We start from the raw sequence: 63,214 nt of genomic DNA on the forward strand, positions 1-63,214 counted from the left end.
AGTAGAAACAAATAAGGTTTGTTTAAAACAACGTATACTTGATAGGTAATGGTCCTCAAACTCTTCAAAGATCTTCTGAATATGGCATTTTAAATGTTTAGAGAAAAAACTACTCATAATAGACAGAAATGCCGGCTCCTAGCAGTGACCCTGAGGCTTCCAAAGAAGATGATGGGGCACAGATGACTCCACCTGGTTTGTGCTAATGCTAACCACTGGACAAAGTGTGGCCACATATCTCACTTGCCACCAGGGCTCTGCCCAAAGTATGGACACTTTCAGGTTGATTGCCCTATTGGTCAAGGTAGGTCAATTTCCCCAAGTTTCTTCATAGAACAATCTCTCAGACTTCTGGGTCTGACAGCCAAAGGCTGATGCTGTCCTGTGCAATTGGTAATACTGTTCCAAAGACCAACTACTTCTGCATCCATATATATATATATTTCCCGCCCCCCTTTTTTTTCTTTTTTTGGTTTTTGAGACAGGGTTTCTCTGTGTAGCTTTGGCTGTCCTAGACTCGCTTTGTAGACCAGGCTCCCTCAAATTTACAGCGATCCACCTGCCTCTGCCTCCCAAGTGCTGGGATTAAAGGGATGTGCCACTATGCCTGGCTTAAAAATGTTTCATTATTTAAAGGAATTTGCTTTGCAGTGACTGCTTTCAGTAATCAATCTCTTGTATATGAAAAAAATGAGAAATGTCTCAAACTTCTTTCCCTCTGGATGTGATATTATAGAAATAAATACTGATTTAAAGTGCATCTCGTGGTGCTAAAAACATTTCTTTCCAATCTATATATCCAACCCTCTGGACAAAAGAAAGAGTGTTAATGTTTTTAACCCAGAATCATTTTCTGGGTCCCTAAGCTTTTACTATGACCCAAAGGCATGAGTCTACTGCTTTTTCTACAATGTGATTTTAGTACAGATTATAAGTCATCTAAAACTTTTCTCTTTTTAGAAACTTAAAAAAAAGTCTTATAAGCATCAGGGAGTGGCAGCTTACATCCAACTCCAGACACTTACACATTCCTGTCAATCAACTGTGTAAATTCTCCCACCTGCCCATTGCTGAGGATGGAATATTTCTTTCTCCCCTGGTGTTGGGACTCCCTAGTCCAAATACCAGGATCATGGGACTTGAAGTTTCAAGTGTATACCCAAGAAAAAGTGTTTCCCCCAAGCTCCTTAACTTTACCTTCTATCCTTTGTATCTGTCCCAGCAGGTTTCCAGTCAACTGCAGACTGCTTCAAAACTGCCTGCAACATGGCAGCAACAGGTGTTTGCTCAGAACCTGCAAGGCAGACTGCACCAAATGGCCTGCACTTTCTTAGCTCCGGGTAGTCTCACAGAACCTGCGCAGCGAGTGAAATAGATGTCCCTCAGTGTGCACTCCTCTCTCCTTTCCTGGCTTTGACCAACATTCAGCCTTCCTGGGCCCCCTGACAACAATGCCTAATTTCAGCAGGAAATAATTATAGAAGAGATTATGTTGTCCTTTATAATCTACAAAAGGCTGAAATGTTAGGTCCCAAAGAAACCCTAGACAACATTCACTCAGTACATGTGTCTCTTTCAAGAATCTCTCACCCTGCCCCCTATCTTGGGCTGGGATTCTACTTTCCCTTCCCCAACCACCCCTGGGTTGCTGAGTGAGTGAGGACTTGCTGGATATCGGAAATGCAGTCATGGGAAAGGGTTGGCTTTCCTTCCTCTAGGTTGTAGCCTAGGTATGTAGCCTGAGGGACAGGCAGGTGAGCTTTCTTGCTTAGACTCACTCCAGAGCCTGTAAAAAGGCCTTCTGTTAGGTGGAGCAAGGTGTCTTGTGGAAATTTTTGTCTATATCAACATATCTACACCCAGGGCCCCGTCAAATGATGCAGGCAAATTTCTGAACCACTTCTTCTGGTCTGTTGCCTCCATTCCCTCTCTTGTCTGTTTTCCCAAGGGCAGTGATCACAACATGGGAGAGTGTCTTTCTTTGTCTGAGTTGTGGCTGTTGTAAACTTTCTGAGCAATTTCCAAACGTTGAGACCTACTCATCCCTTCAACTCCCTCTAATTTCTGAAACTTTCTCCTTATGCCTGGGTTCAACTTCATGACAAAGGCAGTATTAGTGGGTCTCTGGTTTTTATGTACATCTGGGACCACGGGAGTATGTCTTACATACCTGATACGTTTTACAGAGTCTTTTCAGAAAATCATCAGATGATTTGTCAGGTGACCTGAGTAACCTTAATTTAACTGGTAGGTCTCTCCTGGCTGCTGCTTTTAATTTTCACAATAATGTTTGGTGAAAAAAATGTCTAATGTCCTCTTACCTTAAATCAATTTTCAACAGACTGATAGGGGCCAGAGGCTTCTCTGAAAATGGAGGGTTTGAAGTCACTGGTAGAGAGCTGGAGATATAATCCATGACCAGGGAAGGAATCAAACTTCTGTTCCCCTGCCCCATGGGATTGTGGAATTACTCCCCTCCTTGTGCATAACAGCATCAGGAAAAGCTGATAGCTCTGGGAACTATTTGTAAGTGTTACAGTTCAGGTGGGAAAACTGTAAGGGGAAATGTAATATATAAAGAATGATGCCACATAACAGATACGGTACAAAGAGTTTTATTGTATGAAAGCAGAGTGAGAGAGAGAGAGAGAGAGAGAGAGAGAGAGAGAGAGAGAGAGAGAGAAGCAGATAGAGACAGGGAGGAAAAGACAGACAGGGAGGGAGAGAGGGAGAGAGAGAGAGAGAGAGGGAGGGAGAGAAGTACCAGGTGGCAGGTGAGGTTTTTTATCTCCCATGTGCTTGGCGCAGGTGATGACATAGGATGCAGACAGGTTGTAACATAGAATGTTGTCAGGACCCTACAGGCCCCCGAGGGCAGGCCAGATGAATTGCCTGCACACCAACATAACATTCCTCTCTCTTCTTTTAATTAAAAAAAAAAATGAGGAACTAGGAAGGGGCTGCAAGATGGGAATAAGGGCATCGTGTTCAGAGAAGACAGCTTCTCCTGTAAGGCAAGTTAAAGAATATACATGTAAGTTCCTTGGAAGCAGTTCTTGGCTGCCATGCAAGAAGAAAGGGAGAGAGAGAGAGAGAGAGAGAGAGAGAGAGAGAGAGAGAGAGAGAGAGAAAGAAAAAAAAGAAGAAGAAGAAGGAGGAGGAGGAGGAGGAGAAGGAGGAGGAGGAAGAGGAGGAGGAGGAGGAGGAAGAGGAGGAGGACCACCAAAGTGTCTGGATTATATGGTGAAAGGGAAGGAGAAGGCCCTGCCCTGGAAGGTTCAGGGCAGAGGGCAGGGTATGCCAGCCATGCCCTGCAGCAGATAAGGGCTGAGGAGTGCTGGGAGAGCCTGGAGCTGTTTGTCCTGGGTCTGAAGCACACCATTACGACCTTTTGTTGCTAATAAATGAATATGGGGTGAAGAAACAAATCATCTTTGGCTACTTTGTGCTGACATTGGGCCAGTGATGAGGGGAGGGGCAAAAGACTAAAATGTTGACTAAGTCCAGGAAGAGCAGGTATCTGTGCCTAGGAGGAAAACTGCAGGTCCAGCTGGCACAGCCTGTGAGGTTAGACTGGAGCACTGTGGGTAGCTGCTTTGGTGCTGTCTTGGATGTAGGAAATCTGGCAGGATACTGGAACATATATGTGGGCAGAAGACAAAGCTAAGTAGGTTAGGGAGAAAATTCTTTCAGGAGTACATGTGAACCTTTCAGGAGAGCAGACAGAGAGGAAGGCTTTGGAGTGAAGAGGAGAAAAGGCTTGAGTGTAGGGAACCTTCTTCCATTTACCTGATTCCCGGCAGTAATGAAAAAGGTTCCATTTTGGATCTGTCATTTAAGGGATATTGAGGTCAAGTGTGGTTGCAGAGGCATATGATTTTAGAAGGCCTTAAAGCAGGTGCTGGGCATAGGGATCTGACATTCTCCAGAAGGCATCCCAGAGAGGAAACTGTGGGGATGGGTGAATGGGCTTCCCATGGGGAGAATAGGAGTCAGTGACACATTAAGGCATCCCAAGAGCAAGGTTTGACTTGAGGAAATTGGTACAATTTGTTCCAGCAGCTCATCTGCTGATGGTCAGAGACCAAGAGCACAATCGCCTGGGAAGATCTGGTTTATCTAGTACTAGGATTTTTCGCAGCCTGTGAGAAGGGGAGGGAGAGATGAAATTGTACTGGTCGAGGGAAAAAAATCTCACCCGAGGGAGAAAGTCATAGATGAAGGGTTCAGATGTAGGTTGGCAAGAATGGCAGGAAGCAGTCACACCAATCAGAAGGGAAGACTTGCCAATCAGCTGGTATTGGATGCAGGAATGCAGTGATGCGGTAGCTGGAAAGTGAGCCACTTACAGACATATCGGGAATAGGGTACCAGTGGCATGATTTCAAACCACAAGTGGGAGCACAGATGACAGGAGACCCTCTCGAGTCTTGGCACACATTTGAAACTTTTGGACCCATGCTTCTGGAAGTTGGGGGAGGGGAGTCCCAAAACCAGGGAAAGGGAGAGGAATCCTGCCCTCTGGAATAGGCAATAGGTGGGAAATTTAGGTTGTTGATTGGAGGTAATTGTCTGGATTCTATTTGACCTGAGAGGTGGATTCAGGTGGTTTCCTGCGTCTCACAAGAATCCTTTTTAAGTTTACAAAGAATGTCAGTTTTAAACATGTTGATATCACCATCGCCTGGGCTCTGTGCTGAAGTACACATTGTAGAAAAGGGCACTAGACATACACCACTGTGCTAACAGCACAAACGCTCGTTAACGGAAGCTCAGCGGAGGCAGAAGACTTCCGTGAAGTAAAAGGGGCAAAAATCTCACTTGATCTTGATTTTTAGTTTGACTACACATCACGGAAGAGGGACTTCCTACGTAAGTCTCGCACAATGAGAAACATTTTAAGTCCATACTTAAAAGACAAACCAAAGGAAATTTAAAATCTTGACTTTGAAACTATTTTGGTGCATCATGTAGTGGATTTTTTTTTAAACCAAAAAGTCCACTGATTAATATTAAATACAGTCTTTATACCACAGCACCATAGCAACAGGAAGTAATCTGAAGCGTCACCTTCTTATAACTACCTAGGTTTTTACTTGTATTTGCTAAATTTAAAACACCTTCTTAGACACTAGAATATGTCTGTATCCTTAGGCCTTTTATTTTTCTATTTACTATGAGACACAGGTGAGCCTCCTGGGAGCAATCGCTGTCCTTTAGCTAAAGGAATGGTAAAAGGTTACATCCTAGACCTGATTTTTGAGTCTGGTAACAAGGTAGATTGTGTTCAGCCTAGTGGTAATGTCCCTAGGATAATGGGGCTTAAGGCCTGATTTTCAAACATGAAGACGACTGAGCAGGCTTCTGAAGCCCGTTTATCTTTAACATGAGGCCTGTGAGTAAGGCAAACCTGTTTGCCTTTTAAATAAGAGAACTCCTAGTTAGTAGTTTTAACTAGCTAATGAGTTGACTAATAGTGGATTTGTAAGGCGTGGCCACACCAGATACTGGCAGCGACCGTTACCACTTGGTGGCAACTGTTACAGTTGCTACAGTTACCACTTGGTGGCAACTGTTACAGTTGCTACAGTTCCCGCACATGCGCAGACATAAGCCCTCTCAATGCACCCCTCCCGACAGGGGTATGCAAATGAAGTACTCCAACACAGCCTCTCATCTGCGGGCATGCTAATAAGACATCCGAATGTAACCAATGAGACATTGACACGCCACATCCAGACAGTATTTAAACGGCGTGCTCGCAGGCATTCAGGGTCTTTCGCTTCAGCTTCAAAGGATGCTCCCAATAAAGCACGATTGAGAAGAATCCTGGTGTCTGCGTCATTCCTGCCGGCAGGAGGATGCGACAAGTGGTGCCGAAACCCGGGAAAAAACAGCAAAACAGCGCACGGACCACTTGACACCTCCAAGGACCCTCGGGATCAAGAGACCCCGGGAGGATTCAGAACTCAATGAGCGGAGCGGCGGCGGTACCGGTAAATCTCCTCTCAAGGGCGTGCCTCCATTTGGCATAGACCCCCTTCTGGACAGTAGGGTTGATTTTGCAACTATGTTGCTGTGCTGTTTCTTTTTGAGCTGCTGCCCCAGTAAAGAGTAAAGAGTGCTTTTGTTAGGAATAAGAGGCCTGATGAACCAAGGTAAACAACTTAGCAGGCAACCCTTTTGTTAGCCGCTTGTCAGCACTCTACAATTTTCCTCAAGCCAGTGCAGGAGCTTCTTAAACAATGCAAACTGAAAGTCTCAGAACAGACTATTCAGGGATTACAGCAAGTTGCCCCCTGGTTTGAGCCCTCTGGCGCTTTAAACCTCGCTAGTTGGGATAAATTGGGCCGAGACATAGACAGAGCAGCAGAAGATCGAAAGCTGCGGTCAGGAACAAAACCGTTATGGCGCCTGGTACGTGCTTGCCTAGCAGATAAGAAATGTGAGGATGTCATCAAAGACAGTCAGCAAAATGTTAGCTAATCACCAAGATAGTATGTTGGAAACAGAAGGAATTAACAGGAAAAGGGAGAGGAATAGCAAGAAAAAGGATAAATATAGTCAAAGAGCAGCTCAGAAAAAAGAAAAAAGGAAAAGCAGGAGGAGAAGAAAATTAACAATAAGCTGTACCCGGTACTCGATGAGTTCACTGACTTGCATTTAAGTAGTGAATCAGAGGCGGAGAATCATAGTGGAGAGGAAGAGCTAAGTACTGAAGAAGAATAAGATTTGGAGGAGGCAGCTGCTCAATATGAGCAGGAGAGATATGGGCCGTACGGAATAACCCCGTCAGCACCCCCTCCATGTAATCCTCAGTTCATTAGTGAAGCAGAAACCCTCTAAAGGTGGGCAATATTAGCTCAGCAAGGCATTAAGTCTTGCTAACCCACTTTGGAGAATACCCTGATGTCATTATTACTCCCTACAATGCTCAGCAACTGCAAGTGTTGTTAGCCACCATTGATGATTGGGCGATTTTGAGAACAATCTTCCCTGGTAAGATTGACAACCATCTCCCCAAGGACCCATTGCTGCATTTTGTGTCTACTCATCCTGTCATTTTTCCCCCGGATGACTGCTAATTCGCCTATTCCGAATGCTATTGACATTTTTACAGGATTGGGGGCCTATATGGTATCAGGACAAGAGCCAGTCATACTTCAGTTCACTCCCAATACACCGCAGTTGGTGGAATGTCAAACGGTTTATGCTGTTTTTCAACGTTTCACTGACCGTTTAACTTGATTTCTGACTCCCACTATGTAGTTAATGCAGTGCGCATGCTAGAAGTGGTGGGAAACATCTATCCCAGAAGTCCAACAGCACACCTCCTAAGGGACCTTCAAAAGATTATATGGTCCCGACGCCACCCATTCTTTGTGCAGCATATCAGAGCACACTTAATGTTGTCTGGGCCTATGGTAGAAGGCAATAGATTGGTGGATGCTGCTACCAGATCCATAGCCTTTGTAGTGCTAGACAATGTCAAGGCAGCCAAAGAATTTCACTCCCTATACCATGTACCTACAGCAACCTTAAGAAAGAGATTTCACATCTCCCGTGCCACGGCAAGGGATATAGTCACCAACTGTGCCGCCTGTGTGCCTTTTTATCACCCACCTCACACAGGGATTAATCCCCGTGGTTTACATCCTGGAGACCTCTGGCAAATGGACATAACACATGTCCCACAGTTTGGGAAACTTAAATATATGCATGTGTCCATTGATACCTGCTCAGGGATAATCTTTGCATCCCTTTTTACTGGAGAAAAGACGACTCACGCTATTACTCATTGTCTGGAGGCTTGGGCGGCATGGGGCAAGCCCAAAGAACTAAAAACAGACAATGGACCTGCCTATACCTCTAAAGGTTTTCAATCATTCTGTGATACCATGCAAGTCAAGCATGTCACTGGGTTACCATACAACCCTCAAGGGCAAGGCATTGTAGAACGAGCAAATCGGACCCTAAAGGAATTGTTACAAAAACAAAAAGGGGGAATAAGTTCCGGGCTTACCCCCAAGAATCAATTATCACTAGCCCTATTTACTATTAATTTTTTGACGCTTGATTCTGCTGATCGGATGGCAGCGGAACATCATGGAGAGACCTCCTTTACCAAATTCCCTTCCGTAAAATGGAAGGATGTATTAACAAAACAATGGAAAGGCCCGGATCCAGTAATCGCTAGATCCAGGGGAGCTGTCTGTATCTTTCCACAGGAACAAAGTGATCCAGTGTGGGTTCCAGAAAGACAAGAATCATCAAAGAGGAGGAACAAGATGCTAAGTCGCAATACATCGAAGACCAGTCTCCTGATCCTCCTGGTGTTCCTGACGAACCTGAGTAACCCATGCCAGTATCTTACAGGACGCTGGAGGCTGAAGAGCTATCCCGACAGCTCTTGAGCCAAATCGCTCATCTGAATGACATGACACTCGATTGAAACCTTTGACCCTTGGGGAATTTACCTCTTGGCTGCATTCTGCATTTTCCTACTTTAAGGAATGGGTGGGGGTAGGAAATTTTGGAGCCGTCATGGTCTGTGGCAGTGTGTTCTGTCTCTGGTTACTATGTCGGATGAAAAAAAATCACACCCGTGATAAGACGCTTATGGTCCAAGCATTGCTAGCAGTTGAGCAAGATGCCTCTCCTCAAGTATGGCTTGCAAGCCTAAGAAAATGAGCCTCCCTCTTCCCTTCCTCCCTTGCGTGACCTTTGCACCCGACTGAGCCTTGCTGCCATTGCACGTCGGAAGGCGCGTGTTCCCTTTCTCCCTTGTGTGGCCTTTGCACCCGGCTGAGCCTTGTTGCCATTGCACGTCGGAAGGCGCGTGTTCCCTTTCTCCCTTGTGTGGCCTTTGCACCCGGCTGAGCCTTGTTGCCATTGCACACCGGAAGGCACGCATTCCCCTACAATGCTCAATGGCCATTGCACTCCGCGGGGATTCTGCCCATTGCACACGGGACGGCATTGAGTGTTAACCCCACATTGGTCCTCGATCGGATGGCCATGATGATGGTCCAACCTTGATCAGACTGATTTCCCTTCGCTCATTTCTTATAAAATAAATAAGGGGGAGATGTAAGGCGCGGCCACACCCAATAATGGCAGCGACCGTTACCACTTGGTGGCAACTGTTACAAACTGTTACAGTTGCTACAGTTCCTGCACATGGGCAGACATAAGCCCTCTCAATGCACCCCTCCCGACAGGGGTATGCAAATGAAGTACTCCAACACAGCCTCTCATCTGTGGGCATGCTAATGCGGGCATCCGAATGTAACCAATGAGACATTGACACGCCACATCCAGACAGTATTTAAGTAGCGTGCTTGCAGGCATTCGGGGTCTTTCGCTTCAGCTTCAAAGGATGCTCCCAATAAAGCCTGATTGAGAAGAATCCTGGTGTCTGCGTCGTTCCTGCCGGCGGGAGGACGCGACATGGATTACCTTGGGATAAGGAGCTAATTGCCTGTTCTCTAGATGTCAAGCTATAACAGCCTTTGCATCAATGTGATCAGAGACCTGAGATGGATAAATTGCAACCTAAATGAAACTATCAATCAAAATGACAGCGATGACTAGTTAGTCCATGTCCACTACCCACCTGTAGCTTTTATGGCAGTGCAGGCAGAGATAGTCTGCCCTTCAGACACCGAGGATTAGAGGCTTTTTCTTTTGCAGAAGAACATGAGAGACACTGACATCACCTTGTTTTCAGCAATGCGAGACAATAACTCTCTGGGTGTCCAGTTTGTCCACAGTTCCGGCTGGACCCTAGCAGAGGGTGAGGTGTAACCAATCATCAATTAAATATTAGGATTTTAGGTTGCAGCTGTAATGAATGTCTGTAGAATTAACATAAAAAGCATTTTTGTAATCACCCGTTTTTTTTTTTTTGTGGGGAGTCATGCTAAATTCAGCCATGTTAGAAATCCCATGCTTAGGCTGCACGCTGTGACCTTCAAGTTGTTGACCCTTGCTGAGGGAGGGCTTGTGTTCTAGGCGATCTTTGGATTGATTGCCGAGAGAAATAGGGAAATCCTTACAGGGAACTACCCAGAGAAATAGGGAAGTCCTTACACGGACCTACTCAGAGAAATAGGCAAGTCCTTGCAGGGAACTACCCAGAGGATTAAGGAAGTTCTTGCAGGGAGCTATTCAGGCGATTGTATTCCTGCCTGTGGGATTACAATAGATCCTGTTGACCTTTCTATGTAAAGTCTTACTTGTCTGCATTAAAGAGAGTCTTGATCAGACATTTCCACACTTGACGCAATTTTCTTGTGCCTCTGTCCTCACTTTCAATCCTCACCTTCTCTTTCAGGTGAACCCTGGTTTGATTTGTCCTGTGGGCCAGGACACATTTTCTGAGTCAGCAATACAGTAAAACACTATAAAACAAATTTAAAATTAGATTTGAATTTACTATATCCATTGCATTGGCCAGGAAGCCTGGAGGTAAACCCCAAGCACAGGCAGCTGGCAACAGGAGAAGCAGCATTCGTTTATTCATGCCTCCGTGAACTAGTAAAAACATAAGCAGTTAGACATGCATTTTAAATTTGAATAGATCTTTATAACCTTAAATTTTTACCAGCATATAAAGAACATTTTGAACCAGGGTTGAATCACATATATAGCATCTTGTAAATATATAACTTTGAATTTTATAATAACCCATACCAATTTAAAATGAGACTTGTTGCCTTTTTTTAGTCTAAAAGGAGATAGGATAATAAATAGAGAGTTCATTAGGACTAAGAGGCTTCATAATTGGTGCTTTATACCACATGCTCATTTTATGATGGTAGAGTCACATGGCAGGTTGTAAACCATGTGGTTGATATGGCGGCTATTTAAAAGCATCTGTTTCTATAGATGTTATAAACACACACACACACACACACACACACACACACATTCTAAACAAGGATTTGAACTTAAAATTTAAACATCATATCCAATGGGAAAAACCCAATGAATAAATTATATAAATACTTAGATAAGAGTTTATAGCATAATCTTAAGATACTTTGTTGAGAGCAGAGTGTAATAAAATCTGAGATAAAAGTTTAGAAAGAAAGTATTTGAGAATCATTTGTCTGTGGAAGTGAGAATTTGGGAATTTGTTATGCCAATTCTTGGGCTTTGAGAAAGAGAGAGCGAGAGCAAGAGCGAGAGAGTGAGAGAGAGAATGAGAGAGCGAGAGAGCAAGAGTGAGAGAGCATGAGAGTGAGTGAGAGAGCGAGAGCGAGAGATCGCGAGAGTGAGTGAGAGAGCAAGAGTAAGAGAGAGTGAGAGAGCGAGAGACAGGAAATGATCTTGGACCCTCACACCCAACTTGGGAAGGAGGTTGCCACTAGCAACTACTCAAAACTCGAGCACTGATGCAAAGGTTTATTTCTGGCACGTCAGGGTCCCTCAGCACTCAGGAAGTGAAGGACCCCGAGTGACTGTTACAGGCTAGTTTTAAAGGCAAAAACCGCAAAACAGGTGGGGTGGCTTATCAAGTTAAACCATATGTACATTAGGACATCTGGCGTTGGGAGACCTCTTGTGGGGACTTGGGTGTGGGTCCCTAGGGCGGTTACTGGAAACTGTATGGGGACGTTTGATATTTGGAAGCTTGCATGTAACTATTCTGGGAACTAGGGTGGAACTCTTGAGGTTAGCAGTAATGAGAACTCGGAGAAGCCGCTAAGGCTGGACTGTGGAGAGCCACAGATAGCAGCGCCCCCTGCTGCTTCCCCGACACAATGCGCCCCCTTTTGTGCATGCGCAGTGAGCAAGCCCCTTATGTGCATGCCTGAAGGCATGACGTAAGGGGGCGTGATTCAAACAAGACATAGCGTGAGGTGTGATCCGAATGCACCAACCAGGAGTGACGACGTGGCAGTTTCTGATAGGACAGCACACTATAAAGGTTCTGTGGGAGCTTTTCCCGGGGTCACTCCGGTAGTCAAGGATCCTGAATAAAACTGCAGCAAGAAGAGTTCCCGGTGTTGGTGTCTTTCCTGCTGGACAGGAGCGGCATCGGCACTGGACAAGCAAACAAGCGTCTTACATTTTATAATTTTACAGTTTCTCAACGACATAGCAAGTTGTCAGGCCGCCGAGGGCCCGTGATGGCAGGCCAGGGAATTGCCTGCACACCAACACTCCCTATCCTGCAATCTTCTTTAACAGACCCAGGAAAGCCCTCCCACTTCCCAGCCCGCCTGCGCAGGGCGTTCTTCCGCTAAAAGAGTCCGTCTTCATACCGCCGCGAGCAAACACGATTCGGTTCCGCCTAAAGTCAGACCAAGCCTCTCTTACCACCTTCCATCTCTTCACAGCAGGCATGCATAGTGTTGGGGCAGTAGCTGAGAGTTACTGTTAGGACAGAGGATTTGGGACAAACGCAAGATGGTGTGGGCGACGAGGTCCCCATCTTCCTCTTCTGACCGGGAGCCCGTACTTGAAAAGCCTGCACACAGCACTGTACAAAGTGTAGGAACACTGGACTTAAGACCATTCTGTAGGGCCCGAAATTCACCAAAACAAGGCCACAACCTAGTACCTTACTATCACGTCAGCAGGCCGTTCCCCTTTAAGGAGCCCTTACCTCAGCCCAGGAGCGACTTCCCTGACCTCCTCCTGCAGTATGGGTGAACCTGCCATAAACCTGCCTTTATACTTTAATTTCGTTCAGTTTGATTTAGTGAAGAATGGAATTTAATGGAATGGAGGGCCCTTGCCCTCACCCTTGCCCAACTGCCTGCAACTCCAGTTCCATGGAATCTGACATCCTCACACAGACATACAGGCAAAACAACAATGCACATAAAATAAAAATAAATTATTAAACCCCCCAAAACCCCACAAACAAATAAAAAATGGTAATAGCTGTAATTATTCTCTGATTTTTTTTTTCTTGAAATCTTCCAATCTCAAAGTGTTAGTTCTCTTTGTTAGTATGTGTTAGGTATGGTGTAAAAATTGTCAAAATAAAATAAACTTTTTTGTTCAAAATTACTTTTCAGGGTGTTCTGGCCCCTGTGGCTTCAGCAAATGAAGGGCAGAAAGCTTCAATGGTGGGCGGCTGGGGTATCTATATCTTTAAGTGTACAGAACCGTGTTTAAGACAATGATTTGAAATTTAATATCATAAACAAGTGAATGTTAATACAGTAGAACATTATAGAATAACTTTAAAAAATGTATCATTAGCTAGGAAGCCTGTAGTTGAATCTAGATTAGATGATGACAGGAAAAAAAGCATTTATTTAATTGTCTAGGAATTATCAAGAGCATAGATTAGAATCAAACATTTGGATCAGGATAAAAAAACATAGCCAATAAATAATTGTATACTCAATAAACAATCATATAATTTTTTTTTGAGAGTAGAAAATAAATTAGAGACATTTTTATTTTTAGGAGTTGGAAGGTATAGTCTTAGAGAAAGCAAAGCTGCATCTGAGGTCCAGGGGCCTGGAACCAGGCACTGCTGTGTGTAGGGGGGATTGACTCTGCCTCTGAGCAGCTGGGGCTTGGGACTAGGGGTCACGCATCTTTAGTGAATCTCCAGCTGACCTGAGGCAGGAAGCGGGAAGCGGAGGGGGGGGTGTGGGGTGTCATGTGGTGGTTGCCCTTAACAAAATGGCGGCTAGTCACCCAGTTGTCCTTAAAGACAAAGGACAGCTACGTGGTTGCCTCTAACAAAGATGGCGGCTAGTCATGTAGCGGGGTCGGAGCCATTACTATGGGCTGTTTAGGCCTCCCTTGGAATCAAAATAGACCATCTGGGATGATACGCTGCATTCCGGCGACTTGGAGTCCAATCAAAGGAAAACGTGAGTTTAAACCTAGAAAAGTCTATGGCTGATGGAGCCGATGGGTGAGGGCTACCTTGGATCTTATCCAAGGTAGCTTACCGGAAGTATAGGAGACAGGCAGGCGGCGGCGGTGGGGGCATGTGTAGCCACGTTGACAGCCACGGTGGAGAGAGAGAGCAAAGCAGCAGAGTTTCTAGGTGGGCTGAGGGCCCAGCTGGTGGCGGAGAGTGCGGAAGCAGGAGGGCAGATGGGAAGGTCCTCTGAGGTCCGTACCAATGTTATAATTAAAGATTAAAGGCAGATGAAGATGATAGATAATAAGGTGCCAGGCAGCTGATGTTATGTTATAAGGAGTTTATTAAATGAGCATGAGGGGAGAAGGAAAGGAGGGAAGGGGTACCCGAGAGAGAGAGAGAGAGAGAGAGAGAGAGAGAGAGAGAGGGAGAGAGAGAGAGAGGGAGAGAGAGAGACGGAGGGAGGGAAGGAGGGAGGGAGGAGAGAGAGAGAGAGAGAGAGAGAGAGAGAGAGAGAGAGAGAGAGAGACCACATGGAGTGTCTGTCTATTATATGGCCCCTGGGCAGGACCACGCCACCATGGCAGATAAGCAGTGACATCACAGGTAGGCAAACTGAAGCAGAATACTAGCAATAATAAAGTATAAATTGTTAAGAAAATTGAGCCTGCAGACAGATTTTTTTTTTAGAATAAAAATTAAGAACTTCTCTAAGAGTTGTAACAATATGTCACAAGAACAGGGATGCAAAGGCAAATAAAGTGTCCAAAGGAAAAGGAAAAAGAGAAAAAGGCATGCGCTCTTTAGAATCCAGCTATCGTTAGAATCCGCCTCTCCTGCTCTTCCCACTTCGTTCTACTTGCTCCTCTCAGGAAGTCCCCTGGTCGGATTCTTTTTACATCTTTACCATGGCCATACTCACTCTTGATGATTTCCCTGGTGCTTCTACCCCGTGTCTGTGCTCCACTTGTCCTCAGCCAGCAGGAGTAAAGGTACTGAAAGGCACGGTGCTGAGTGGGAGACTGGATATGAGAAATAAGAGAAGCCAAAAGCAAAAACAATCTACTATATCTTAGGTTAACAGCTTATTGTTTGCAAGAGGGAAATGACTTGACAGTTGACAATGCTGGCACAAGATCAAAGGAACAGGATTTGGGGAGGAGGGCTTTACTTTTAAATACTTTCTTTAATACTATCCTTAAAAAATAAACAAACAAAAAACCCTTCACAAACTTTATGTAATATTTTTTGGCATTTTGTTACTTTAAATGTATGGATGCTGCCATTCTCCTAGTGTGGGGGTCTCTTTAGACGCCATGGCCTGCAGTGTCTGTCTGGCAACACCAGTAACAGTGTTGGCTCAAACTTCAAGAAGCTAACCTTGAGTAGTTTATTTTTGGCATGTTTAAGCACAGGATTCATTTGGAAAAACAGTTTTGTCGTTATAATGAACTTAACCCTGTGAGCACAAAAAAGCTTAAGACACTACATTGAAATTCCTGAAAAGCATTGACTTCTTCCATAAAGATAGATTATACAGATTAACTGAGAAAACAGGAGCAGCCAGTGTGGCCTGGCCACCTCTAGCATGCTGGGATGATAGGTGGGCTGCTACTCATGCCTGGCTTTTATGTGTGCACTGGGGATCTGAACTCTGGTCCTCGGAGGGCTTTATCCTCTGTGCTCTCTCCTCAGACCATCTTTTTCTGTATCTTTCAGCACTGTTGGGAATGGCACATTTGCTGTTCACGTTGTCCTGGTTCATGTTTTCGTGGTGCAAGTTCATGGCAGGTAGGATGTGGATGGAAAGGGCGGGAAGAGGGAGAATGCTGTTGTTCCTGCCACTCTTGGGGCTTGGGTGGAGTCCCACATACTGTGGTTATAGCCTGCCAGGACTGTGAGAGCTCTGCAAAGTGCAGATTTACTGACTGATACCTCAGATGTGCCTTGAAAACCTCTAGTGTGCAAATTTGCCTGCGTTGCATCCCTCTGGGTGCCTTGCTCCCTTCCCCATGAAGTTAGAACTAGGGGAACTAGTCAGAGAAAACAAACGAACAAACAAAAAACTCCAGCTTTGTCTTATCCAGGCATCTTTACCAAAGTTTTTGAAGAGGTGGGGAGGGACAGCTTTTGCTTTATGGTAACATTCAAAAGGTCTTAGTTCTGTAGCTTGGGGATCTAAGATAAGGAGCTAGCTGGGCCAATTCTAAGATTACTTCCTGTTCTGTCATCATGGCAGAGAGCAGTCTCTCTCTTGGTTCGCACAGCAGCTCTAGTTAATGGCTCTAATGCCATTCATCTCATGCCCTAATCATCACCCCCAAAGTCCTTACTTCCAAATGCTGGGAGGATGAAGAATTCCGTACATGGCACGTCACCAAACACGTTATTAGAAAAATGTAACATTTTAAAGATGACAACACACCCAAACTGATCTATAGACTTGGTGTGGTTCCTATTAGAACCCTAGTAGACTTCCCTGTAGAAATGGATAAGATGGTACTCGTGAGATGCTTTGGTAGTTTATGGTGCTTGCCACCAAGCCTGATGACTTGCGTTTGCTCTCTGGCGTCCACATGGTTTAAGGAGAGAACTTACTTTCACACGTGTCCTTTGACCTCTACATAGGTGTTACGGTATGCACTTGTACCCCACCCCAATCTAATTTTTCAAGTAAAAATTAAGTAGCTGATTCTAAAATGCACAGGGACCCCTACCAGCAAAACAGTCCAAAAAGAAAGAACATGGCTGAGGGTTCAATTGGATTAGCAAATGGCTATAGATAAAAGCCGTTCTAATCTCTCTAGCCCCCAGGGTTTATACATTACTTCCCAGTGACTGGTTACCAAGGGCCTCCCATAATAGTTCATTTATTGCCACCGGTGGATTGGATGTGGAGACAACAGGGACGACACGAGTGGTATTCCTATACGACAATGTCACTATAGCCTGCAAGATCCCTGGTTCCCCACAACTGGACATCAAAACTGTGGGGGTCATCTGGTTCTGTAAGAATGCGTCGGCTGAATCCGAGGCCAAGGTATTTGAGTTTTATGGAAATCACCAAGTGGCATTTCGCCCCGGAGCCATGGTGTCACTGTCAGGGCTGGAATCAGGAGACGCCTCACTCCATCTGCCTGGGGTCCAGCTGTGGGAAGCCGGAGAATACCGGTGCAAGTTGGCGGTCACCCCTGAAAAAGCAGAGGGAACAACCATGCTAGAAGTTGTGAGTACTAGATGGACGTTTCCTGTGCTTCTGTTGGGGCTAGGGGTGGACATGTAGATGGCAAAGCAGAGGAGGTTAGAACATGTGTGAAGGAATCAAGGAACATGGTTTTCAGTTCTATCCATGGCAAGCTATGTCAAAAGGCAAATGTTGAAGAGGATGAGGCAGGAGGATCTTGAATTTAAAGCTGTAGGATTTCCTTCTCCTCCTTCTCCTCCTCCTCCTTCTTTTAACATTTTATTTATTTCTATTTTATCTTTTTATGTTTTTCCTGCATATGTGTCTGCTTCAAGGTGTCAGATCATAGAGTTACATACAGTTGTGAGCTGCCATGTGGGTGCTGGGATTTGAACCCGGGTCCTCTGGAAGAGCAGTCAGTGCTCTTAACTGCTAAGCTGTCTCTCCAGCCCTAGGTTTATCTGCTTTTGCTACTTTATTGGGCTCTTATATCTACCATCCTTCCACTAGTATTCCATCCTAATCCATTACATTCCCCAACATTAGGCAGGAGATAAAGAAGGTTAGAGGGGAACGGCCTGCAGACCTCGTTAATCTGCTTCCTGCTGATTAAGGGCATCGAATTCCTCGGGGGCAAGTCCAATCTTCATCCTCAGGATATCCAATTTCTTCTTCTCATCTCCAACGACTGCTCGATGAACTGCAGCAGCAGCCTCCTTGGAGCACAAGTGGCCCCTTTGGGGCTCTGGCATTTCTATCCTCTCAAAAGTTCCCAGAATTTCAAATGTCACACACTTGCAGAAACTATCTGTATCTGGAAATACCATACGATAGAGCACAAGGCAAATCGTAATCACCTGCTTTTATTCCACACCTGGGATTAAAACAAAAACACATTCACGTAACATAACTGAGCTATAAAAGAAACCACTACATAAGGTTACTTTGGGTTATACCTTTTTGTGAGCTTGATTGTAAAATGTTTGCCAGGATCTGCCTCCAATCCCTGACTACTGCCCAAACTAAAGAAGACGAAACACTTTGACACCTGTTGTGAGGTAGAGACTCAAAGATGACTCAGCATGACTCAAGTCCAAATTGAGAGTCTAGATTGAGCTAGCCAGCGACTGCCTGGAGAGAAACATTTCTTACATCCTTTTACAGGGAGAGTTTAAAAGAAAAGAAGACAGAAAAAGTACATCCTTTTTGGCAGTTGCAGGGGGAAGCAAGAAAGTAGTTTAACAGAAGCCAAGAACATGCAGATAGCTGGGGCATTTTGACCCCAAGTTTCTACAACATCCCCACAGGGCTTTTCACAGTGGGGAGCGGAATACGAAGGGAAAAGGGTCAGTTTCATGTTAAACCAATGCTGAGAGAAGATGGAGGAAACTTGTCCCATAACATTCATCACTAGTCTCAGTGAATAAGTCAAATATTGAGTTCATCCTTCCCTAAAGAGGTGTAGTTGGTCCTATGGAACATTAATTTGACTGAATCAGTTGTTCATTTTACATAATTGGCCATACTATTTAAGACTGTCGGGCCCTGGCCTGTGGGGAAAAATAGAATCAGGGTTCACCTGAAAGAGGGAGTGGGGATTGAGAGTAGGGTACAGAGACGTGAGAAATAATGAGTCATGTCGGGAAATTTCTGATCAAGACTCTAAACCCTAACCCTGAGTAAGACTTTATATAGCAAGGTCAATAGGATCTATTCTGATCCCTCTCTCCCCAGCTCCCAAGGCAAGAAGAACACAATAGCCTGAGTAGCTCTCTGTAAGAACTTCCTATTACTGAGTAGCTCTCTGAAAGGATTTCCTTAACCCTCCAGGTGTCTCTCAGTAGGGATTTCCCTACTTCTTTCAAAGGTAAATAGTCCAAGGATGGCCTGGAACACAAAGAACTCCTCTGACAGAGCTCAGCAACTGGAAGGTCACAGTGTGCAGCCTAAGCATGGGATTTCTGACATGGCAGAATTTGGCATGGCTCCCCACACCTCATCATTGATTGAATCAGGAGAATTAAAGCCCCAGTTAGTGCTGATAGCAGAGAAGTTAGTCATGGGGACCAAGAAACAGAGACTGGTACCAATTCTCTGATTAATGGCTTTCTCTTTTTGAGTTTTTTCCTTACCATGGCAATATTTTCTCTGATTACTCCTTGTCAATTAGCATAGAAACAACAGATTTCTCCCAAAGCCACCCTAGTCCCCCTTGTCTCATGAGAAATAAGTCTAAGCCTCTCTGATTTTGTAGGAAGGGAGTCTGACTGTTGTTCTAATTCAGAAATGGAAACTTTTTAATACCCTTATGTCCTCAGCAATTTGTCAGGTTAGTTTCTTAGGTTTTTAAAGCCCCTGATAAAGGCTGATGTGCCCATGGCTGTTGAGCTGCTATACTGACTTTGACGAGGAGTGGGATAAAGACAGGCACAGCTTTTTTTTTAATAGTCCAGGATCCATATTAAAATGTATTTTCCCTTCTTTCCCATTATATAGGTAGTATACAGAATGTATACTGGGGCAGAGTGTATACTAAGATGCATAAAAGGGGTTTCTTAGTTTGGAAAGGACCAGAAGAGGCACATTCAGTCAAATGTTAGCACATGATTACAGATTAATCTCAGGGGCTGGGTAACGTTGGGATGTCTAGATGAGTTAGCCCACAAGGCAGAATAGCAGGCATTAGAATAAGGGGAAGTGCATAGGTGCTGGGTCTCTTACACTGGCAGGTAGGGCTGGAACCAGAGGGGACTCGAGCCTGCTGTTTCCTCTCCCTGGGGGCTGAGCGGGATGGTGAGTGTTAACGAATCAGCCTCCTCCTACAAGACCCAGAGGAAAAACACACAGAGTTGGGAGTCTTGTTGGAGCAAGATTTCAATTTTATTATGGTGGGTTTTTTATAGAGCATAGGGAGTGGACAGGGTACAAGGTGTCAGGAGATATGACGTCTCTCAGAACGTAAAGTGGTCTGATACTGTGGGACCAGTTGGTTTGTGTTACGTGACCATTGGCAGGCAAAGTTCGCACCAGGGTGTGCCTGGATGGACCATGCTGAGTCATTCTTATGTGGAAGTATCAACCAGAGACTGTTGTTGAAACTTGAGCCAGGCTCAGTTCTGTCCTCAAGGCCTCAGAGGGCTGACAGATTCGGCCATGGGGTCCAACACATAGGTTAAAAGCGTTGGATATTAGAGAAGTTCCATTCTCTTATAGGTCCTCGGATGTTAATTTGGGCTGTTTCCATTCACAATGAGTTTGTCAGTCAAGGGCCTAGCATCTGGTTGGTTCCTATCCCTACATGGTATGAGGGCACTGCTAGTCAGAACCAGTAATCCTGGCTGATTTGTGCCTGGGAATGATTAGTTAAGTGGTAGACCTTGTCAAGAGTTGAACATAGGAATGGGGATTATCTTAGTCAGTGTTCTAATGAAGTGAATGGTCACCATGACCATGGCATCTCTTATAAAAAAAGACAGTTTAATTAGGGCTGGCTGGCTGGTTCAGAGGAGTCCATTATCGTCATGGCAGAGAGCATGGTGGTGCACATGGCACTGGAGCAGTAGCTGAGAGCTTCATCCTGGTCTGCAGGATGAGGGAAAGAAAGACGCTGGGCCTGGTATGGGCCTTTTCACACCTATTTCAACAAGGCCATACCTATGTCAACAAGGCCATACCTGTGTCAACAAGGCCATACCTGTGTCAACAAGGCCACACCTGTGTCAACAAGGCCATACCTGTGTCAACAAGGCCATACCTGTGTCAACAAGGCCATACCTATGTCAACAAGGCCATACCTATGTCAACAAGGCCATACCTGTGTCAACAAGGCCATACCTGTGTCAACAAGGCCATACCTGTGTCAACAAGGCCATACCTGTGCCAACAAGCATAACCTCTTAATCAATCCTTTTCAAGTAATATCACTTCCTGACGACTAAGCATTCAAATATATGAGCCTATGGGAGCCATTCTTAATCAAACAACCACAGGGATCTCTCAGTTTCCTGGCCAGAGGGAGATAGAACTCTTGTCCTGGGTGTGCCAAGAGGGGATAGTTGCTCAGAGCTTTGCCATGGGTAGAAGATCTTTGTTAGGACTAAAAGGTTGGAGGATCTGGGTGGACATTTTCTTCTGGTTAGTAAATCTATCCCTGGATTCCCTTCCTGTGTCCAAGAATCTGATTTTTCTTGTTTCCCCGAGGCCAAATTCTTCCTTAAGGAATATCCTGACCTTTAATTTTATGGCCACTGTGATCATTCAATTGTTACAGGAAAGCCTCTGTTTCACAACCCCATACTTTGCAATGCAATGCAAATGCCTTGTCCTTGGCAATTAGGGATCCCAGCCATAGGGCATGCATAGAATTGTAAACTCTGTATTCTTATCTCAAAAAATAAACTCCTTTCCCTTCTCTAATACACTTTAAGTGCCAGACACTTAAAGTGGGCATTAGTGTACAAAATCATGATGGAATATGAGTTGCTGTTCTGTAGTGCACACTAGCTCTCACCTCCCCTTTATCTTTATTTTTTAGCTCCCAGGTCCAGGCCTGAGCACAATTGGGATTGGATTGTGACCCTGAACTTATACCCATAGGGCAAACACAATACTCAGGATAAGTTAGAGAGGCAGGAAGTGGAAGGTCCTGTGGCCTATAAAATCTTACTTTTATTGGATCCATAGTCCGGGAGACAATGCACTTGGATTCCACTTTCTTAACTTGTGTATGGTGGATCCATGGTTGTCTTAATCACTGTTCTGTTGCTATGAAGAGACACCATGGCCAGGGAAACTGTTAGGAAATAATACATTTAATTGGAGGCTGGCTTACGATTTCAGAGGCTTAGTCCATTATCATCATGGCAGGGAGCATAGTGGCAAACATGATACTAGAGCTGAGACGAACATCCTGATTCACAGGCAGAGAGAGATGAGGAGAGACTGAGACTGGGCTTGGCATGATCTTCCAAAATCTCAGCACTCACCCCCAGTGATACACTTCCTCCTCTAGCAAAGCCACACCCTCCTGTTTTAATTCTTACAAATAGTGACACTCCCTGATGTCTAAGCATAAAATTTTATGAGAGCCTATTGGAGGGCGTTCTTATTCAAATCACCACACTCTTCTCCCTGGCCCTGTAGGCATGTAGCCATATCATAAAGCAAAAATGTATGCAGTCCAACTTTGGAAGTCCCCACAGTCTTTCAGTCTCTACACTGCATCAAAGTCCAGTCTCTTCTGAGACTCAAGGCAATCTTTTTCAGTAGCTCCCTATAAAATCAAAATGCAGGTCATATACTTCCAACATATAATGGCACAAAACACATATTACTATGGCAGGTTGAATGAAAATGGTCCCCAGAGACTCATTTGAAAGGGTTAGGAAGTGTGGCCTTGTTGGAGGAAGTGTGTTACTGGGGGTGGGCTTTGAGGTTTCTGAAGCTCAATCTAGACCCAGTGGCTCTCTCTTCCTGCCACCTGTGGATCCAGATCGATAACCCTGAGCTACCTCTCCAGCATAATTTCTGCCTGCATGCTACCATGATTTCCACCATCACAATAATGTGATGTGTAAGCCAGCTCTAATTAACCATTTTTTCTTTCCATTATCATAATGTCTCTTCACAGCAACAAAACCTTAACTAAGACTTTCCAAATGGAAGAAAAAGAATATGCTGAAGAAATACCAGACCAAATATGGGGCTAACACCCAGAAGGGAAACTTAATTTTCATCTCCATGTCTGATGTCAAAGCACTTTCAGATCTCTTGCTCCTTCCAGATTTGTTGACTGCAACACACCTCTCTCTTGGGCTGGTTCCACACCTTCTCTGCAGCTCTGCTTGGCAGGTGTCCTATGGCTCTGGCATCTCCAACATCTTGGGCCTCCAACATAATTCAGTTTTCATCTTCACAACCTTATGCAATGGCCTTTTTGGGCCTCCATGTAGAAACGCTCCTGAAACTTGCCTGGCCTCAGTGGCTTTCCTTAGCCACAAAGGAAGATTCCACACTTCTTTTTTATATTCTCGACTCTAAAGTCAGAACCTTGAAGCTGAAGCTGCAAAGTTCTGCTACTTGATGCATCTGGAACTTAGCTCCTTATTCAATTACATTTTCATCAGCTTTAAGTTATTTATAGTTTCCTTCACTGCTTAATCTTAGGGACACTTTATAGGTAGCCAGATCCAGTCCAGTTACCTCTTGCCTCAGGGGAGACATCTTTTTATGTCCTTGGCAATGGAGGACAGCAACTCAACAGGGGAAGCCCAGTAACATTTAGGAGGTACAGTGTTTTCTCTTTGTTTTTAAATATCCTTTTCCCGGGAGTGAGGAGTCCTCTTTCTCTATAGATCACACCATGGATATGCACTGTAGCGAATTCCTAGTGATTTCCATGTATATGGTGATGGTCGTTCCTTTTCTCCACGTTAGAGCCTGTGTTAGAGTGATCGATTTTTCTTTCTTGGTGGAGGTATCTTGCCCCAAGTTTTGGGCCCAAATTGTTTCAGTTAAAGTAACAACTGTAGCCCCCAGGCACCTGGCTTCCTCTTTAGTAAAGCTGTTTCCATCTGTGTAGAGTACTGCGTCAGGATCTTCAGGGAGATGTCTGTTAGGTCTGGGCAGGTCCCCTGAACCACAGTGGTTAACTCAAGACAGTCATGGATGAGCACCTGTGCTCATCATCAGGACAAAGGGTGGCAGGTGTTTTAGTTAGGACTTTATCGCTGTGAAGTAATAACATGACAAAGGAAACTCTTAGGAAAGCAAATGTTTCCCTGGGGCTGGCTTACAGTCTCAGTGGTTTAGTCCATTATCGTCATGGCAGGAAGCATGGCAGCGTGCAGGCAGACATGGCGCTGGAGGAGCTGAGCTCTGTTTTGATCCAGAGACAGCCAGGAGAGGCCAAAAACTAATGGCTTCTTGAGAAAAACTCTCAGGGTGTTTATCTCAGGGACCAGCGGCATGGAACAGCTGGCCACTGAGAAGCTCTGGGCTCATTCAGTCTTTGTAAGCCAGCAAGAAAGAGAAAGAAAAAACCGCACACACACACACACACACACACACACACACACACACACAGAGGAACATACACAGGGTGGATAGAGGAAGGAAAGCTCTAACACTTCAAACATACATACAGACATTCATACATACACACATGCATACAGACATTCATACATACACACATACATACAGACATTCATACATACAGACATTCATACAGACATTCATACATACAGACATACATTCATACATACATACATTCATACATATAGACATTCATACATACAGACATACATACAGACATTCATACATACAGACATTCATACATACAGACATACATACAGACATTCATACATACACACATACATACAGACATTCATACATACAGACATACATACATACAGACATACATACAGACATTCATACATACAGACATTCATACATACACACATACATACAGACATTCATACATACAGACATTCATACAGACATACATACAGACATTCATACATACAGACATATATACAGACATTCATACATACATACATACATACATACATACATTCATACATACAGACATATATACAGACATTCATACATACAGACATTCATACATACAGACATACATACAGACATTCATACATACACACATACATACAGACATTCATACATACAGACATTCATACATACAGACATTCATACATACACACATACATACAGACATTCATACATACAGACATTCATACATACACACATACATACAGACATTCATACATACACACATTCATACATATATACATACATACATACACACATACATACAGACATTCATACATACACACATACATACAGACATTCATACATACAGACATTCATACATACAGACATACATACAGACATTCATACATACAGAAATTCATACATACACACATACATACAGACATTCATACATACAGACATTCATACAGACATACATACAGACATTCATACATACAGACATTCATACATACACACATACATACAGACATTCATACATACACACATACATACAGACATTCATACATACACACATACATACAGACATTCATACATACACACATACATACAGACATTCATACATACACACATTCATACATATATACATACATACATACACACATGCATACAGACATTCATACATACACACATACATACAGACATTCATACATACAGACATTCATACATACAGACATACATACAGACATTCATACATACAGACATTCATACATACACACATACATACAGACATTCATACATACACACATACATACAGACATTCATACATACACACATACATACAGACATTCATACATACACACATACATACAGACATTCATACATACACACATTCATACATACACACATACATACAGACATTCATACATACAGACATACATACAGACATTCATACACACACACATACATACAGACATTCATACATACAGACATACATACAGACATTCAGGCAGTCAGGTGCATATATGGTGGATGATGGTCAGAACAGAAACTGAAGCTTCAACCAACAAAAGTGTTTATTATTTCTTGGTGCCTTTTATATCTTATAAAGCAAAGTCCTCTACATCCAAAAAAATTTATGTCACCACCATAAAATCAATTTTCACATAATTTCTTATTCAGTAGGGTTATTGGTTACATGTTTCTCCATTAAAACTAGACATTTCTTATTTATGTATTCATTTCACATGTTCATTGTGAGTTCAGAATAACAGTTTTCCACACCATAAGTTAACAAGGTTTAAAGTTGACAGGTTTTGAAGATTTATGCCAGTATTAATGTTTCCATGTTCTTCCAATAAGATTTGTATCTGACTAAATATTCTTTAACTGTATTTTAGTTCCATGAGCTCATTATAAGTTCAAAGTAGTGTTTCTATCTGTCTTATATTTAAAAATTATTTACTTGTCTATTTTCTGTTTATGGCTATCTATCATGGTGCAAACCGAGACCCGTGACCTCAACCTCTGGACCTGGGTGGATGTTTACTTTTGGTCATTAATCTGTCCCAGACCTGTTCTTCTTCCTAGTGCAATGTATGTGCTCAGCACATAGGGGTTCACAGAGTTCCTAGCAGTTCTTGCTATTCTGCAGGAGGGTTTAAAGTTACCAGAATCAAGTCAGGAATTGTATAAAATCATTATCAGGAATTATAAGATCATCAGTTCATCTAAATAACATTATTACATCTTCATACAGATCTTCAGGAAATCTTCCCCACAGAGAAAAGCATAGGCAGTGAGGATTTCCCTACGCCAGGCCAGACATATGTAGGCACAGCAAAAACAAGCATGAAAGGCATGTCAGCAGCACGAAGCCAGCCAGAAAGTTCCTGGGAACATGCCTCAACCAGGGCACACCTCATCATCAGCCACGCAAAAACAGTGGGCTGGCCAGGCGTGGCGGTGCACCCCTTTAATCCCAGCACTTGGGAGGCAGAGGCAAGCAGATCGCTGTAGGCCAGCCTGGTCTACAAAGCGAGTCTAGGATAGCCAAGGCTACACAGAGAAACACTGTCTTGAAAAACAAAAACACAAAAACACACAAACAAAAAACCAGTGGGCTGCCTCCAGGAAGCTCGCTTGCTTGCCACAGACCCTTGCTGCACACATGGCTCTGTATACCTTCAGGTAACTCTAGTGTGGTGTGGTAAACCAGCGGTCCTCCAGTGTATTGACAGGACTGATTACATCCCTGCTTGTTTCTTTTCTTTGGTGTTGGTGATCAAATGGGGGATTTGAGAATGATAAGGCAAGCACTCTGCTGCTGAGCTACATTCCCAGCACTCTAGATGGGCTCACTAACTTGCCCAGGCTGACCTTGAACTGGCTATTTTACACCGCTGTCCTTTCACTCATATCCCTCCTGCTGTAGCCTCCTTAGTCGCTAGAAGGCCTGCACCCGGCCAAGCTGGGCGTCCATCTTAGAAGATGATATATTTTCTATCTAACCAGCCTGTATAGCTGAGGTAGAAGGCAGTCAAGTGTGGTGTGAGGAGAGAAAGGGTGTTGATGCTGGCCAAACTGTGATCCTCTTCTCTGGCAGCTAACCCAACCATTAGATTGTTTGTGAAACCAGCTACAGTAAGTCATAGTGAAGAAAGACACATTGTATGTGAGCTGTGCGGGTTCTATCCAGAAGCCGTTAGCATCAGATGGGAGAAAGTCACACCAAAGGATTCCCACTTCCAAGAAATGACCGGGAGCAATGTCACTGGTCCCACGGTGAAGAATAAGGATGGCACGTTTAATGTTCCCAGCTGCTTGACTGTGAGGCCAGCTCTGGAAGACGACGGGCCTGTCTACCAGTGTGTGGTGTTGCACAAATCCATGCTTGTCCCACAGAGGCTCAATGTCACGCTTCCTGAGAAAGGTCAGCATCCTTCCACGCTCTCCCCACTTGAGGACATGTGACTGGAAACTTGGGTTTCTGAGATCTTTGCTGGGGAGGAAGAGGAAGTTGAGGGCTGAAGAGAACAAGTTGGGGTCCAGCTCAACTCAGACCTGGATGTCCTGTATTTGGGTGGAGGGGAAGATAGTATCACCAGGGATCAGGGCTGTATGAGAGCCTGGAGTGCTCCCATGGCGGGCAGTGGGAAGCTTGTCAGCTCCTTGGAGACCAGGGCAAGTATCTTCTGAGGATAACACGCTATCAGCCCAGAAACAAGCCCTGCCAGTCCCCTTTCTAGTCAGGCTACAGGTCACTGTTAGAGACTGTTGCACGTTTAAATCCAATCAATGGTTCTGCCTTTGTATTGGTTTTGTTTTGTTTTGTTTGTAGAGACAGGGTTTCTCTGTGTAGCCCTGGGTATCCTTGGACTCACTCTGTAGACCAAGCTGGCTTCTAACTCAGAGATCCACCTGACTCTGCATCCAAAATGCTGGGATTGAAGGTGTGTTCCAGTACAGTCCAGTTCACTAGTTGTTTCTTATGGGTTGTGTGCGAAGATGAGGAGGCCATAGAAGGTCGTCCTGATGATGGTTTCCTATAGAGTTACCAAACTCCAAGGCTGACACACCTATTGCAGATACACTCTTTCTGGGAAGGTGAGGTAGTTGAGCTTATATCATGGGCTTCCCCGGTTGTGGCTTAGGTCTTTTGTGGGATTGACCCTGCTAATAAAAAACATCTTCATGAGTCGGTTCCCTGGGGGATGTCATGTGTCTGTGCCAGGCGAGCTGTGGATGCTCCTACAAGGGTATGTGATTGTTCTTGATGTATGGACGGGAAGTGTGTGTGTGCTGTGTGTGTCCAATGTGCATTTTTGTCTGGGTGGACATGATGTTATATAATGTCATCTAGAACTCAGTTTTTCTTTCTTTCTTTCTTTTTTTTAGAGATTTATTTACTATGTATATAGTGCTCTGCCTGCATGTGCACTTGCACACCAGAAGAGGGCATTAGTTCATATTATAGATGGTTGTGAGCCACCATGTCACTTCTGGGAATTGAACTTAGGACCTCTGGAAGAACAGACAGTGCTCTTAACCTCTGAGCCATTTCTCCAGTCTAGCCCAGGAAGTTTTGTGTGATACAACTTTGATATTACTTATAACCATATTTTATCTCTCACATACCCCTTTCCTTCTTTTAATCATTTTGCCATTTCTTTTTTTATATTTCTTTCTTTTATGTTTGTATATGTGTTTGTATGTGTATGTGTATGTGTATGTATATGTGTATGTGTGCGTGTGTATGTATATGTGTGTATATGTGTATATGTATGTGTATCTGTGTATGTGTGTGGATGTATATGTGTGTGGATGTGTATCTGTGTATGTGTGTGGATGTATATGTGTGTGGATGTGTATCTGTATATGTGTGTATGTGTATGTATATGTGTATGTATGTTTATGTGTATATGTATGTGTATGTGTGCATGTGTATATGTGTTTGTGTATGTGTGCATGTGTATGTGTGTATGTGTATGTGTGCATGTGTATGTGTGTATGTGTATGTGTGCATGTGTATGTGTGTATGTGTATGTATATTGTATGTGTATGTATATTGTATGTGTATGTATGTTTATGTATATATATATGTATATGTGTGTATATGTATGTGTATGTGTGTATATGTATATGTGTATGTGCATGTGTATATGTGTATATGTGTATGTGTGTATGTGTGCATGTGTATGTGTATATATGTGGGGACATGCATTATAGTGCATGTGTGGATGTCAGAGAACAACTTTGTGGAGTCATTCCTCTCCTTATGTGGACACCAGGGACCCAATGCAATCACTGTAATCTACTGAGCCATCATTTAGGCCTTGAATTTGCTATGTTATCTAGGATCCCATGGGACAGTGCTATTCACAGTTGACGTGGCTCCCCCACCTCAGTAAGCCTAATGTAGATAACCCTTTATAGGACTGTGCACAGAAGGCTGTCTCCTCGGTGTTTCTCAGTCCTGTCAAGTTGACAGTATTAATTAATCATCATAACATTTTATCTACCTCTCTCCCCAGGATCTGTGGATATGTACTTTTACATTCTTATCCCCTGTGTTCTAGTGATTCCTCCAGCTTTTTTTCTTTGGAAAAGGTAAGAACCTTCAAGACCTGTCTGTAATGGAAAATGTGGCTTCTGTACAAAACTTTGTTGTGGTATGAGAGAGTGTTTTTGTTTTGGTCCCAATTGTGGATTTGGAAGTCCTTTATCCACCACTAAAAACAGACTCGGCAGGGGCGTGGCCTTTGTCAGATGAAAACAGACCCTTGAGAGGCATGAGAAACTACTTCATGTGCGGGTTATGGTTTTTGCCATTTGGGGGAAAAATCCTTGTTTGGACTCTAAGAGCATAGAAATAAGATCACAGAGACAGAGAGGTCACTTTGCTTTGCGTCATTGTGCTTTGCATTGTTCGGCATTGCTTGGCTTCACAACACTCCTAGAGAGAAAGGCTCCAGAGAATGTTGGGAGGTTGTTGCCACCGTTTGATGTTTGACTGGACTGCTGGAATCCGGACAAGTGAGATTGGTATAGCCCTAAAGAACCCAATGACTGTAACCAGCAGGAAGTAGCTAGAGAGGTCTGTATCCCTTCTCCCTACTAGCCCACTTTCTCTCCCAACTAGGGATGGGGCGTTAGAAGGGAGGTAGAGGCATTTAAGAGCCTTAAGTAAAGTAGGTTTTTTAAAAATCCAAGCCTATACCTGTGTCTTGAATTTAGTTCCAAATGTTCATGACTATAGTCACCAGACAGTGTCAGGAAGTTCTGGGGATGGGTGCTGGGGTATTTTGCATTGTTTTCTGATGTTGTTTTAAGAGTTTTTTTTTCCATCTAGTCTCTTATTTGTGACCCTGTGGAGAAGGTCTGTAGAGACTCCTTCTGTCTGTACACAGGATACCATTTTCACTAATTCATTTTTACTATGACTTGTACTTCACCTTATAAGTTGATATCAGAGCTTTGAACTACGTGTGGACTGTAATGTTCTGTCACACACAAAATTGTCAGTGGAGAGAGTCAGTCCCTCTTTGCTCATATTTTGTTAACATCGCAGTGGGCTAACTGGCTACATGTTTTCAGTGGCTTGTCTAAGAATTTCTACGTCTCCCATAGATGTTTCTAAACTAAATCTATGACTATCACCAAGACAAAGGGGGCAGGGCAACTTCTTTAGAAGCTTAGGAGACCAGTGTAAATGTGCTGGTTAATGCTCTAGATAGTTAAATGGTTCTTAATTACTTATGGGTCAACCAAGGCAAAAGCTGTGCAAGGATAACGCTTCTCCTTGTACTACATTAGGAGAAGTGAGGTCATCAGCCAGGGAAATAAGGACTTCTGGGGCTGCAGAGATGGCTTAGTGGTTAAGAGCGCTTGGTGTTCCTGTGGATGTCCCAGGGAGTTAGTTCCCAGCACCCACATGGTGACTCACAACCTCCTAAAACTGTCTTCTTATCTCCACAGGTTCAAGCACACCGGTGCATATAATCTCATGCATGTGAGTACAGGCATGCACACATGTACACACACACACACACACACACACACACACACACACACACACATACACATCACACTATAGACATAAGTTTGATTTTTAAAAGGAAGATAATAAGGGCTGCTTGACACTGGGCCAATGGGAAACCTGTGCTTAAAGTTGTGTACAAATGTTTCTTCAACACTGACAACACTGATTATTGTTCTTTTTGTTTCTTTTTAAATTTTATCTCTGATCCAGGTGCCATCATCATGTTGAAGGAATGGTAACTGAAGAAGGGGGTTAAGCGTGTGGCTCAGCCTAGATCTTTGCACAGTCACTTCTTCTGTCACACTTTGTCTCCCTGTGTCTTCCACAACTGGGCAACCCTGTGGCCTGGAGGATCACCCTCTTTTATTCCTTTTATTGAAAATAGATTCTTATATAACATATCCCAGTTATGTTTTCCCTCCCCCTGTCCACTTCTCCTCCCATCTGAATTCACTCCCTTTCTGTCTCTCATTAGAAAAGAACAGGCTTCTATGAGATAATAATGAAATGTAACAAAGATAAAATATAGCAAGAGAAAACAAAAACTATCATATCACAGTTGGGCATACAAACCAATGAAGGAGAAGGGGCTAAACCTTTGACTTGCTGTTTATTAAGAACAACTATAAATTTTAAAACACAACTTTTAAGGAAGCACAAACTGACCGCCAGGAAGCACAGACTGACCGCCAGGAAGCACAGACTGACCGCCAGGAAGCACAGACTGACCGCCAGGAAGCACAGACTGACCGCCAGGAAGCACAGAATGACCGCCAGGAAGCACAGACTGACCGCCAGGAAGCACAGACTGACCACCAGGAAGCACAGACTGACTGCCAGGAAGCACAGACTGACCGCCAGGAAGCACAGAATGACCACCAGGAAGCACAGAATGACCACCAGGAAGCACAGCCTCATGTTAATAAAACTGGAGATGAAAAGGTACTGGTTAGGAAGCTTGGAGACTCACTGGGATATTCCCTAAAAACGTATATTCCACTAAACTAGAAATTTTTTTTGTTTTCTTTTTGTGTGTGTGTGTGTTTTAGGAGACAGGATTTCTCTGTGTAGCCTTGGCTATTCTGGATTTACTTTGTAGACCAGGCAGGCCTTCAACTCACAGAGGTCCACCTGCCTCTGGCACCCAGAGTGCTGGGATTATAGGTGTAAGCCACCGGGCCTGGCTCTAAACTAGAAGCGTTTAAAGTAATGGATGAGTTTATGGTGTATATGATCTACCAGTGTTAAACTGAGGTGAGATAAGTAATTTAAACAGATGTATTTAGGAGCAGTGAGAGTGATGTGATAATAATGATTTCAATAATAATAATATCCCCAAATATTAATATATGTTAATAATTATAATAATATCTGCAAATGAAGCAGCATTCAGGCCCTGATGGATTTACTGGAGAAATCTACCAGGTCTTCAGTGAAGATCCTTATTTGGTGAGACATAAGTATGAAAGGAAGGGACACAACCAAACTCTTTTACAAAACTAGCATTTAGTATCATACCAAAACCAGATAAGGGCTTAAAAACAAAGAAAAACTAAAAAAAAAACAACCTTTTATTTACTTGTTGTGTGTAGGCATACCCATGCATGTGGAAGCCAGAAGAGAAAATTATTGTCTAGCCTCCTTGATGAATATAGATGCAAGTAATTTTTTTTTAAATTTATAAATCATATTTAATAATTTCCCTTTTGTTGAAAGAGTTTTCTCATACAATATATACTGATTATAATTTTCTCTCGCTAAACTACTACCAATTCCTTCCCTCTTAACCTCCCATCTGATCCTCTCCCAATAAAAGAGGCCTATAGAGAGGCACTGGAAGAAATTCAGGAAAATACAAACAGATGAAGGAAATCAATAAAACAGTTCAAGATCTGAAGATGAAAATGGGAACAATGATAAAGCCACAGACAGAAGAAAAACAGGAACAAGAGATCTTAGAGAAGAAAGCAAGCAACACAGAAGTGAGCTTCTCAAACAGAATCCAAGAGATGGAGGAACGACTCTCAGGCCTAGAAGATACCCTTGTAGAACTTGAAGCAACCATCAAAGAAAAGGCCAAATCTGAAAAATTCCTGACACAAAACATCCAAGAAATCAAGAACACCATGAAAGCAAACCTCAACAGATTCAAGGATATTGAAATAATACCTTGCATCCGATCAGATCACCATGGTCTAACACTGGACTTCAACAACAACAGAAATAACAAAAAGCTTACACATACATGGAAACTAAACAACTCTCTACTTAATGACAACTGGGTCAGGGAAGAAATAAAGAGGTTGAGGACTTCCTTAGATTCAATGAAAATGAAGGGAAAACATATCCAAATTTGTGGAACACATTGAAAGCAGTGCTAAGAAGAAAATTCATAGCACTAAGAGCCTTTATAAGGAAATTGGAAGCATCTCACATAAGCAACTTAATGACACATCTGGAATCCTCCCACTCAAAAGAAGAAGAAGAAGAAGCAGAAACACCCAAGAGGGGTAGATGTCTGGAAATAATCAAACTCAAGGCTGAAATCAATAAATTAGAAACAATGAGAACAATTCAAAGAATCAACAAAACCAAGAGCTCGTTCTTTGAGAAAATCAACAAGATAGACAAACATTTAGTCAAACTAAGTAAACAACAGAGAGACACTATCCAAACTAACAAAATCATAAATCAAAAGGAAGACATAGCAACAGACACTGAAGAAATACAAAGAATCATAAGATCCTACTTCAAAGGCATTATGCTGCAAAATTTGGAAATCTAAGAGAAATGGACAATTTTCTTGATTGACTCCACTTGCCAAAATTAAATCAAGATCAGATAAATTAAATCTCCTATTTCTATTATAGAAATAGAAGCAGTCATTAATAGTCTTTCAACAACAAAACAAAACAAAACAAAAAAACCAAAAAAAAAAAAAAAACAAACCCCATGACCAGATGATTTCAGTGCAAAATTCCACCAGACTTTCAAAGAGAAGATAATAGTGATAACTCTTTAAGCTACTCCAAAAGATAGAAATGGATGGAACATTACCAAATTCATTCTATGGGGCCACATTCACTTTGATACATAAACCTCACAAAGGCCCAACAAAAAAAGAGGATTTCAGATCATTTTCTCTTATGAACGTTGACACAAAAATACTCAATAAAATACTCACAACCCGAATACAGTGGTTCCCTCTCACCCTGTGGTACCAAACCCCTATACCCTTCTCTCTACCTTGTCCTCACTGACTACTTATTTCTCTGTCCTAGACCACAAGTTTGCCTTCTTCTCTATTCCTCTTGACCCACAGTCACAAGATGTATTTACTTTCACCTGGACCAATGCAGATACTCATCTATCTACCCAACTCACCTGGACTGCCCTACCCAGAGGTTCTGGGACATCCCACATTTATTTGGCCAGGCTCTGGCCTCCGACTTAACTCTCTTTGTCTCTTCCTAAATCCTGGCTTAAACAACATGTAGATGATCTTCTCCTTTGTAGTCCAACCTTACACATCAGTGAAAAAGACCTCTACCTTATTAAACTTTCTGTCTAACCCTCCAAGGTCCAGTTGTCCACTCCTTAGGTTAATAATCTGACATTACTTCTACTCAATAGGCCATTATCCTAGATAGAAAACATCTAATCCAGTCACTCACAGTCCTCACCACCAAGGATGAGGTTCTGTCATTCTTAGGGATGGCTGATTTCTCACGCTCTTGGATTCCCTGTTACTCTCTCCTTGCTCATCCCTTATCTGAAGCAGCCCATGGCTCCTCTCCCAAGCCACTCCTCGAGCCCATTACCAAGTCCTTTCATAGGCTTCACCAGCCCCATTCCTACATCTTCCAGATTGGACTCACCCCTTCTCCCTCTATGTTCTGGAGAAGGAAAGGTGTGCTTTAGGAGTCCTGGGTCACCAACTAGGACTTTCCTTTGAGCCTGTTGCATACCTTTTGAAAAAAATTAAACTGCACTATACAAGGATGGGCACCTTGTTTGCAAGCTCTGGATGCAGCTAAACTTCTTTTTAAAAAAGAATTGTATTGAATTTATTCTACTGAAGACAAGTTTTGTAAGAGTTGGGCTCCATCCAGAAGCATGCATTTCATGTGATCAGACAAATGTAAAGGTTAACAGATACAGTATGTGGTAAATTGTTTAAAAGGCAGATATCACTGGATGTAGTGGTGTACGCCTTTAATCCCAACACTTGGGAGGCAGAGACAGGCAGTTGATGTGAGTTTGAGGCAAGCCTGGTCTACAAAGCAAGTCCAAGATAGTCAAGGCTACACAGAGAAACTCTGTCTCAAAAAACAAATCAAAACAAAAATGAAAAGCAGACATTATGCTTAGGGTATATAGTGAGAAAGTTTGATTAGAGAAAACAGAAAAGATGTCAAATAGGTAGCATTTTAGACAAATGGAAGGTAAGATTTTTAGCATTAGCAATTACATTTGTTTAATTCTAATTATAAAATAATAGTTATTGTAAATAATCAATTAAAACTGAGGGAGGGAACCCACTGAGAGTTCCATCTACCATTATCATATGTGCACCAGCTTGAATCTGAATCTTTTTTAGTTTTTTATTTATGTAATTAATTTATTCAGATTACACCTCAGTTGTTTTCCCCTCACTTGTATCTACCTGTTCTTCCCACCCTCCTACTTTCATCCTATTCCCCTCTCCTAGGTCTGTGACGGAGGGGGACTTCCTGCCCCACTATATGGACATAGGCTATCTATCAAGTCTCATCTTGGTAGCCTGCTTATTCTTTCTATAAGTGCCATCAGGCCTCCCCACCACGGGGAAGTGGTCAAATATGGGGCACCAGAGTTCATGTCAGAGTCAGTCCCTACTCTCCACATAATTGTGGAGAATGTCCTGTGCATTGGCTAGATATGAGTAGGGGTTCAATGTTTACTGCATGTATTGTCCTTGGTTGGTGCAGTAGATTGATCAGACCCCCTGGGTCCAGATCCACCCATCATGATGTTCTTTTTGTAGGTTTTTAGGACCCTCTGGGTCTTTCTATATTCCCATTCTCCAATACTTCTCTCACCTAGGGTCCCAATAGGCTGTCCTCACATCTATTCCAATCTCCTGATAAGTGAAGACTTTCATAGGACGTCCCTTTTGGGCTAGTTATCAGTTATAAGTGAGTATATACCATGTGAGTCTTTCTGCTTCTGGGTTGACTCACTCAGTATGATCATTTCTAGGTCCATCCTTTTGTCTACAAATATGGGAATTCCTTGTTTTTAATAGCTGAGTAGGATTCCATGGTGTAAATGTACCACAGTTTCTTTATTCATTCTTCAACTGAGGGAAATTTAGGCTGTTTCCATGTTCTGGCTATTATGAATAAGGTTGCTATGAACATGGTTGAGCATATGTCCTTGTTGTATGGTGGAGCATTTTCTGGGTATATCCAAGGAGTGGAATAGCTGGGTCTTGAGGAAGCCCTATTCCCAGTTTTCTGAGAAATCTCCAGATAGATTTCCAAAGCAGTTGAACAAGTTTGCATTCCTACCAGCAATGAAGGAGTGTTCCTCTTTCTCCACATCCTTTCCAGCATGTGGTATCACTTGAGTTTTTGATCTTGGACATTCTCATTGGTGTAAGATGGAATCTCAGAGTCATTTTGATTTGCATTTCTCTGATGACTAAAGACGTTGAGTTTCTTTAGGTGTTTCTCAGCCATTCGATATTCCTTTGTTGAGAATTCTCTGTTTAGTTCTGGGCCCCATTTCTTAAGTTGGATAGTTGGTTTGGTGGTTTGATTTCTTGAGTTCTTTATATATTTTGGATATTAGACCTACGTCAGATGTAGGGTTGGTGAAGATCTATTTCCAGTATGTGGGCTGTTGCTTTGTTCTGTTGTCAGTGTCCTCTGCTTTACAGAAGCTTCTCAGGCTCATGAGGTCCCATGTATTGATTGTTGACCATAAGGTCTGGGCTGTTGGTGCTCTATTTTTAGGAAGTTGTCTCCTGTGCCAATGTGTTCCAGGCTCTTCCCCACTTTTTCTTCTAACTGATTGTGTCACTTATTTTATGTTGAGGTCTTTAATCCACTTGGACTTGAGTTTTGTGCATGGTAATAAATATGGATCTAATTGCATCTTTTTAAATGTAGCCATCCAGTTAAACCTGCACCATTTGTTGAAGATGCTATCCTTTTCCCATTGAATAGATTTGGCTTCTTTGTCAAAAATCAAGTGACCATATTTGTGTGGATTCCTTTATGGGTCTTTGAATCGATTCCATTGATCAATCAGCTTACTGCTGTGCCAGTACCATGCTTTTTTAATCACTGTTGCTCCATAGAACAGCTTGAGATCAGGTATGGAGATTCCTCCCGAGGATCTTTATTGTACGGGATTGTTTTAGCTATTCTGGATTTTTTGTTTTCCCATATGAAGTTGAAAATTGATCTTTCAATATCTTTAAAAATTGTGTAGGTGTTCTGATGGGGATTGCATTGAATCTGTAAATTGTTTTTGGCAAGATAGCCATTTTTACTATGTTTATTCTCCCAATACATGATGAAGGGAGAACATTTCATCTTCTGATGTCATCTTCAATCTCCTTCTTTAGAGATCTAAAGTTTTTTTTTTCAAACAAGTTCTTTACATGCTTGGTTAGAGTTATTCCTAGATATTTTATGTTGCTTGTGGCTATTGAGAAGGGTATAGTTTTTCTATTTCTTCCTCTGCAATATTGTCATTTGTATATAGGAAGGCTACTGACTTTTTGGAGTTAATTTTGTATCCAGCCAATTTGCTAAAGGTGTTTATCATCTGTAGGAGTTCTCTGGTGGAATTTTGGGGGTCACTTATGTACACTATCATACCATCTGCAAATAGGGATAATTTGACTTCTTCCTTTCCCATTTGGATCCCCTTGATCTCCTTTTGTAGTCTTATTGCTCTGGCTAGAACTTCAAGAACTATATTGAAGAGATATGGAGAAAGCAGGCAGCCTTGTCTAGTCCCCATTTTTAAAGGAATTTCCTTGAGTACCTCTCCATTCAATTTGATGTTGGCTATTGGTTTGTTGTATATAGCCTTTATTGTTTAGGTATGTGCCTTGTATCCCTGATCTTTCCAAAACTTTAAACATGAATGGGTGTTGGATTTTGTCAAATGGTTTTTCTGCATCTAAGGAGATGATTGTGTGTGTGTTTTTTAAATTTCGGTTTGTTTAATATGCTAGATTACATTGATGGATTTCCATATATTAAACCATCCCTGTGTGCTTGGAATGAAGCCTACCTCATCATGGTGAATGATATCTTTAATATGTTCTTGTATTCAGGTTGCAAGTATTTTATTGGGTATTTTTGCATCAATGTTCATCAGAGAAATTGATCTGAAATTCTCTTTCTTTGTTGGTTTTTTTTGTGAGGTTTAGGCATGAATGTGACTGTGGACTCATAGAATGAATTTGGTAATGATCCATCCATTTCTATCTTTTGGAGTAGTTTGAAGAGTATTGGTATTAGCTCCTCTTTGAAGGTCTGGTAGAATTCTTCAGTGAAACCATCTGGCCCTGGGCTTTTTTTTTGGTAGACTATTAATGACTGCCTCTATTTCTGTAGGAGAAATATCACTATTTAATTTGTTTATCTGATCTTGATTCAAATTTGGCAAGTGGAATTGATGAAGAAAATTGTCCAGTTCCTTTAGATTTTCAAATTTTGTTGCATATATGCCTTTGAAGTAGGATCTTATGATTCTTTGTATTTCTTCAGTGTCTGTTGCTATGTCTCCCTTTTGATTTATGATTTTGTTAGTTTGGATAGTGTCTCTCTGTTGTTTACTTAGTTTGACTAAATGTTTGTCTATCTTGTTGATTTTCTCAAAGAACGAGCTCTTGGTTTTGTTGATTCTTTGAATTGTTCTCATTGTTTCTAATTTGTTGACTTCAGTCCTGTTGATTATTTCCAGACATCTACTCCTCTTGGGTGTTTCTGCTTCTTTTTTTCTAGGGCTTCCAGATGTGTCATTAAGTTGCCTCTGTGAGATGTTTCCAATTTCATTGTAAAGGCTCTTAATGCTATGAATTTTCTTCTTAGCACTGCTTTCAATGTGTCCCACAAATTTGGATATGTTTTCCCTTCATTTTCATTGAATCTCAGGAAGTCCTCAATCTCTTTCTTTATTTCTTCCCTGACCCAGTTGTCATTAAGTAGAGAGTTGTTTAGTTTCCATGTATGTGTAGGCTTTTTGTTATTTCTGTTGTTGTTGAAGTCCAGCCTTAGACCATGGTGATCTGATCAGATGCAAGGTATTATTTCAATGTTCTTGTATCTGTTGAGGCTTGCTTTGTGACCTACTCTGTGATCAATTTTGGAGAAGGTTCCATGGGGTGCTGAAAAAAATGTATAATCCTTTGTGTTTGGGTGAAAAGTTCTGTAGATATCTGTTAGATCCATTTGACTCATGATGTTGGTTAATGTTATTTCTCAGTTTAGTTTCTGTTTCAATGTCATATCCTTTGGTGAAAGTGGCATGTTGAGGTCTCCCACTATTAATGTATGGGTATTGATATGTGGTTTACGCTTTGTTAATAGTTTTTTTTTTATTACAAATGTGGGTGCCCTTGTATTGGGAGTGTAGATGTTTAGAATTGTGATGTCTTCTTCATTGACTCTACCTTTGATGAGTATGAAGTGACCTTCTTCATCTCTTTTCATTAATTTTGGTTAGAAGTCTATTTTATTAGATATAAAATGGCTACACCAGCTCGAGTCCTGTGGCCATTTTTTGGAATACTTTCTTCCAGCCTTTTACCCTCAGGTAATATCTATCCTTATGGCTGAGATGTGTTTCTTGAATGCAGAAGAATGTTGGATCTTGTTTATGCATCCATTCAGCTAGTCTGTGTCTTTTTATTGGAGAATTGAGACCATTGGTGTTGAGAGATATTAATGGCCAGTGACTGTTAAGTCCCTTGATTTTTGATGGTGGTTGCACTAGAGTGTTTGTGTGGTTTGTTTTGTGACAGCATAATTAACTATTTTTCATGTAATTTTTGTTGCAGCTTGTCACTTTGGTTTGGAGATTTCCTTTTAGTAACTTCTGTAAGGCTGCATTTGTGGATAGATATTGTTTGAATTTGTTTTTGTCGTGGAATATCTTGTTTTCTTCATCAACGGTTATTGATATTTTCACTGGGTATAGTAGTATAGCCTGGCATCTGTGGTCTCTTAGTTTTTGTAGGACCTCTGCCCAGGCCCTTCTTGTTTTGCGGTCTCTGCTAAGAAGCTGGGTGTAATTCTGATAGGTTTGCCATTATATTTTACTTGGTGCTTTTCTCTTGCCGCTTTTAATATTTTTCTTTGTTCTGTATATTTTGTGTTTTGATTATTATGTGGTGGGAAGATTTTCTTTTCTGACTTATTCTATTTGGTGTTCTATAGGCCTCTTGTATGTTTATATGCATCTTCCTTCTTTAAATTGAGGAAATTTTCTTCTATGATTTTATTGAAGATATTTTCTGGGCCTTGGAATTGGGAGTCTTCTCTTTCTTCAATGCCTATTATCCTCAGGTTTCTTCTTTCATGGTGTCCTTGATTTCTTGGATGTTTTGTGTCAGGAATTTTTCAGATTTAGCCTTTTCTTTGATGGCTGCTTTGAGTTCTACGATTGTGCCTTCTAGTTCTGAGATTTGTTCCTCCATTTTTTGGATTCTATTTGAGAAGCTCGCCTCTGTGCTGCTTGCTTTCTTCTCTAAGATCTTTTTGTTCCCATCTTTCCTCTGTCTGTGCCTTTATCATTGTTTCTATTTTCATCTTCAGATCTTGAACTGTTTTATTGACTTCCTTCATCTGTATTTTCCCAAATTTCTTCCAGTGCCTCTTTATAATCCTCTTTTATGTCTTCAACCTGTTTGGTTGCATCTTCCTGCATTTGTTTACAGATTTTATTCATTTCTTCCATTATCATCTTCATTACTAAGGATTTGAGGTCATTTTCTTGTGTTTCAATTGTGTTTGAGTATTCAGGGTTGCTTTCTTTGGGATAGCTGGGATCTGGAGATGTTGAATTGTTTTGGGTTTTTTGTTGTTTGCATTCTCACACTGTCCTTTAGTCATCTTGTTGTCTCTGATGTTGGGAATAGCTTCTGGCACCCTTCACTGGTCTTTGAGAGTGGATAGTTTGTGAGTGATTATCGGTTGAATGCCCTTCCCTGTGGGGAGCAGGGACTTCTTCTCTGGAACAGGCAGGTGATCTGGTTTCCACTCCAATTTCAGCACATACATTCAAGAGAAAAGGTTCAAGAGAAGAGGTGGATGAAGTCAGGTATCTTAACTTCAAGTGAAGTTAAGTTTCTCAATTTCCAGTCCCATTTATTGTAGATGACCATTCTTATACTTCTGAGAAAAGGGTATTACCTCATAGTCAAAAGAGTAAAATTAATCATAAAATATATGAATTATAAAATATAATAGGTTATATAAGTTCATGGTGAGTTCAGAAGGACAAAGGTTGACAGGGTCTAATGTTAATAGGGCCTGAAACTTACAATAGTATACAACTTATCAATTAGGATAGACCTAACTATACATTATCCAGCTATCTCTTAGTTTATTATGAGCTCAGGACAATACTTTTACTGTCTTTCATTCTAAGAAGCAGAGTCAATCTAGGTAGCTCCATTCCACTTAGGTTCATGGGAAGTTTAAACCAACTTGCCTATATTTATGGTGAAATACCAAGATTTGTGGTGCCATCTGGAGTGGAGCTTATCTAAAGCTAGAAATCTGCTATAATTCTATCCTTAGTGAGGCATCTGGAGGTCCATAAACATATTTACTGCAGCCATAAACTAACTTTAACTTTTAAAACTATTTGAATCCAATCAGGAATTCCATAATCAGGCATAATTCATCTGAATAACAAATAGTGCATCTTCTACAACGTCCTGTAGGAAGTTTGCTCAATCGGAGCTGGTCAGTGCCCAGAAAGTAACAGTTCACACCAATGCCAGATGTATTTACTTTTGTTTTTTTGAGACAGGGTTTCTCTGTGTAATCTTGGTTGTCCTGGACTCACTTTGTAGATCAAGCTGGCCATGAATGTAGTCCTAGCTGTCCTGGACTTGCTTTGTAGACCAAGCTGGTCTTAGATTCACAGTGATCCACCTGCCTCTCCCTCCCTGGGTGCTGGGATTAAAGGCATGTGCCACCATGCCCAGCTCTAATGCCAGATTTTAGAGAGATGCAATAAAGCACAATTGACAGGGTAGTCAGAGGTTGGAAGCAATTCTGGAGTGCATCATGATAAAGACCTTGCAAATACTGGATCACCTCCAGAGATCTTTCTTGCCTACTGAACTTCACCAAATCAATGGCTCCTGACAGCATGTCAGAGGCTGGAAGCAGTTTTGGGGGTGCATCGTGGTACAAGACCTTGCAGACACCAGATCACCTCCTAGACAGCCCACATGTCTAGTGAGTTCCCTAAACAGGGTGGTTCTTGGCACCTAGCCCTGCCAGTCTTCCATAACCAGGGCTGGTTTGGGTATGGGGTTGGGGTGGGCTACCAGCCTCCATGGCAAGCCTCTGTCCTTCTCACGCTGGCCAGGAGAGTCCACCTGTTTCTATTGTGGGCATTCATCCTTCCAATGCCCTATCTCTTTACAGTAGGCACATTGATTTCTTTGTAGTGGCTTTTTCTTGTTGAGATCAGCTGCCTTGAGCAGTGCCACCATGCTGGCTTGCCTCACCTTTTTCAGCCAATTGGTCTTTTTTTCTGTTTCAGTTGTCAAATGCCTTTTGGGATATCTCAATCAGTATGGCCTCTTTTTCCTTACAAATGCATCTATCTTTTGAATTTTCCTATATTTTATGGGCTGGCCCGGCTAGCCAAGGTAATCACCTTGAGATTTGCCATGTCCTGCAGATCTATAGGAGTGTATATAGCTGGTAATTTTCCAGGACCCGCTCTAGGGAAGCCAAAGGCAATTTGTCAGACCCCCCATCTTATGTCACGGTACCTTAGACAAATTGGTGGGCCTTTGTGCTGCCCTTTCCATCCCTTCTGTCAGATCCTGGTGTTAATTACTGAGTGATTCCGGCCCTCCCTCAGTGTTGTAATTCCAAGGGGGCCTTCACCTTGGCAAGACTTGGTCAACCTTCCTAACTCTCAGTTCATCAGGTTGTAAGGCTATTCCAGGGATTGTCTCAGTGTGGCCTTTGTGAGAATCTACTCTCTCTCCCCTCTCTCTCTCTCTCTCTCTCTCTCTCTCTCTCTCTCTCTCTCTCTGTTGAATGTCTTCCTAGGTGGAGAGGTGATGGAAAAAGAATCAGCCAAAGATACTAGGGAGTCAGCGCTGAAGGGAGGGGTTCTGGATTTTATAGTTGCAGAGGTCTGTCGTACAGAAGGTGATAGACCATTTTGCTTAACATTTTCATTTCTGTATTTGGGTGATCTACTCCTAAACTGCGGATTTAGAAAAACTCACAAAGATACACTTGGCACAAAGATATAGAATTGCCAATTGGCTGGAAAATAAGAAAGTACTAAAAGATCAGACGGTCCCCCGAATTTCTCAAGAGTTATTCCTTAGAAGTTAATCATTCGTGGGTTGATACCGGACTAGTACCAGATGAATATCAATTAGTTCAAGGAATAATCAGTACGATGCTTGCCAGACTAGAAACCCACTTACTTGCCCTCTCGCTTACTATGATCTACAAAAAGTTCTTTCCTACTTGTACTTGGGACTCACACCTGATCCTATGAATCGGGGATTGTGTGGGTCTAGCTTAAGCTGAACAATCAAATGAGACCCCTGTGTGTTTGCATCCAAATTGGTTCCTGGTGTTGATTGGGGTTTCATTTAAGCCCGGCACAACATTTTTGGAAACGCCAAATCCACTAGGACCTCTGAATTGGAGGGCTTGGGGCCACAGTGAGTGTCTTGTGTTGGTCTGCTTCTGAATCCCTGGTTCTCGTTCTCGATCTGTGTGTGGTCAGAAATGGTTGCATCGGAAGCGCTGGGTAGCTGTGACCACAGGGGCGGAGGGATATCTAGGCTCTAGAGGGGACTAGACGTCCCACAGTTTTCTGACCTGTGTGAAAGGACAGAGCGGGTCACTCCTGCAGTGAGCCAGGCTGCCACCTTCCTGCTTTCAGTTTCCAGGCTTCTGAATGTCCCCCTTGCTGGCGGGATTTGTTGTTTGGTTTTCTGTGTTCTTCCGCTCTTTGTCCTATCTTTGTTTACTTTTTTCTCTGACTAAGATGGACGACATGGGACAAATTCCTCCCGCACCCTTAGACCTAATGCTTACTCACTTTGGGGAGGTTAAAACTCATGCTCAGAACCTCTCTGTCAACGTTCAGAAGGACAGACTAATTACTTTCTGTGGATCTGAATGGCCCAATTTTAACGTGGCATGGCTGCCAGAGGGAACCTTTGATTCTGCCGTCACCCATGCCATTGAGAAAATTACCCTTTGTCCATAGGCAGGCCACCCAGGCCACGTGCCATACATTATGGTCTGGGAAAACTTAGTTAATAATAACCCCCTAGTTTGGATTAAATCTTTTCTTCCTCCGCAGAAAACTGAATTGCTGGCAACTACAGAATGGAAAGTGGGGACCTGTAAGATACTTAATTCTGGGTCCAGAGCATCAGCACCACTGCTGTATCCCATTTTACAGGGTGGTACAGATGAAGAGTTAATTTTTCCTTCCCCTCCGCAGCAGCCACTTCTGCAGGAGGTGAAGAAACCAGACAAGACCTAACAACCACCCCCCCATCTTAGACTAAGCAGGCCAAAGTCTGTAAAAATTCCACTGCAGCATGCTGTCATAGCTGCCACTCCCTACCAAGAAAATAGTTACAAACTGGTGTCCAGTCACCTGCCAAGGTGGAAAGTTCCAAGTCCAAAATACACTGGGGCATCACCTGTTTTGAGTTAGCCAATCAGTTTAAAGGTCAGAATCACCTGTTTTGAGTTAACCAATCAGTTTAAAGGTCAGCTAGCTCCACCAATGACAAACCATTCGATTGCTGTTGCTTAAGTCTTCCTGCTCAGAAAGGTATATAAACTCTGTAAAACTGTCGCTCGGGGTCACCGCTCCCCAGAGTGTTGGTCCACCCTAGCACACTGGATCAATAAACCTCTTGATTTTGCATCGAGCCAGGCTCCGGCTCTTATTTGGGGTCTCTTGGAAAGTGAGGTTCCATGCTGGAGTCTTACAGAGGAATCTGTGCCTCTGCAGGAGCCCCTGTCATCTCCCCCAGAACCACCATTGCTAGCTACAACTCAGACATGGTCAGGACCAGCTCAGGGAACCAGAAGTGAAAAAGGGGCTACACTGTTGAGCCCTGACTCTACTGCTCTGCCCTTAAGAGAAGCCGGTTCTGCATATACGGCTATTTGTTACTGGTTACCTGTATAATTGGAGACCTCGAATGCCCCCTTCTCTGAAAATCCCAAGGAGCTTATAAATTTACTAGGATCTGTTTTGTTCACCCATCAGCTACCATGGGACGACAGGTTTTGTTTACAACAGAGGAAAGGGAAGGTATCCAAACAGAAGTCAGGAAACCGGTCCCTGGCACCACCTGAGTCCCTGCTACAGACCAGGTCCAAACTGATGCTGGCTTTCCGTTGACTAGACCTGACTGGGATTATAGTACTGTTGAAGGTAGTTTACCGCCATACTCTGTTGGCAGGTCTCAAAGTGGCTGCTCTGTAGGCCATCTAACATGTCTAGGGTGTGGTATTAGTCAGGGACCAGACGAGAGCCCAGCTGCACTCTTGGAGTGAACCATGGGTGCCTTCCGCAGGTACACTCCGTTAGATCCGGAAAGCCATGGCTTTTGTCAATCAGTTTGCAACAGACATGAAGAAAAAGCTTCAGAGAGTAGAGAGACTGGGTGAAAAGAGTCTGAGAGATTTAGTAACTGTGGCAGGAAAAGTGTATAATAATAGGGACAGTGCAGAGGAAAAGCAGAAAAAAAAAGAAAGAAAGAAAGAAAGAACAGGGACTTGGCGAGAATCCTGCTGGCAGCCGCTGCAGATCCAGAAGACCGGAGGAGGCATCTGAAACGGATGGTGTCAGGAAAAGAAGGTAGGGAACAGTTCCAGAAGGAAGGGCGACCCCAGTTAGGGAAGAGCCAGTGTGCATGTTGCAGGGAGGAAGGACACTGGGCAAGAATATGCGCTAAGAAGAGGGTCCCCAGGGTACTTAGCCTCAGGGCTAAAAACAATGACTAGGGGAGACGGGGTCCAGTCCCCTTCCCCAACCTAGGGTAGCCCTAAAAGTGGAGGGGAAAACCCATCAGTTTTTGGGTGGACACAGGAGCCTAACATTCAGTGCTCCTCCAGTCAGATAGCCCCTGTCTGATAAAATGTCATGGGTACAGGGAGCCACTGGGATGAAACAACATCCATGGACTACGAGGAGGACAGTGGACTTGGGAGTGGGCCGGGTTACCCACTCTTTTATGGTCATACCGGAATGCCCCTACCTCTTGTTGGGGCGGGACCTGTTAACCAAACTGGAAGCCCAAATCCACTTCTCACCAGAGGGCACTGGAATATTAAATGAGTCAGGGAGCCTATTCATGTGTTGACCACCACATTAGTGGATGAATATCGGTTATACAAACCGGCCCTAACACCAGACTCAGCCATTGAGTCTTGGCTAAAGAAATCTCCTATGGCATGGGCTGAAACTGGAGGGCCAGGACTGGCCAAACACCAGGCCCCAATCTTCGTGGAACTTAAACCAGGGGCTGATCCAAGTAGGATCTGTCAGTATCCAATGTCCCTGGAAGCTAGATTAGGCATCACCCCTCGTATTAGGTGACTGTTGGACTCAGGGTTGTTAAGGCCATGCCAGTCAGCATGGAATCCCTCCCCCCTTGCCAGTACAGAAGCCTCACACCAATGATCACAGACCGGTGCAAGGTTTGCGAGAAATAAATAAACGGATGATGGACACTATGCCACAGCATCTAATCCTTATACTTTATTAAGTGCACTCCCCCCAGAACATCAATGGCATACAGTCTTAGATTTAAAGGATGATTTCTTCAACCTCCTCTTATCCCCCAATAGCCAGGACTACTTTGCCTTTGAATGGTATGATCCAGACAGTGGACAGCTGACATGGGCCAGGCTCCCTCCAGGATTTAAGAACTCTCCAACCATGTTTGATGAGGCCTTATATGAAGACATGGGTGAGTATCATGCTCAGCACCCTCACCTCACTCTCTTACAGTGTGCAAATGATTTGCATGTGGCAGCAGACAGCCAAGACACTTGTGTGGTTGGCACAGAAAGCTTGTTGAACACATTGGAAGACGTGGGATATAAAGCCTCTGTAAGCAACTGGTCCAGTACCTGGGCTACATACTTAAAGGAGGTAAGTGCTGGCTCTCAGATGCTCAGATGGAAACCATCCCCACCCCAAGGAACCCACGCCAAGTACTTGAATTCCTGGGGTCTGCAAGGCCCTGTAGGTTGTGGGTACCAGGTTTTGCCGTCACTAAGGAAGGGCCACAAGGCTTTACCTGGACAGAGACTTATCAACAATCATTTGAGACACTAAAACAGGCCCTGCTGTTTGCCCCTGCCCTGGGATTGCCAGATATGACTAAAGCATTTCACCTATTTGTGGATGAAAGCGAAGGTGTGGATAAAGGAGTCTTGACCCAGCCGATTGGTCCATGGCACTGCCCAGTGGCCTGTCTGTCAAAAACAAATAAAAAAATTAGACCCTGTGGCTGCAGGCTGGCCCCCTTGCCTCTGTACCATTGCTGCCTGCTGCACTCTTAGTAAAAGACACTGACAAATTGACCCTGGGCCAAAATTTAACCATTACAGCACCATACCCTACTGAAGGGGTTTTAAGACAGCCCCCGGACAGATGGCTGAGTAACACCTGATTGACCTATTACCAGGCACTGCTACTTAATCCTGCCAGAATTACTTTTCAGGTACCAACAGCTTTAAACCCAGCTACACTCCTACCTGATCCAGACCTGGGTGTCCCTCTGCATGGCTGTGCTGGAATCCTGGCACATGTTCATGGGGTCCGGTTAGAGCTGAAAGATACCTCTCTGTCAGATGCAGATGTGACTTGGTTCACAGATGGGAGTAGCTTTGTTCAAGATGGCAGAGGGTGTGCAGGGGTGGCTGTGGTGTCGTGGACTGAGACTGTTTGGGCAGAATCTCTGCCCACCGGAACCTTGGCTCAGAGAGCTGAACTTATAGCCATGACCAAGGCAATTGCACCAGGGAAAGACAAGAAACTCAATGTGTATACAGACAACCGATGGGCTTTTGCAACCCCACACCTCCAGGGGGCAATATATCAAGAATGGGGCTTGCTGACATCAGAGGGAAAGGCAGTCAAAAACAAAGAAGAAATATTAAAAAAAAAAAGAAATATTAGCCTTGCTAAAAGCCCTCTGGTTACCAAAGAAATTGGCAGTTGTTCATTGCCCAGGTCACCAAAAGGGAGATAGTCCAATCTATCAAGGAAATAATTGGGCGGACCAGGTGGCCAGACAAGTTGCCCTTCAAATAGATGCAGTCTTGGCCACCACATTGGTTGATCCCAGTGACCCAAACCTCCCAGAAAAACCCAAATATACTAGAGCATATATAACTTGGATAAAAGGACTACCGATGACCCAATGCCTAGACGGATGGTGGAGATCTGCAGAGGGAAAACTGATTCTCACAGAAAAATTGAGAGAACAGATGCTGGCAAAGATACATCAATCCTCTCACATGGGCATCAGGAAAGCGCAGGACTTGATTCAACATGCAGAAATAAAAATTAAGGAGGCCAACTCAAACATTGAAAACATCGTTGATAATTGTAAAGCCTGTCAACTTACTAATGTGGTACCAAATGCTAAGAATCCAGGAACTAGGCTTCCACAGAGACCTGGAGCCTATTGGGAAACTGATTCCGCTGAGGTAAAGCCTAGCAAATATAGGTATTGCTGTTTGCTAGTGTTTGTAGATGCTCTTTCAGAATGGACTGAAGCCTTCCCTACGAAACACAAGACTGTTCAAGTAATGACAAGGAAATTGCTGGAAGACATCCTTCCCAGATATGGCTTTCCACAGATGATAGGGTCAGACAATGGACCAGCTTTTGTGTCCAAGGTAAGTCAGAGTCTGGCCACAGTCCTGGGGATTGATTGGAAATTACATTGTACTTAGAGACCCCAGAGTTCAGGACAAGTAGAAAGAATGAACAGAACTATAAAAAGAAACCTTAATTAAATTGACCTTAGAGACTGGTGGTGACTGGGTGACTCCCCGCCCCCCCCCCCATTTGCACTCTGTCAGGTCGTAATTCTCCCTATCAAATGGGACTAACCCCTTTTGGGGTTGTATTTGGGCTCCCGCCCCCACCATCCCAAACCTCCAGGCAGAAAAGATCACTGTATTTGAGGACCAGGACTTCAAGGGAATCCAATGGTCCCATAATTATCTATGGCCTAAACTCCGTGCTCTTTATGAGACAGGTCTCCCTGCAGAGCCTCATCAATACCTGCGCAATGATTGGGTCTATGTCAAGAGACACCGGCATGGGACTCTGGAGCCTTGGTGGAAAGGTCCTTATGTCATCTTGTTGACTACTCCTACAGCTTTAAAAGTGCATGGTGTGGCACCTTGGATTCATTATACCCATGGCAGATCTGCACACCTGTTCACTGTAAAGGAAGACTACATGGCTCCAGTTCCAAAAGGCCAGAAGGCTTCAAAGGATCCCAACAACCCACTAGAGTTAAAATTCACCAGGTCCTAAAAGTGCCAATTGTGTGTGTTTTGCCCCCCTTGATAACCGCTTCTGCTCCTGTAAACCTGCATCAACCTATGAATTTAACTTGGATCCTCTGAGATGTGGTAGGAGGCAAGAATCTACTTCAGATTCCAAAGGTGTCACTTGGTTTCCAAACCTGCACACCAATTTGGGGGCTTTCTCTGATCTTAATCCTGGGCAGGGGAGGGGCGTTACATACCTTGATGCCCTGTGCAATTTTCCAGGGTCATATAGAAAGTTAGGGCAGTTTTATGTCTGCCTTGGATCAGGTCTCAAAGAAACAGATGTGGAGGAGACAACGCCACATACTGTGCTTGTTGGGGCTGTGAAACAACTGGACATGTAGGATCGAAGTCTCAAGGGGGAGAGCTTGTTAAGGTAACTGGAACCATGCTCATAAGAATGGAAAGCTGAACTTTAGTTTTCCTGAGGAGGGAAGAAGAGCCACTGGCTGGGAGACAGGCGAGACCTGGGGCATACGACTCTATGTTGGGTCAGACCCAGGAACTTTGTTTTCTATATAATTAAAAATAAAAGTCCCCCAACATCAGGTCCTCCTGGCCCCTTGGAGCCTAATACTTATTTGGAGGGTCACCCTAGAACCATCCCTGTCAACAGGAATAATAGTTATCCCTACAGGCAACAAATGGAGGCTATGGATTCTGGTCATTGATGGTCCAAGCTTACTGAGTACTCAATGCTGTAAGACCCAATCTCACCTCTTCATGTTGGGTATGTCACTCTCCAAAGCCTCCGAATTGTGAGGGAATTACAGTTATGGGAAATTCCACCTTAGCTGCTGACCAACAAAATTATAGATGGCTTCAACAAGGACAAACTAGACTTACTCTGCAAGGTGTGTCAGGACAAGGGCTCTGTACAGGCAGGCCCCACACTAGTTACTCTGTCCTATGCCTCCAGACCCTGTCAGTGTTTGCTAATGGTTCATACTTGTTACCACCTGACCAAGGTTGGTGGGCGTGTTCTTCTGGATTGACTCCGTGTGTTCATCTAGGAGTCCTTAAGCAAACATCAGGCTTCTGTGTCCTGGCACAGCTGATCCCCAGAATTACTTATCACTCAGACCAAGATGCGAACAAAGCCCTGATGGGGCAGGGACCCCTTTACCCTAACCAGAAAAGAGAAGTCATCACTGCTGTTACCTTGTCTGTTCTCTTGGGATTAGGACTGGCAGGAGCAGGAAGGGGAATCTCAGCTGTGACTTTGCAGGATCAGAACTATCATAGTCTTAGGGCAGCAGTAGACACAAACATCCAAAATCTAGAAAAATCTATATCTCATCTACAAGAATCTTTAACCTCATTGGCAGAGGTGGTTCTTCAAAACAGAAGAGGTTTAGGCCTGTTATTCATGCAGCAGGAAGGGCTGTGTGCTGCCTTTAGCGAAGAGGGTTGTTTTTTTATGTAGATCATTCAGGGATTATTAAAGAACCTCCTGCTAAGGTTAAAGAAAATATAGATAGAAGAAAAAAATGAGTATAGGGCAAAACAAGGATGGTTTGAACCCTGGTTCAATAATTTCCCCTTGGCTAACTAATTTAATTTCAACCTTGCTTGGCCCTCTCTTCATTTTGATTATATTTTTGACCATCGGACCCTGTATTGTGAACATGTTAGTCTCCTTTGTGAAAGAACGGTTGGGGGATGTCCAGCTGATGGTAACAAGAACCCACACTCCCTCCAAAACGTGGATAGTGATGATTATGAGCCCGAAGAAGACTCATGATTGGGCCTTCGAGGAACTAGTTAGAAGGGGCAATGATGGACCAAAGTAACTCCATTTTGCTTAACATTTTCATTTCTGTATTTGGGTGACCTACTCTTGAACTCCTGATCTAGAAAACCCCACAAAGATACACTTGGCACAAAGATATAGAATTGCCAATTACCTGGAAAATAAGAAAGCACTAAGAGATCAGATGCTCCTCTGGGTTTTTCAAGAGTTATCTATTCCTTAGGAGTTAATCATTTGTACTGGGCATGGTGGCACATGCCTTTAATCCCAGTACTAGGGAGGCAGAGGCAGGCAGATCGCTGTGAGTTTGAGGCCAGACTCGTCTATAAAGTGAGTCTAGGACAGCCAAGGGTACACAGAGAAACCCTGTCTTGAAAAAACAAACAAAACAAAACAACAAAAAAGAAGTTAACCATTCATGGGTTGATACTGGACAAGTACCAGATGAATATCAATTAGTTCAAGGAATAATCAATAGGATGCTTGCCAAATTAGAGACCCACTTACTTGCCCTCTCTCACATTCTACAATCTATACAAAGTTCTTTCCTCCTTGTATGCGGGACTCACACCTGATCCTCTGTGTCGGTGATAGTGTGGGTCCAGCTTAAGCTGAGCAATCAATTAACGAGACCCTTGTGTGTTTGCATCCGAATCGGCTCCTAGTGTTGATTGGGGTTTCATTTAAGCCCGGCACAACAAAGGGAATATAAAGATAACTTTCACCAGGATGTTCTTGCAAGGGGACAAGGACAGAGACAAGTATTGCTTCTGAGTCAGGGTTTGAGAACTCAGGAGGGCCAGAGAGAGCCTGTTGGTGGGAAGAGAAAGGAGAAAGAACCAGAGCAGAGGGGCCATATAGGATTCCCTGATGGGTATGCGGAGGGGAGAAGACTGGGGAGGGCTGGGCAGAGATTGCCAGTGGGGCAGGGCAAGAGGAAACAGGAGGAGGGTGAGACATGGTAGGGGTGGGGGGCTGGGAGGCCGGAGGGCTGGAGGGCCGGGGGGCTGGAGGGCCGGGGGGCTGGGGGACTGGGGGCTGGGGGTTGGGGGACTGGGGGCTGGATGGCCGGGGGGCTGGAGGGCTGGGGCTGGAGGGCTGGGGGGCTGGGGGGCTAAGAGGTGGACCTGGAGTAGGAACACCCTGTGGGACCCTTGCTGGTCATGGAAGGGGGAGAGGACAAGTTGGTGGTCCTCAACTTAGGTGAGTCTTAAGGAAGTTAATAATATGGCTAACCTAGCAGCTCTGGTAATGAAGACCCCACTAAAGACCTGCTGCAGCTCCCCCTTTGTGAGACTGAGTGAAAATCAAGGAATAGCAGGGATTGGTGTGACTGGAAGTTCCCTCCCTCCAGTCCTAGAGAGGAAATACTTCCCAAGTCTAGCTGGCTCCCCAGACAAAAAGACAAGTAACAGCGTGCCACCCAGTGGCGGAATCCAGACTCGCAAAAAAAAAAAAAAAAAAAAAATCTGCAAAAATAGCAGAGGATGCCACCTAGTGGCAGAATGATTGAAAACAGGCAGGATCTCAGCTTTGGCTCCTCTTTTCCCTTCTGCTTTATATTAGCTTTCCCACAACCTTTTCCCTTATTTATTTATTCATTCACTTTACATCCTGATCACAGCCCACTTCCTCCTTTCCTCATGGTTCCACCCTCCCATCATTTTTCTCACATCCTCCCTTCTTCTCCTCAGAAAAGGGGAGCCCCCCCCCCAATACCAACCTACCCCAACACATCAAGTGACATCAGGACTAAGTGCATCCTCTCCCACTAAGGCCAGGCAAGGCAGACTGGCTAGGGGGAAGGGATCCAAAGCAGACAACTGCATCCATGTCGGGGACAGCCCCTGCTCCCGTTGCTAGGGGGTCCACATGAGCACCAAGCTGCAGCTCTGCGATGTTATGTGTAGGGCGTCCTAGGTCCCGTCCATGCATGCTCTCTGGTTGGGGGTTCGGTCTCCGTGAGCCCCATGTTTTCAGGTTAGTTGACTCTGTTGGTCTTCTCAGTTCTTGTCCCCTCCAGATCTTTCTTTCCTTCCTCCAAATCTTCACAAGATTCCCCACTATTAATATAGGACTTGGAACTCTTAATTGGCTTAATCAGCGTTGTTGTCCGTAACGATTTCATGTGCATCATCACTTGGAGGCCACAGGGAGATTCTCTGTGCGTGCTACACAGGGAGTCATACTCCCCGCCAGGGAAAGGTTGTGGGGGAGGCAGCCCCTGACAATTGTTCCAGGGTCCCCTCCTCTCACGGAGGGGAATGACAGTGTCAAACAGGAAGACAGAGTCCTTCTGACACTCCTAGGAAGTGAGTCTGTGTGCTCAGTTCAGTTCTGGTTCTGGTTGAGAAGGCTGACACTGATGGAGAGCCTTCTGGATGAGGAGGGGCCTCAGAGAAAGGCCTTCTTCTCTGGATCAGGGGGTTAGGCCCAAGGGAGACCTGATCCTTTCAGGAGTCCTCTTCCTGATGGGATGCCAGTGGTAGGAACCCTGTACACTGGTTATGTCTTTCAGGACAGATCTGGTTTTGGGTTTGCTTGAATGAACAGTCGACCAACTGTCTAAATAATGTCAAGGACTAAGTGCAGGATGAGAAAGTTTGGCTCATGAAGTTGCCATTGTTTGTTTGAGTTCTTGATTTTTATTTATTTATTTATTTATTTATTTATTTATTTATTTTGTTGCTGGTGGTTCTGTTTTCAGGGAGATAGCCTTTTAAAAGGCAAAGCCGCAAAGATACGTCAAAGTTAGTGAAGGTCCGAGTAACCTTATAGCACTCATTCCTGGCAGAGTAGTTATTATAGACATAACTTGGCAGTTATTTTTGTAAGTACATCTGGACAATAGTCAAGGCCAGGGAAAATCTCAAGTGTGTTACCACCGCGCATGTGACCGAGGCGGGAGGAGGGTGGAGGGCTGAGAATTATCCAAACAAACACAAAAGGGAGTCAGAATAAGTTGTGGTCGGTCACCTTAGCTATTTTAAAGCCAGTGCCAGGACCCATCCACTCAAAGGAGAGGTTTAGAAAAGGGGGTGGCCCTAAATGTGTCCACCGTAATTGGGTCTAACAGTCGGGAGCTGAGCACAGGGACCATCACCAGCACACCCAAGGGTCCACATGGGTCTGATTCTTAATGTAAGGGATACATCAGAGCTAACCTCTGTTGGGAGGTATGCCAACGACCCCCCTCTGCTAGGACACGTCCTTGAGAGCAAGCTGCCCATCACTCAAGACTTGCCTTTGATATGAGAATTATTTTGAGACACTTTGCAGCAAAAGAGAAAGCCCAGAGCATTCTGGCCAGCTGCTCTCCAGACTCCAGGCAAACCATTGTGGGCTCAACCCTGAAACGGGACTCATTTCAAGGGGCGGCTTCTCCATTCTGGATGGAGCAGATGCCGCAGTGGAGGACTTGTGTCCACGCACAGCAAGGTTGAGAGAATCAAATTAATTTCTCTTGTGACCCGAGGCCAGTTTTGAAATTGGCTCTTCCCGAGATGAAAAAGGAAGTGCTGAGTCACTCAGGATGCTTCCTCCCCTCCGCCTCAGCTGCCTCTTCCTGCCCATCAGGGCTTCGGCAAGTTAATTGGGGTGGCAGTCCCATCCACAGAGCGTAGCAGCATTCTCTTGCCATGCCAGAGACACAATTTCCAAACATTGTCTGTGGGAGGGACAACTGGGCAGCCCTCATTAGGTGATGGGACTGAGGTGTCGAAGGGAATCCCAGGGCTTGACACCAGCACGGAAGAGGAGGGACAACAGACAGTAAAAATCATAAGCATCTTCGTAAGCCTGCAACTGGCTGGGGTGGGGGTGTCCTCTGACCCTGACCTCTGACTTCCCATTTAGACAGAGTGGTGGAACTAGAGTAACCAAATGCTCTTGTTCTCTGGAACACTCCTGCCTGTACGCCTGCTGCCCCTGGATGTCTGCTGCCCAGGCTGGGCTGTCTCAGAATTACAGTGAATTACAATGGTTGGCCTAATTCAGAGTCCACAGCCTTAGTGCTGTTGATGTTTTGGGTTGGTGTTCTGACTAGTTTAGAGTCATTTGCGAAGGGAGGAACCTCAGTTGAGAACACGCCTCCACCAGACTGGACTGTGGACCAGCCTGTGGCACATTTTCTTGATGGACAATGGATGTAGGAAGGCCCAGCTCGCTACAGATGGTGCCACCCCTGGGCTGGTGGTCCCGGGTGCGGTGAGAGCGCAGGTTGAGCAAGCCGGTAGGCAGAATTCTTCCATGGTCTCTGCATCAGTCCCTGCCTCAAGTCCACACCCTGACTTTTCTCAGGGATGGAATATGACCCGAGAGTTGTAAGGTAAAATAAGCCCTTATTTCCCTCCAAGTTGCTCTTGGTCATAGTATTTTATTACAGTAGTAGAAACTCCAACAAAGACAGCTGGGTAATCATTTTTCCTTCTTTTTATTTTGTGTGTCAAGTGGGTTTGGGGTACCTGAACTCGGGTCCTTTCCTTTATACCCTCATGGCATGCATTTTTACCACTGATCCATTTTACTCCCCAGCCCCCCCCCCCCATGAATTATTAAGATGTTTACCTGAGTTTATGAAAGTCCTGGCCCACTACCCAGCACACAGTAGGCATTTAATAAGTGGTAGCCGGACTCACCCTTTCTGAAACTGTCCAGAGTTGCCATGTTGACTCTGTGTGGTTTTTCTGCGCCTCACGCTCTGCTCCTTTCAGGAGGAGCCTATCCTGCGTGTGGGTGTATGGAGTGCCTTGCACAGCTTCCGACTCCCATGTCCTCTGACAGGCCACAGCATGGCCAAAGCATTGTCTTGTGGGGATCCCTGTGCTTAAGAGAGAGCCTCTGGGCTGGAGGCAGTTACAGCCGGCCTACGCTACACCCCTCCAAGCCTGTCATTCTCAGCTTTGACGGGGCATTCAGATGTGGCTTGTGGTCCAGAAACTCTCGGGGGGGGGGGGCAGTTCTGAGACACTTCCGAGACTCGGACGTGGTGCTCCTGGTTGGCAGACCCTACACAGAGCAGCACTGTGAAACCATTCTCCCATTTCACTCAAGAGATCTGCAAAGAGACTGGTGGCCTCATGCAAGACCATGAGGTCCTGCTTTACCGAGGTGAGGTCTGAACACCAGGCGCCCCGAGGCTTCCTGGTAACTCCCCTGCAGCCACACTGGAGAACTGTGGCTTTAGAGGGAAGCTTCCATGAGGCCTTCCTGAACTATGAATTCCACCCACTCTGTGTGTGTGTGTGTGTGTGTGTGTGAGAGAGAGAGAGAGAGAGAGAGAGACAGAGACGAGAGAGAGAGAGGGAGAGGGAGAGAGAGAGAGAGAGAGAGAGAGAGAGGGATGGAGAGAGAGAGAGGGAGGGAGAGAGAGGGAGGGAGGAAGGGAGGGAGAGAGAGCGCGCGCTCAGGTGTTTTGCCTTAAGTACCACCCACATTTTCATTATTTACTTATTTTTGAGCCAGGCTCTCTTACTAGAACTTGCTGAGTTGTTTAGACTGGCTGGCCATTCAGCCTCAGGGGTCTGTCTCTCTTCATCTTCTCAGTGCCAGGATTACAAGTACACATACCATAGTAAGCCTTTCTTAAAAAAAAAAAAAAAAAGTCGCCGGACAGTGGTGGCGCACGCCTTTAATCCCAGCACTCAGGAGGCAGAGGCAGAGGCAGGTGGATCACTGTGAATTCGAGGCCAGCCTGGTCTACAAAGTGAGTGCAGGACAGTCAAGGCTACACAGAGAAACCCTGTCTCAAAAAACAAAAACAAAAACAAAATGTTTATTTCTATTTTATGGGTTTGCTTATGTGCATTTTCATGGAGTGCCCATGGGAGCCAGGAGAGGGCGCTAGGTCACCTGGACCTGGAGTTACAGGTAGTTGTGAGCCACCATGTGGGTGCTGGGAGTTGAACCTAGGTGGTCTGAAAGAGCAGCCAGCGCCCTTAACTGCAGAGCCATCTCTCCAGCCCCTCCATGACAGGCTTTTTATGTGGGACCTGGGGCTTCAATTCGGGTTCTTGCTTGTGCAGCAAGCACTCCACTGACAGAGTCAAAGTGTGTTGGTTGTTTAAGGTTTCTGTTGCTTGTACCCTGAGACTTTTAGTAGAGAGGGGAGCAGAGTCAAGGCTATTTTCAGTATGCCTGTCCTCTCAGTTCTGGATCTTTCTGTCACAGTATCCCCCTCTCTGGGTAGGTTTTTTCTCCCTCTTCTTCTTTCTCTTTCTCCTTTCCTCCTCCTCCTCCTCCTCCTCCTCCTCCTCCTCCTCCTCCTCCTTCTTCAACAGGTCTTACTGGCCTTAAACTTGAGATCCCATTGACCCTGCCTCCTGAGCACTGGGATCCAAGCACGCATCACCATAGCTTACTTTGGTTGAATGGAGCCATAGTGAATGTCTCCCCGATCTTTGTCCCTTCAAGGCGTCTGAAGGCTGCTTCTCTCTAGGAATACTTTGTTCTCTTCCTAGTCCCAGGTCTGGGTTTGGTGGATGACAGCTTCACTGGTATTTGACAAGCCCTGCCAACTGACAGGAGTGCGAACCAGCCTCACACCTGTCAGGTGGTGACAATGGGCGCTGATGGTCTGCAGCAGGCAGAGCTGCCAGCAGCTGCTGTGTGACCGTCTTTCTGTCTAAGACACAGAGTGGACAGTTTTGCAATTCAGGTACAGCCAGAGGATGGGTCCTCGAACCCGGCTACATCCACTCAATGGAGCAGATTCCTCCCATTCTAAATGGGCCTTTTTTGACCTGGACCAGTTCACCACAAATCCAGAGAGTCTTGCCAGGGAAATTCAAAACAAAACAGCTGTAGCTCTGTCCAGATGTCTTGCTTTTCATCCAGTCTCTATGCTTGGATGGTTTCCTCACCTGTAGAGTTGGTAAGCCTCTAACAGGCAGTGCTGACATTAATGACACCAGTGAGGTAAAGTCTCTAAGACATAGCATGTGTGTGTGGCTACCAGTGCCCCAGCTCCCCACAGCAAGGCACTGAGGAGTTCATGTCTGACCAGGGAGGTGGCTCAGAGCCAGTGTCTCTCCTCACTCAACCTGCAGTCAGTGTTAAAGATGGGATGGTTCCTGGTTCCCCAGCCTGCAGCTCTGGGAAAGAGGCTGCATTTGGCAGGGCCAGTTTGAAAGGTTCAGAAGATAGAGCCAGAGCTGCTTGCCTTTGGGCAGAGTTGCTGGGGGAGAAGTTTGCCCTTCATTTCTGGCAATTTTGATGAAGTTTGCTCTTCATTTCTGGCTTGTATTGATGAAAAATAAATTTAAAAAAAGTTATTGAAAAAGTTAAGAAGTGGAAGAACTTACCTTCACTCTGGAAAAAAAAAACATTATCAACAGCAGATCACTACCTAGCTTGTATCAGCACTATGGACATTTTATATACTACCAATTAATTCATTGTGCTCCCCCCCCCCTCTCTCTGTGTGTGTGTAACACTTTACCAACAAAGTCATTTCCACAGCCTTCCTATTTATCTTTAATTCTTACTAAAAGCCAGAGGTGGTGATGCACTGCTTGTAAACTCAGTACTTAGAGGGCTGAGGTAAAAGGATTGCTGTGAGTTGGAGGCCAACCTGGGCTACATAGTGACCCACAACAGTAATGCAGTGGTTTGAATTTAAATGGGCTCCAAGGTGGCACAATGTGGCCAAGGTGGCACACACCTGTAATCCCAGCATTTGGGAGGAAGCAGATCTCTGAGGGTTCGAGGCCAGCCTGGTCTGCAAAGCAAATCTAAGACAGCCAAGGCTACACAGAGAAACCTTTTCTCAAAAAACAAAAACAAAACAAAACACACACACACACACACACACACACACACACACACACACACACAAACAAAAAAAAACCTCACCCAACCAACCAACCAAAGGCCCCCATAGACTCATAGGGAGTGGCAATATTGGAGGTGTAGCCTTGGTGGCCTTATTGCAGGAAGTGTGTCACAGGGGTTGGGCTTTGAGGTTTCAGAAGCTCAAGTTAGGCTCAGTTTCACTCTCTCTCCCTTCTGCCTGCTAATGCAGATGTAGAACTCTTGTCTCCTTCTTTGGCATCATATCTGCCTGCGTGCTGCCATGCTTCCTGCCTTGATGATAATGGACTAAACCTCTGAAACTATAAGCCAGCCCCAACTAAGTATTTCCTTATTAAGAGTGCCACGATCATGGTGTCTCTTCACAGCAGTAGAAATCCTAAGACCACCACCACCACCACCATCACCACCACCACCACCACCACCAAAAATAATGATTTACCACCACCATCATGAATAACTAATTTCTGGGAACTCATCAGCTTTAGGTCAACCAAATGGTTGATGGTTACCTACTGCCATCCTGAAACGTGGTTAGCCAAAGGCATCCTATGGAATAGAAGCTTTTTAAGGGCCATGGGGCTGGCTAATGGTAGATGCAGTTAGCTAAGGGCATGGCTGGTCAGTGGGTGCAGATAGTTAAGGGCCATATAGCTGTTAAGGTTAGTGGTAGAACCTGGCTTAGTAAGTGCTGACTGCTGAGGAGATGGCTCAGTAGTTACAATGCTTGAATCCCCAAACCCATATAAGTGGTAGCTGTGGCAGAGATAGGGGATCCCCAGCAAGTTGGCTAGCCATATTGTTGAGCTCTAGATTTGACTGAGAGTCCTTGCCTCAGTGAGTCAGGTTACCTAGCCATGGAGGCTAAGCCTGGGTTCAACCTGGGGCCACCACACGAGCAGGAAGCCTCATCGATGTGCACATATACAACATGCCACATCATGTACAACAACAACAACAACAACAACAACAACACACACACACACAGACAAAATGGAAAAACAAATACAAGTGAACTGCTCCCTCTCAAAGAGCCCTGAGCCCCATTTCCCCACTCATCATATGAACTCTAAGAGACGAACGGGCTGCTGTCCAACCCCATGTTTGTGGGAGGAATCTTGGCTCTGGTATAGCCAAATACCCTTCTCAAGGTCACACTGTGAGTTAGTTTTGTGGTTCCCATGGCTGGAAGTCAGAATAGATTTATGCCACAGCAGGGACCCATCAGGAGATCTGCCAGTTGGCTTAGGATTGTGGCTGGCATCTCCTTGAGGGGGAGGATGTCTGGCATAGGCCAATGGGCATCTGGGGCCAAGGCCTGAGCCCAGGGCTGGGGGCTGCTTCCTAGAATTTACGTTTGCAGCTGCAGGCAAAACACCCCAAACGAAGTCTTCGAGGATGTTTTAGACTTAATCCCAACAGCTCAGTAAGATAAATAAGATAAAGCCGGTGTGCCTCAAAGGTTGGGTGATCCTATTGCTACTGGATTTGAAATATTCATGAGTGGTGGGGAAAACAGCTCTAGAAACATATTCTGCTTTGAAAGAATGGAATTCAAAGGCATGAAAAATGAATTTGGGGAAATTAATGTTGGGGTGGGGCCAAGGGGTGAGGAGAAGGGGTGGGCTGATGGGGTAGGCATAATTACTGCCTAGAAGCAGCAAGGAAGGATGTGGGAGAGAGTGTATCAGACTGGGCTATGATCAGAATTTTCCATCAGGCCTGGAATATTTGAAATGTCAGTCGACTCATACATCACTAGGAGCCAACCCTTGGCTGCATAACAGATGATCCTAGCAAGGATTAAAAAGTGGAGTGTGCTGGCAGGAGCATGGGCTGGGGAGGGCGCGGTGGGATGGGGCTGGGGAGACGGAGAGAGCTGAGAAGTGAACTCCCTCCAGCAGATTATGAGTGTAAGGCTCCGTGTGCCCATGTGTGGAGGCCTCAGGTGTTGCTCGCCAGGCTCCGCTCTAGTTTGCTTTCTGTTGTGGTTTCTGTTGCTGTGACAGAACACTGACCAAAACTAACATGGAGAGGAAAGGGTTTATTTGGTTCACAGGCTGTAGTCTGTCCTCGAGGGACAGGAACTGAAAGCAGGAGCCATGGAGGAGCCATGTTTACTGGCTTACTTCCAGGCTCGTGTCCAGCCGCCTTCCTCATACAGCCCAGGTCCACCCACAGTGGGCCGCGCTCTCCTCATCAAGTAACCAATTTAGAAAATATCCCACAGATGAGCCCACAGGCCAATCTGACGGAGTCTCTTCCTCAGCTGAGGTTCTCTCTTCTCAGGTATGTCAAGTTGACAACCCAGGTGACCAGCACAGATGCTGTTCACGTTGCTTTTTGCCACAGTGTCTCTCACTGGCCTGGAACTAGCTGATGGAGCAAGGCTGGCTGGGGCAGCGAGTCGCAGGCATCCTTCTGTCTCTACCTTGGCTTTTGAGTGTGGGTTCTGGGGACTGGAGCGGGCCTTGCACCGCCACATCAGCACTTCGTTGGCTGTGCCACTCTCTAAACCTGGCTTGCTGGCCACATCCTACATGTCTCCGAGATCAGTTTCTCCCTCAGTGCCAGGCTCTCAGGCTGGGCTCCCCCTGCAGCAACCCCACAGCAGAGTTCATGATTGTGATGGCTGTTCTTTGTTGTCAGCTTGGCTACATCTGCAATGAACTAAATACTAAGTGGCTGTGTGTACTGTAAGAGATTTTTTTTGGTAGATAATTTTAAACCCTGATTTTTGATATGGCAAGATCCACATTTAATCCAATCATTTTGTTTAATTGGCTTTTTTTTGTTTATTTGTTTTGTTTTGTTTTTTGAGACAGGGTTTCCCTGGAACTCATTACTATGTAGACCATGTTGGCCTCAAATTGGAACTCACAGAGATTCACCTGCCTCTGCCTCCCCGAGGGCTGGGATTACAGGCACGTGCCATCATGACTGGCATAATTCAGGTCTTTTGAGGTGGGAAGAGGCCCGTACCTTCTGCCCACACCTATAAAAAGAACACAGAAAAAGAAAGCTGGCCGTCTCTTGCCTTGCTCGGCCTCACCCTTGCTGCCATCACTGGCATCCCAGCCTACCTCTTTGGGATTCTAGCACATACTGAAGACCAACTGAGACGTCCAGCCTTGTGGACTGAACAACTGCTAGATTCTTGGACCTTCGGTTGGGAGACAGCCATTGCTGGATGAGCTGGACCGTACACACACACACACATACACACACACACCACACACACACACACACCACACACACACACATACACACACACACACATACACACACACACCACACACACACACATACACACATACACCACACACACACACATACACACACACACACACCACACACACATACACACACATACACACACACATACACACACACACAGACACACAGACACACAGACACATACACAGACACACACACAGACACACACACATACACACACACACATACACACACACACATACACACACACACACCACACACACACACACATAGACACACATACACACACACATACACACACATACACCCCACACACATACACACACACACACATACACACACACATACACACACACACATACACATACACATACACACACACAGACACACACACACAGACACACACAGACACACACACAGACACACACACAGACACACACACAGACACACACACACAGACACACACACACAGACACACACACACCACACACACACATACACACACACACAC

General features: G+C 44.3%; 1 protein-coding gene across 3 annotated transcripts; it reads left to right on the top strand.

The window, feature by feature from the left end:
• Nucleotides 1–12,047: 12,047 nt before the first annotated feature.
• LOC311588299 (natural cytotoxicity triggering receptor 3 ligand 1-like) lies at nucleotides 12,048–52,465 on the top strand. 3 transcript variants are annotated; one of them, XM_084765817.1, is made up of 9 exons: nucleotides 12,048–13,847; nucleotides 15,563–15,633; nucleotides 16,725–17,073; nucleotides 27,136–27,462; nucleotides 29,564–29,639; nucleotides 31,008–31,041; nucleotides 44,662–45,165; nucleotides 45,624–49,238; nucleotides 49,604–52,465. In XM_084765817.1, exons 1-7 carry the CDS (start codon nucleotides 13,757–13,759, stop codon nucleotides 44,845–44,847), a joined length of 1,134 nt encoding a protein of 377 aa, XP_084621943.1. In that variant the 5' UTR covers nucleotides 12,048–13,756; the 3' UTR covers nucleotides 44,848–45,165; nucleotides 45,624–49,238; nucleotides 49,604–52,465. The 3 variants fall into 3 exon arrangements, with proteins under 3 accessions (XP_084621943.1, XP_084621945.1, XP_084621944.1); XM_084765819.1 differs by lacking the exons at nucleotides 45,624–49,238; nucleotides 49,604–52,465 and adding an exon at nucleotides 31,282–32,013 and having other exon boundaries at nucleotides 32,888–44,784; XM_084765818.1 differs by lacking the exons at nucleotides 45,624–49,238; nucleotides 49,604–52,465 and having other exon boundaries at nucleotides 31,282–44,784.
• The last annotated feature ends 10,749 nt before the right edge of the window (nucleotides 52,466–63,214 follow it).

Source organism: Acomys minous (genome assembly GCF_964271855.1).
Source record: "Acomys minous genome assembly, chromosome: 2".
Taxonomy (NCBI): Eukaryota; Metazoa; Chordata; class Mammalia; order Rodentia; family Muridae; genus Acomys; species Acomys minous.

Bases quoted from the DNA above. Each gene is read 5' to 3' on its own strand.
- LOC311588299 (XM_084765817.1), top strand. From the start codon at position 13,757: ATGGGCTGTTTAGGCCTCCCTTGGAATCAAAATAGACCATCTGGGATG. The intron at 17,074-27,135 runs GTACTAGATGGA...CTTCTCTGGCAG, and splicing joins AACCATGCTAGAAGTTGTGA to CTAACCCAACCATTAGATTG. The intron at 27,463-29,563 runs GTCAGCATCCTT...CTCTCTCCCCAG, and splicing joins TGTCACGCTTCCTGAGAAAG to GATCTGTGGATATGTACTTT.